The following is a 72,089-nucleotide window of genomic DNA, read 5'->3' as shown; positions in this document are numbered from 1 at the left end:
CCCATAAACCTGTCAGGCTTCGGGCGAAGCATGGGCACAATTGCAATCGTATTAGCAATAGGGCTAATTGCAGAGAAAAGTCTACAACAGCGACAGGCACTCCAGCTATGCTTCGTGGACTTTAAGACGGCCTTTGACCGTGTTAGCCGACACACACTATGGGCTAAACTAAAACTCCAGGGTCTACCAGACACAATTCTAAACCCAATCATGGATCTTTACACTAACACCTGGATGCAGATTAAAATCGCCAGTGGCCAAAGGCTTACAAGGAAGATCCCAACTAACGAAGGGTTAAAACAAGACTGTGTCTTGGACCTGCACTTGTTTAATCTATTCATGGCCGATTCGACACCAATGCTAGACGGGGTCAATTCACACCCGCCAAGGCTGGGCACACTGCCTCTAACACAACTGTCCTATGCAGATGATGTGGTTCTTCTAAGTCAGACAAGAATCGGACTGCAACGTTCAATCCATGAGTTAGCTGATTTTGCTAAAACAAACCTGATGGAAATAAATATAAAAAAAACAAAAGGTCATGATCATATCACATTGTCCCCCCATACAGCTGAAATTTACAAATCGACAACACTAAGTTGGAAGTAGTCGATAGCTACAAACACTTGGGGATACACTTGTTCCGAAGGCTTTCATTCGCCACACATTATAAAATAATTTTAAAAAATGGAACCAATCTACTGTTTGCTTTCTGCAGTATATCAAAACAGCTAAAATGCCCTTTGTTTACACCACTTCTGGCAGTCATTAAAGCAAAACTACTTCCAACTATTGCCTATGGAAGCGTGGTCCATTACGGAAGCAGTGCACCAATTCTGGATAAAATTCAAACGCAAGTGTACAAAAGAGTATTTTGATTGCCATGTGATACCTCACCAGCTCAGGTACGTCTAGAGTTTGGATTATAGCACCAAATACTAAATAAAAGGTACAAGATAATTAAATTCTGGTACAAAATATGGCTCAATCGTGATTCAGAAATCATCTTGGCCCTCTGGGAAGCCTTGCAAAACGATCCTAAATCACACTACGTGAAGTACCTAAATGTCTCTTTGAAAATCACCAAGATGGCAGATGTCTGGCAAAGGAAACTATCATTGATATCATTCCAGCTGATCATGAAAAAAGCGGCAAACTCGCACTCACTAATTGATGGATGGTTTTAGAACCCTATACAAGGCTCGAACCAGCAGCATACCTAGGCCTTGCTTCCCTCCCACCTAAAAACAAAGTACCTGGGGCTGCGCATGGGGAAATTGCCCACAAATGCTGATCAACCTAATTGGAGGACCCCTGGCCCAAAGTGTTATAACCTATGTGGAGCATCAGTTCAGGACTTTATACACCTTTTATGCATTTGCACGGTGTAAGAGTACCGTCGCTGGAATTTACTTAGGAGGAAGTTCAATAAAAGAGGTATCCTCACCTGTTGATCAGTGATACTAAAAACTCTGGACTCAGAGGACACACAACTAATTTGTCAATTAATTACATTTTTAAACTATTTTAAGAATGTATTGAAAGAATAATATAGGTTATAGTTATAATTCAGCAAATAATGCTGAATACATATTTTGTAAATTGAATTTAAATTTTAAATGTGGTATTAATTATTTATATCTAATCTATTATAGCACCTGAAGAAAACACATTTTATATTTTGGAATATTGTAATGGTTTTAATTAACTATACAATAAAGATTTTTTTCTCTTTCTCTCAGTGTGGGTGGGGCAGCGGATGAGGAAAGACCAAGGGGAGAAAATGACGAGGACAAGTTCTCTGATGCTGACCAGGAAGGTGACAATGACCTTTACCTGGAAAATACAGCTCCTAATGGAGATGAGAAGGAAGGCCAAGGTGGCCCTATCTTTATCCCACCAGTTAGGGGCCCCTAACTCTGTGCAGCTCAAGTCATGGACCCTTGCTGTTTGAACTTCTAATTGTCTGATCACAGTTGTAGTTGTTGCTGGCGCCAAGTACTCCCTAAGGGCTGGCTTACACTCACCCTACACCCATTTAGCACAGGACTCACTGGACATGTGTCCCTGGCAATAAAAGGGGTCGGGCGCACGTACCTAAGTGTGTCTGTGTGGTCATGATTTATGCAGGTCTCTGGGCCCCACCACATTACATTTTGCTGTGTAAAGCAGACGCCAACATGTCACCTCAGGCAGTGGGGAAAACCTGGAGCATGTAGCTGTGTCATACCCCCCTGTAAGCGAAAGCTGAGTGGACTGGCGTACATCAGACCAGCGTGGGGGTGTGGTTGATAACCCCGGGGCTCTGGGCGTGGTCAAGTTTTGGCCTTGCCACGAAAGTAACTAATGCTTGTGTATCTGTTGTAGTGTTGGCGCCACATGTCCCACAAAGGACAATTTTGCAATGGAGCATGCCCCTGGAGTGCGGGCCCGGCCGAAGGGGTAAATGAAGGAGCATAAGCCCGGTTGGGGTCCGGGATCATACATGCCAACTGTTGTGTGTGTCACTATTACCGCAGCATAAGCCAAAGGTCTACCCTCAACCACATTGCGAGTTCAGCCCGCCATGAACTCTACATCTGTGTCCACCCTATCCTGACCATAGGCCTAAAATGCACAGCATCATAGTGTCATTGTCAGGCTTCTGGACATGCTCAGACAGGCATGACAATGGTGTGCCATAGGAGTGCAAGTGAAGGAACCGTTCTGCGCATACTAGTAAATAGGCTCGGGGGAGGGAGGGGCTGCACTGAGGCTAGGTAATATACATTGATGCTGCTAATTTTCTACAAGCAGTACATGTCAAACAGCAATCACTAAGTCACACATATCACAGACCAATGAACCAGTGAGCCTGCCAACACATCATGCAGAGCCAACTATTGACCCCTGTCTCTCTGCACTGTCACAGGTGATTAAGGATATGCACTTTGCCCTTGGATGATGACACCCCTCCGAGCCCCGAACACCCAGGCCCAGAGGCAGTACAATGAGGCCTACAAACGCACCAGGGGCATCGTGGCACGCACATTTGGCGTGTTGACATCACATTTCAGGAGCCTGGACATCACAGGCGGAAGGCTCCTGTACAGCCCAGACATTGTGTGCTAGATGATCATTGCATGTTGTGTGTTGCACAACATATGTGTACGCACCAATACCCCATGGATACAAGTGCCAGATGCAACGGACGATGATGAGGAAGATGAGGCAGGTGGACCACACCCCACTGCAGCTGTAGCAGGAATAGCCAGTAGGAACAACATTATTGAAAATGTCTTCACCTGAGCACTTCACATTGTCACAGTCCTTAACAGTCATTGGACAGTACAAAATGACCAGAGGCACAGCATGTGCAAATTAATTAATTACAAAAAACATTCCCTGAATGCATGTCACTCCTCTGTACAAGCAGATACGTGTAAGTGCTAACAATCTCATATTTGAAAATAGATGGTGGGTGTGTCTCCCCTGTACAGAGAGACTGTTTAGGGTGTCACATATTCAAAATGCCATTTCTGACTGTCAAAGATAGCATGGAATCCCACTCATTAGCGTTTCACATGTATCCTAAATCATTACATATAGGCTGTCATTTGTGACCTACAATTGACAACACGCCTTCTTTTGGGGTCAAATATGTACCACCATGATGCAGGGATGCACTCTGTGACTCAAGTCCGACAATATGAGCAACATGGACTTAAGGGGGAATCACTGCCCTACACTTGTCCATGCTTTCATACCTAATTAATCATAGACTTGAAACATTTGTGTGTATTAGTATGTATTATTCACGTTCAGTGGAGTGTTGAAGATATCTTAGTACTGGGCCATGCAGACAACACATGACAATGTTGCCTCGTGGAGGGCCAGCCAGAGTCCTTTAGGGATTGACAAGTTACTCGGAAGGGGAAGAGTCCAGTTCGCAGGCTGACTGCTATGTCAGTGTTTTGTAAGCAATATATTGCAGTCCAAGTCGAGGTGCAAGGTTAGTGTCACAGAGTGTATCGGGTGACAGTGGAAGGTGTTATTCAAGCGCATGATGTAGAGGGCAGAACCAAGCAGAAAGAAGTCATATGGCGGAGATGAGTGCTACTGCTCCCTTCTTACAACTAATGCAGATTCATCCTCATATTCGTGTTCTGACGTTTCATGTGCCTCACATGTGGGTGGTGGTGTTTGGTCTGCAGCACTGTGTGACACTGACACATCAGGGGCCGGAGATGTGGATGTAGAAGTGGCAGCAGCATTCATCTGCACAATGTCTTGTGGCATCACTCCCATGATGAGGATCTGCAGGGTATAGAAGATCCCATCTACAGCTTCCTTGTGTGCACCAGTGGTAGCCAATCTTTGCGCCTGCATCTGCTTCATGTTCTCCATGACTCTCCTTATGCTTCCCAAATCACATCTCTGTAGCCACTCTGACTAGACAGTTTTTGTTGTCTCTGAGTCCATGACTCCAGCAACGCCACCCATGGATTGTTGGAGGGCATGGGGCGGACTGTGGGTGTTCGTTAGGGAGTATAATTGGTCCCTGATGGGAGTTAGATACCCACGTATGCCATCTAGTTTGGCTGCCCTGAGGTCGAACCCCACCAGCACCTGTTCAGCCAACTCCTTCTGGTGGTCTAACATGGCATTGAAACGCCATGTGTTCTTCGGTGCGGTGCTGGGAGCCAGACGTGGTTGTGGGTGCTTCCTGCTGTGTGGTCTGTGCAGGGGGTGGACTCACCTTGATGGCGCTGGGCTGCCCTGCTACTGGGGGTGGGGTGCGGAGGTTGTCCATGAACCGTTGGAGTACGCCGTAGTTGTTGTCCTGGGGGGCGTCTCCATCATCACTGACGTGATGTAGGGTCTGCTCTGCAGGAGGTGTTGATAGTTCCTAAGCAATGTAAAGGGGAGATGCAGTTTCACAGTGTGTTCCATGTATGTTGACGCATTGGCGAAGTTTACATACAGACTGCATCACATTGTACATTGTGACTGTTTGTGAGTTGATGTCTTAATGCAGCTTGTACGGAGGGTCTCCCTAATACTTGGTACGAATCAATTATAGTACCTATTTTTAAAAAGGGTGCGATAGGGCGAGTTGTAAGTGCTATCGCCCCATATCCTTGCTCGACTCTATTGTGAAAATTGTGGGAAGGGTTATTCTAGATAGGCTGCAGTCCTGGGCAGATGAGCATAATATCATCAGTGACTTGCAATATGGTTTTAGAGAAGGTGTTGGGACAGTGGATCAGGGTCTTAATTTATTTATTTTGCTAGAAAAGTATACTAAGGCAAAGGGCGGGAGGATGTTTTTAACTTTTGCGGACTTGACTTCCGTCTTTGACTGTGTTAATCACAGTAAGTTATGGACAATTTTGACGCGATTGGGAGTAGAGGATAACATCATCTGTTTTTTTAAGGGAGCTGTATAATGGGGCTAGGGCTACAATTAGATACGGCCCACATGGGGAGCGTGCTAGTATATTTGACATTGCAAGGGGTGTAAGACAAGGTTGTGTCCTAGCCTTGTTTTTATTTTTAATCTACATTAACCAGCTAGAGGACACCTTGCTGAGAGACTGTGTAAACATGCCAACGGCATCGCAACGTCGTATACCAGCACTAATATACGCCGATGATGCCGTGTTGATGGCAAGGACCCCTGTAGCTATGCAATCTATGATCAATTCCTTCTCCACCTCATGACCAGTTTGGATCTGAAGGTGAATTGCACAAAAACTTTTGCTATGAACTGTGGCCCTAAACTAAAACAGAGGAGGAAAACTATGTTTATTGATTCTAACCCATTAGACCATATCTCTACTTTTCCCTACCTAGGCATTTTGTTCGATTGTACAGGCCAGTGGAATACTGCAGTTAAGGGGAGAAACATGTTGTTCACCAAGTCTATAATTGCCCTCAAACTTTTTAGTAAAACAATGGGCAAGAAACCAGTCAAGGAACTTTTGTGCATCTACAAATCTAGTTGTGCGGCAGTAGCAACCTATGGTGTGGGAATTTGTGGTATATCAAATGTCACTAGCTTACAGCTGACGGAGAAAAGTTTCTTAAGATATCTCCTAACCACACCTGAGAGTACTTTCACCCATAACTGCCACACTGAACTTTACATGTTATATATAGAGGACATTATTAGGATCCAGCCAGTTCTTCTGTGGCACAGGGTCTGGACTAATAACGAGTGCCACTTGAATCGTCTTATACTGGGTGGACGCCCTAAAATTGGAAGGTGCCCTTTGAATGAAATGGCTGAAATATATTAATAGTTTTTGTGGCCTTATTAAGCATCCTGAATTCTTTGATGACCCTGAGTCTTTGGCGAAGATGAACTGAAAAGGTTATGTATTGAGTTTCTTGTGGCTTTAAGGGACCAAACTGAGCTGTCTAAAAAAACAGTGATGTCCCATCAACTGACACTAACCTGGCAGGCTATTCGACCATACTTAACCCTGCGGTTGACGGAACATGAAAGGTTTCTGCTGGTACGTTTTAGATTTGGGATCCTATGAAAAAATATGAGTTTTCCTCATAACAATGACTGGTCAGCCGGCATAAGTAAATGCCCCTGTGATGATATTTCCTCTCAGTCGGATATCCATATTTTATTTTTTTGTAAATGTTATACTGTGCCAAGAGAAAGGTGGATCAAACCAGTTTTAAAGTGTATGAATCTTAGACAATGCCGCCTCCCCTTTCTAGCAATTCGAAAACTTGAAGATATATTTACTGTAGCATCTGTCTCTGTATTTCTTAGAAATGTTTTAAATTCAAGAAAATCGATAACATTTTAAAGATAATGAGCCTATGTTTTATCTATATTTATCTTGTGTAAACAGTGCTAAAAATGTACTTTATGTACTTTTATGGTTATCTTTGTTTTATAACCGTATAAAGTCTTTGAACTGAACTGAGTTGATGCCGATTTGATGCGGGAAAGTCAACATTTGTACTACAACACAGATGTTAGGTTGTACTCGTACATTGTCATCTCACAGTTTTTTTTCTCTGCTTTTATGGTGCATTTTCTCGCATGACTCGTGGGAATTGCAGGCCTGTCACTGGTTATCGCGGATTTTTGTATTGCGTTTTTGGGACATTGCCGCTTTGTTCACGTTTCGCATTTTTTAGGCATAGCGCTAATTTTAACACAATCATTTGACACGTTATCGTGAGAATATCACATGGTACCGCCGTCTTGAGAATACAACCTTAACACAGCATTATTTTCCTGCGATGGATTGCGAAAAGTTGCGTTAAGCTAATTTTCCAATATTTATCACAAGTACTATTCCCCCAGGGTTTTACAGATAGAGCTGGGTCACACTTTTCATTAATTCCTTCATGTGTGCCGTCCAAGGGCCTAAGAGTGAATGGACAAGGGGCTTGATTGCCCTCATGCTTGCAGAACAATCAAATTATGATTTCATGTTTTACAGGTCTATAAATCCTTTCCTTTCTTCTGTAACTCTGTACTGTCTGAGATGATATCAGTAATCAGAGGTGAGCAGCTAACATCAGTCTGAGCACCAGCAGGGACAGCCCCATCCTGGTCCTCTGCAGTATTTTGAATTTTTGTGAGCACAGATATATGTTATGATACATTCTGAGTTACCCAGACATATCATGGCATCTATTCTGGCAGAGATGTATTTTCGAGAACAGAAAATGTGATGGGCCGTCAATTGGCACAGGCACAACGATATGGCACCATGTTATTATTTACAAATAAGTTTATTTCTATTGACATAGGACATCCTCAGGGGCCTACATCATTTTCGCCTACAAGAAAAAGTTCTCCTTGTTACATTGCCGGAATCTGAAATATTGAATGGAACTCAGTTTGCCTTTAAAACTACTTGTAAAATCAGTTGATATACTTTTAGAAAGTGCAGCTCTAAAATGCACTGTTTGTCTCCATTTTTTCCAAACTTGTTTTAACAGGACCGGAGGTGCTCGACATGTTTGCTCCCTCATTGAAATGTGGTAGGAGGAGGCGGATATAAAGTGCACTTTTCAGCTTCAGATTAAAAGTATCTACGTCTCTCATTCTCTGCCGAATTCTAGAGCGGTGCACGCTATCACATCCGAGACGGACGAGCATTAATTGTTGAAGAGACTGATCCCTACTTCAAGTTTTCGTCTTTCAAGGGAGACCTTAATAAATATTACCATACTCGAAAAAATACAAATGAAACTGCACTGCGGGATTTAAAAATTCATCAAGTTCAGCACAAAAAGAATGTAGAGAAACTCTTAATGATGTAGTTTGAATAGGAACTTTGTGAAACTCGCAAGGTTTTCTGCTGAGTTTCGTCTGAAACTCAAAATGTTAGCTACAATCTATTTTCGCATACGCTATATTATAATTTAACACTAAGATGTGTGTTCTGCATAACACACCTTGCTGAAAATAGATAGTGGTCTTTTTGTGGACAAAACCAGTGTGCCCTGAAAACATCCATAATCGGTAAACCTACAGAAAAAAAAGTCTGCAACTTGCTACGTTGAGTTAGAGAAACGTTAGTTATTAAGCAAGGCACAGAAAATTCTCTGCAATGGGCAGCCGGAAACACGACAAGCTTCAGGAACGGTGAAAGTGTAAGCAAAACTTTGCTAAAATAAATCTTAATTGGCCATGGTCACTTCACGTTGTATATATTCGGGGACACGCTTCTACAAAAATCATTCCTAGCTATATCTCTGTTTTGATTCCAGCCCATCAAATTATATCTCAGGAATTTGCCATTGTAGTGCTGTACCAACCTTTGCAGAGCTTCCTACCCACAACTCCACCATAATTACATTAAAGACCCTCTGGAACTTCAGCACTGGCTGATAATTTGATTTCAGTGGGCAGAAGCTGCGACATACTATGAGCATTTCTTGGGAAAATAATGCTTTCAACAGTTCAATGGGGGAAACATCTATTACAACGCAGTCATTACAACAACCTACCTTTACAACGCAACTGTCTTTACATTGCTTGCCATTATAATGCATGCCCTTACAACACATACTATTAGAAGGCAAGCCATTACAACGCATTATAAGGTAATTCATGATTTTTTTTTTTGTATCAGGGTGGGTATAGGTTTTGGGGTACATGGGAATAGTAATGTTTACCCCTACACTATCCAACACTTTACCTACTGTTGCACTCACTGGCGTGGGAATAGTCATTTTTACCCCTACACTATCCAACACTTTACCTACTGTTGCTCTCACTGGAGTGGGAATAGTAATTTTTACCCCTACACTATCCAACACTTAGTTATTTTTAGCCCTACAGTATCCAACACTTACCCTACTGGTGCACACACTGGAGTGGGAATTGTATTTTTACCCTTAAACTATCCAACACTTACCCTACTGTTACCCTAAAAGTATTATGCGCTGTAATGGTATGCTTTGAAATGGTATGTGTTGTAATGGAACGCTTGTAATGGCGTGCGTTGAAAAATCATGCAATGTAATGGTAGTTGTGATGTAAAGACTGCGTTGTAAAAGCATGCATTTTAATTGCATGCATTGTAACGTCATATATACGTTTAATGGTAGCCCTCTGCCTGACAGATTAGGGCCTTTTTTGTTTCAGTGCTGGGTGAAGTGGGATTCTCATAATTATGTTTATCTTTAACATATTGTGAGATTTCTTAATCTGGTTATCGTTCTACCTGATACATTGGTAATGAAAATGTCTTCCATTTCATGAAAGATTTAACTGTTTCCTGAACTAATTCGTCTTGACCTTAGGGCTCTGTGAACTTTAACTTTGCAAACCAGAGCTAAAGTGTTTGACTCTCTCCCCTTAACATGGTAATATTGCTTATACTCAATTGCTATATTTAGTTTAATTATAAAGTGCACTACAGGTGCCCAGGGCCTGTAAATGTAATACTACTAGTGGGCCTGCAGCACTGCTTCTACCTCCCACTTAAGTAGCCCTCTAATCATGTCTGAGTCCTATCATTGCAGAGCCTGTGTGTGCGTATCATTGCAGAGCCTGTGTGTGCGGTTTATACAAGTAAAAACCCTTAGATTTTGTTTTCACCCTTAAGGTTTATATCTCCCATAGGATAACATTGGGATTAGCTTACTACATTTAACATTTTAAATTACAATTCTGAAAATGCCACTTTTAGAAAGTTGGAATTTTCTTGATTTAGCCATTGGTTCTTGTAGCCTGTCTTTGATCACATGCCTGGGTGTATTTGGCAATTGGGCTTTGAACATGTTTCCTAGACAGACACACACAATGGGAGCTTAGAAATGTCTCAATGGGCCATCTCTACAAAGGATGGGAGGTAGGAGCTGGGCACAGCCTCACTTACACCTGAATAGGCTGTGTCCAGGTCACACACACAGGGCTGCATATCTACTTGTAGTGAGTCTGGAGCCAAGGAAGGAAACTAGGACCTCTGTGCACTTCAGATGCATGTCTTTGAAGTCTCCCCCATCTCAAAGGCACCACTGGGTATATGTACTGTACCTCAGGCACCACCACTTCAGTACTATTTTGGACCTGTGTATAGTCTACCAGGAAGAAGAACTGCTGTGCTGCCGAAGAACTGCCGCTCTGCTGGACTGCAATCTGCATGACTCCTGGGCTATCACCCACATCTTGTTCTGGAAAGTAAGTTCCTCTCTTCCCCTGTTAAGGTGTTAAGGTTCTAAGACACATCAAGAACTTCCGGCCCATCTCCCTGCTCCCGTTCCCGGCGAAGGTCATCAAGAAAATCGTCAACATGCAACTGGCCCACCACCTGGAAGACAACAAGATCTTGGACCCATCCCAGTCCGGGTTCAGACGAAACCACAGTACTGAGGCAGCCCTCATTGCCACCACAGACGACATCAGGCACCAACTAGACAAAGGCGAAACATCAGCCCTCATCCTCCTGGACTTGTCTGCTGCCTTCGACACGGTCTGCCATTGCACTCTAAAGACACGACTCCTAGAAACCGGAATCCAAGAGAAGGACCTGGACTGGGCCACGTCCATCCTCTCCGGTAGAACCCCGAGCGTCCCACTCCCGCCCTTCTGATCCGAGGCCACCGACATCATCTGCCGCGTCCCCCAGGCCTCATCCCTCAGCCCGATGCTGGTCAACATCTACATGGCACCCCTTGCACATGAGGCCTGCCAACATGAACTCAACATCACCTCCTACGCCGACGACAACCAGCTCACCCTCTCCCTCACAAAGGACACGCACACTGCCAAAACCAACCTCCTTGAGGGAATGAAGGCCGTCAGCGACTGGATGCAGAACAGCCGTCTGAAGCTAAACTCGGATAAGACGGAGGCACTCATCCTCGGACCTACCCCCTCAGCCTGGGACAACTCCTGGTGGCCGACCACACTGGGAGCAGCACCGACACCCACCGACCATGCATGCAACCTAGGATTCATCCTCGACTCATCCCTCTCCATGTCTAAACAGGTCAACGGTGTCTCCTCCTCCTGCTAAAATACCCTCCACATGCTCCGCAGGATCTACAAGTGGATCCCGACCGAAACTAGAATAACGGCGACACAGGCCCGCGATAGCAGCAGACTGGACTACGGCAACGCACTCTATGCAGGAATCCCAGCCAAACACCTACGACATTTACAACGCATCCAAAATGTCTCCACCCGACTGATCGTCAACATCCCCCGCCGCAGCCACATCACCTCTCCACCTGAGAGACCTACACTGGCTCCCCATCGACAAGGGGATCATCTTCAAGCTCCTCACCCACGCACACAAAGCACTCCACAACGCCGGACCAGCCTACTTGAACAGCAGACTCAACTTCTACAACGCGACCCGCAAGCTCCGCTCCGCCAGTCTCACCCTCGCCAATGTCCCCCGCATCCAACGAACAACCTTCGGCGGCAGGTCCTACTCATACCTCGCCGCCAAGACCTGGAACACCCTCCCTACCCACCTACGGCAGACCCAAGACCAACTCGCCTTCAGAAGACTCCTCAAGACCTGGCTCTTCGAGCAGTTGCACCACCCCCTCCCCTCAGCGCTTTGAGACCCTCACGGGTAAGTAGCGCGCTTTACAAGTACTCTGATTGATTGATTGGGGTGACAATAGACTACTGTTGGGTCCCTTTGTGGGTGCTGGAAACAAGCCTCTTTGAAATGTAAATGGGGCCCAGAATATGTCTGCTCCAGCAATCCAGGTAGGTTTGCTATCCTGCCTACATGTGGTCCCCTATGTTTCACTGTCTGTCATAAATACACAAATCCCAACAGCAGAGCTGTTCACAGTCTTGTGACCCAAGACACTGGCAGAGGTGCAAAAATGATTAGGCTGGAAAATGCCAACTGTCTAAAACTGGCATTTAAATAATTCTGACCTAGACTCCAATTTTATCTTTGAAGGAGATTTTAAATTACAATTCATTTGAGCTAAACATGGAATGTCCACCTGCATCCAATCAAACATTAGCACTTATTAAATACAATACACTAACCCAATCTTAATCTATGGGATAGGTAAGCCTTATAGTAGAGAAAATCGAATTTAGGGCCTAGCTTAGGACTTACTTATAAGTATTAAAAAGAAAGCGTTAGGGTTTACAAAAGGTATATTTTTCCAGATCATTTCTGCAGTTTAAAACTGCACTACAGGCTTCAATGGCAGGCCTGAGACATATTTTAAAACATTCACAAACTGCTCTTCTAAAGTTACAACAGCCAAAAGTGAGCCCAAAAGTATTCAACTCAGAGCTGGAGTAAGTTGAGCAGCTCACATTGCCAACCACTGATACTGCAACACCCTCTCTTAAAAAAATTCTAGCAGTAGGGACTTCCAATAAATTCTCCCAGTAAATACAATTCATTATTTAGAATAGTTAAAAATATAAATACATATAACTGAATGTTAAAAATATTTCTAGAAAGAAAACATATTTATTATTTACTTTATAACATATTTAACAGACATTTTTAATTTAAAAATTCCCATAACTATTTTTTAGAAAACTAAATAAAATGAAATTACTTTTAATTAATCCTACACGGCACCTTTCAGAATCATAAATGCATGACTCTAGGTGGGAATTTGTCATTTTTATAATTTTATGAAAAATATGTTTTATACAATTTATTGCATGGTTCTCCATCTTCCATTTGCCATTATTACAACTAAATATCTAGAAACATCTGATGATAAACCTAACAAGTACACTGTCACTGTTAATGAAACATTTAGCACTCGTACATGTTATGCAGACATATGCACATCTTGGTCACAGAGATAAAATTACAAAAAATAAATAAATAAAGGGGCCATAATCTGAGCCAAGACTTTTGACGTAGAGTATGAGTTTTAAATGTGCAAAGCGGAATCATTACTTAGTGCATGTGGTAAATACTGTATCCAATCAATAGCAAATACACAAACATAAGGAAGTGCCCATTTTCAGACATTGGAAGAAACACATAAAAAGACCCGAGGGTCCTGCAAAACTACACCATCTCATTTTAGTATTGAAGTGTGTAGGCATTTATTTTGTGTGGTCAAGGCACTTTGAAACAAGACAAACCAAATCTATCCTCTGATATCACAGAGTCATTACAAGCGGAAACCTGTCAGACTCTTGCATCATGTACACAGGCAGGGAAATTAAGTTAACATTTACGAATCATGACCTGACGGTCCTGCCCAACGAGGTCTTAAGACACCATGACCGACTAATGTACCCTCTCATGTGGAAATGTCAGCACAACCACAACCAAACATAAACATGCCTAAGAAAGAATATAATGGACAAAATACATACTGAAATATCCACATGGTTTTGAGAACATTAAAAACAGATTCCAAACTTTGAAAGTCTTTGTACTTAATTGAGTTGTGAACTGCAAGAACTAAAGCATGGCAACTGGTGGTACTTCTATACCTCAAATCTACCTCAAGGCGTGGAAGGAATAATTACGGCCATGCTCACATTTCTGGAGTATAAGTCATGAAAGAAGGTTTCAAGGTCGGAGGAATCCAAGGTAATTGACATGCGACTTGTAATGGAAGTATATGCGAATCTTAAAAGGTTGACTTGGCTGAGATTCATCATCATTGTGAAGAGTGACCAATGGAAAATTCGATGCAAAAGGTGCTAACTACTCTCTAATGGTACTGCTGACATGTATTGAGTTTGAACTATAACCATCATAATGCATTGTAAACTTGGTGATGAAGGATTGATTTATCTGCCTAGTAGTGTATGGGCATATTAATAATACAACACATTCCTGTCCTTTCCTTGCACTGGCGCCCTTATAGCTGCCTAGCATCAATGCAGACACCCTTGCACCCTGGTTGAAGAGTGCCGGTGTTGCAGACATGATTGTTTTTGTGCAGGAAGTACTTTTTTCTCTTTCTATATGTGCTGCACAATGCAGCACACATAGAAAGAAGAAAACATAAGGAGAAATAAAGATATTTCTTCCTGGTATGCCTCCTCTGGGTAGTCATAGCATTTTGTCAGATTCCCAGGCTTACCAGTGTTGGTAAATCTGGGAGGATGCCAATATCCATGGGAGGATGCGTGGTAACACATACACTCCACCCATGGAATACCTTCCCAGGGCAGAGTAATGCAATGCAGTGATTTGCTCTGCTTTGCATTACTCTGTATTTGTCAAGCCGTGGGTCACACAAGGTGGTTCTTGAGTGGATTGATAAATCTTACTTAGGTTTTGCTTTGCCCTTGCACCCCTCGCATGTTGCAAGGGCAACACAAAACTTTCATAAATGTGGCCCGACATGACCTACCCCTATATGACAATTGCTGCTTCTCGTCAGGCCACAAACTATGCAACAGAGCCTAGGATGTCAGAATGTCCTTCTGTGGCATAGATATTTGCTTTATTGGCATTAGCTTTGTGGGTTTCCATGGGAACTGCATATGCTGCTCAATCGCTCTCTGCAAAGCTCACATCACTTGATTATTTTGCTAAAGGTTGACTGAAATGAGGTGCACTCCACTTTCTGCTGGGTGGTGCATGTTGCAAAGAATTCTAGTACTACTAGCATTTTCAGAAAAGGGGAATGTAGTGAGTCCCTATGTTCGCCTACAGAGTATCTGTAATGATGACAATATCTGACATACACATTTCTTACTCCTGATATATACTCCCTATGACAAACAAACATGTAACCTGGACAATCAGTATGCTATGCGTGGAGTACTCCTGGTGGCTCCTCTCGTTTTGGATACATGTTGTAGGCGGTGTATCTCAATCTGACTCATATTTATGGTTTCCAGCCTCAGTCTGTCAGGCCTGGCTCTCATCCTGCATTGCTGCTCCATTTGAGCTCATTGATTGATGGCCCGGTTCCATCCTCAAGCTGCATGATTTGTTGTAGCAGAACATGGATCTGGCATAGCATGATGGCCTACCAGTGCGGCATCCACGGTGATGTACTGCAGAATATGCTAGCTGCTGTGATCTACTTTATGTTTGTGTAGGTCTGGCCATGTGTGCTGCTGTGTAAGAGAATGTTTTTGTCATCTTAAATAATGCATGTATTGTGTTTCTTTGCATGATTGTATTGGTCTTTGTGTTTTATATACGTGTACAGTTTTCCTTTTATTCTACCTGCTTTTGATTGGAGTTTTTTAAGTTTGCATATTTCACTGTTTGTAATGACCTCCATTTACACTGACATATGGTAATACAAGACTGTAGATTGTAGATCCAATCTACTGCTCAGATAATCTAGTCTCCTTAAAAGAGAGTGACCAAAAGACCTCATGAAAACAGAAAACGAAAAAGTACGAGTTCATGTTTTGCTCTGAATAAGGCACATTTTAATTGCATAAAAATGTAAGAAGTAGGGTTGTGCATGCTAATATCAATATATGAATAAACGAACGCATCATTAATTGATAAATGAATGAATGAATGAATTGCTACGAACAACAGAAACTGAATGGTCAGGAAACTCTTACTATTAAAGAAAAGGTCCCTCTATGGCGGCGCATATTTCATGCTAATAATACCTTAACTGGCTCCGAACTTTAGAGCTGCGATCTGTTCACGCTTGTCTGACTAGCTTATGCGCCCGTTGCCCGTGACTCTCACACTAGACTGAGTATGTCAATAAACTCACACCCAATGAACTTCGCTGTAATATGTATTTCTTGCAGTCAAATAACTTCTGCGTGAATTAACTGTGCTATTGGTCTTTGTGCGCTTATTTGTCTGCTCATCCATGATTGAAAGAGGAGAATTAAATGTTGCACTAATAGCTATAAAAACCTTAATTGCTTTCGGAGCGGAGTGAACACTTTAACCCAAACAACTTTCACTTGACTGATCTAAAATACTAAGCACAGAAGATGTCAAAATATAAAATGTAATTTAACTTATTTGCACGGTGTAGCATACCAGGAGCTGTGGCAATAGATTGCTGTGGTGAGATGTCTTTTCTAGGCATACTTTTCTTCGGGCAACTGGGTTTAAGGAATCCTGTGCAATCTTTAGGCAGAGCACTAATGAGGGTCGAGAGGGATGTGTGAAAAGGGAGGGAAGAAGGAATGGGTGGAGAGAAGAGGGGAGAGCGAATATAATGGAAAGAAGACAAGGCAGTATGAAGGTGGAAGGGACGGAGATGGGCGGAAGGGAATAAGACAGGAAGAAAGGAATGGGAGGGGAGGAGGAAGGAGGAAGGAGTGAGAGGGGATGAAAGAAGGTGTTTGCGGGTAGAAGGGAGAAGGATATAGAGGACAAACTCAAAGAGCGAGTTAGGAAGAACAGAAGGAAGAAAGGAAAGGGACAGGGATACTGGAGGAAGGAAAAGAAAAAGGAAGAAAGGGAAGAGGGGATTAAGTCGGAAGGAAAAAAGGGAGAAAGGGACAATAAAAGTAAAAATGAAAGCAGGGGAGGAGGGGGGAGGCAAAGAGAAACGATGAAGTGAGGTAGAGTGAGTGGTAGCAATGACGCTACCAGTGACAGCAGAAGAAAGAAAGAAAGAAAGAACGAAAGAAAGAAAGAAAGAAAGAAAGAAAGAAAGAAAGAAAGAAAGAAAGAAAGAAAGGAGGAAAGAAAGAAAGAAAGAAAGAAAGAAAGAAACAAACAAAGAAAGAATTAAAGAGAGGAAGGGAAGGAATAGGGAGGGAGGGGAGGAGGGTGGGAAGGAAGTAAGGAAGGAAGGAAGGAAGGGGGCATGGAGGGAAGGAAGGAAGGAAGGAAGGAAGGAAGGAAGGAAGGAAGGAAGGAAGGAAGGAAGGAAGGAAGGAAGAAAGGAAGGAAGAAAGGAAGGAAGGAAGGAAGGAAGGAAGGAAGGAAGGAAGGAAGGAAGGAAGGAAGGAAGGAAGGAAGGAAGGAAGGAAGGAAGGAAGGAAGGAAGGAAGGAAGAAAGGAAGGAAGGAATCAGAGAATGGAAGCAAGAGAAGACGGTGGAATGGGATGCGGGAAAGCAGAGATTTAGAATAGCAAGGGAGAGAGGAAGGAAAGAATAAAAGAAGGAATAGAGAAATGTTTTACTATTAATTAAATAAAAATAATAATCCTATAGTGGCTTTTCTCTGGGAGAGTCTTATTTCTGAACTCTCCCTTCAGTTTCACAAGGATTTCATGATTAATTGGAGCTGAAGTCAGCGATGAGCTCAGAATCCCAGTTGTCAGTCACACAGACTATTAATATTCTGAAAAGTCTAGCATAAAACATTTTGCAGTGTACCTTTCCACTTCAGTGCCATCCATTATAAAATTCGGCATGTCCTAGAATCCCTCCACTGCTTGCAGCATTTATTGGGTTCTCTGATACTGCTGCCTGCAGCATTGATAAATGCCTCTCAGGCTGATTGTCCCATTTCAGTGCTTCCCTATTTAAACCGAATTATTCACCATGCTGGCAATAGCTTGCAACAGACCATCCATCAGGGCTCTCTGCACATAAAGTGGTGCAGAATGGACCACGCAGCTGCCACAGTTGTTGCAATAATACAGTGGAACATAAAAGCTGTCTCTAAAAATAATGAAAAGGCGGCAAATGAGTCTTTCACGAGTCAGCTGATTTATATTCACTCGTACGGGCGCTGTTTTTATACATTGACTTGACAATTCGGGATGTATATCACCATTCGGAGGTTCTAATCCGTGGTTGTATGGTGGCGAGCCCGATGCACTATGGAACACAAGCTATGCAAAGACATTGTGTTGCTGCGCATGTGCGTTGTGGCAGTCCCACGCTCTGACCGGAGGTTTAAATGAGATGTAAAGGGCATTCAAAGTAGGTGAATCCTACTAGCAATATGGCGGCTGCTATCCAATGGAGTTATAGAAATAGGGTAAACACAAACAAAGTCACTGGGACCTGGGTAAAACGCAGTGCATTAGGGAAGCTGGTCCCAGTGGAACAATTCAACATAGCACACATAAAAAAAAAAAAACCTCAATGCTTTTTGTCCGAATTTCAAAAATTAAATGTATTTAATCACATTGGACGAAGATTCATATATCAACAGAAAAAATACAATTATGTACCAGACAAGTACCTCACGCAAAAGGGGAAGAAGGGGAAAAGGTATTGTGCATCAAGTGAGGATAGAAGGAGTGAAAAGGGAAAGGTGGTTACATTAAATCCATCACACTATTATTTAAAATAAAAACAAGCGTTTTAAGCCTCACAGCTAAACCAATAATGAATACAAAGCCATTTATTTGTACCAGCACAGTTGAACAAATCTGGCACACAAAGGAGTGTATGTCGACCCCCAAATCAAGTAGGCGGTTTAGTCTCACTTGACAGGAACGGATGCACGGAGAGGGCAGCAGACGGACAACTGCGGGGTTTTCGAGTAAACTGGGAAGTTGTTTCGCCCCCTAGGCTACTGTCGGAACTTTTGAGTCTATCTAGGCCCTTTCACCTTTTTCAATATTTATGAACGATTTCCCTGCATTAAGGAGTGAGTTACAGCAGTGTGGGATATTTAAGGATCATATCCAGTGCCATCCCCTTGGTTCACTCCTCAGCTAAGGGCCTTACGTCAGGACTGCAAGAAGGCAGAAAGGGCCTGGCAGCGTGTCTATGATCCACCTGAGAGATTGAAATATAGAGTGGCGATTAGTTTTTACCACAGGCAGATCTGGGACGAAATTTTTTTTATTTGGAGCGTAGAATAGAGGAGGCCGAAAACGCCAGTAAAGAGATTTTTAGAATTGTAAAGGATTTTACTTCCCCCTCCTTAAACACTCCTTCTTACATGCACTCAGAGCTCTGGATAAATCAATTAGCTGAGTTCTTTGTTAATAAAATTAAGTCCATTCAGGACTCTTTTCTTCCTGCCTGCCCCTTGCCGGATGTTGGCTGTCTGTCCTTCCTGCCTTCTCTGGATGGAACTGGCCCCTGTATTTGTGAATTCCCCCCTATGTCTCTTACCACTTCTTTGGATCTTTCGTCTCGGTTGAAATCTGGTTCGCCGCTGGATCCCTGCCCGGCGAAATGTCTGGGGAAAGTGGCGCCAGCCCTTAACACCCTTCTGAATCCACTTCTCAATTCCTCTCTGTCCACCTGTGTGGTCCCTCAGGCCTGGAAATGTGCCTTGATCCGACCGCTGATTAAAAAGCCTAACCTGGATCCCCTTTTGCATGCAAACTACAGGCCGATCTCTCTTCTCCCTGCTCTGGCGAAAGTGACCGAGAAGCATGTGCATCGGACTATCTCCAATTTCATCGAGGAGAACGACCTCTTACACATGTCCCAATCTGGCTTCCGTGCTAATTTTAGCACGGAGACTGCCCTGCTCGAGCTCAACGATGCCATCAGGGAAGTTTTAGATTCAGGAGGCAAGGCCATGTTGGTTATGCTTGATTTGTCGGCGGCTTTCGACACCGTTCCCCACGATGGCCTCCTTTTACGACTCTGGGAAATTGGCCTACGTGGGACGGTGTTAAACTGGTTTCAAGCCTTTCTTACCGGCCGCCGGCAAACGATCTGGGCGCCTCCTTTTTCCGCCGATATGTCGCCGCTAGAGGTGGGGGTCCCTCAGGGTTCCATTCTCAGCCCCATGGTTTTTAACATCTTTATGGCCCCTCTGGCGGTGGTGGCGGAATCCTTCGGCGCCCAGATTATATCATGTGCTGTAGACACCCAGCTTCTGTTCACATGTGACAGAGGTGGGGCTTTCGACGGCATGCGGATTAGGGACTGTCTTGATGCTGTCTTTGAGTGGTTCCGGCGGCATGGCCTAAAATGCAACTCCGACAAATCAGAGCTGCTCTTTTTTGGCTGTACACCGGATCCCAGCTGGAAGGCCTGGTGGCCACAGGACATGTTTCCCCCTGACAATGTCTCCTCCAAAGCGAAAAATCTTGGAATTTTGATTGACTGTGACCTATCTTTCAGACCCCATATTATTGGGCTCTCAGGGAAATGTTTTGGTATTTTGAGGATGCTCAGGAAGTTTCTTCCTTTGCTGTCGCTCCAACACAAAAAACCCATCGTGCAGGCTCTTATAGGGTCGCATTTGGATTATGCGAACGCCCTCTATTTGGGCCTACCTAAATATCTTTTGACCCGCCTGCAGGTGGTGCAGAATTCGGCAGCTCGTGCCATCTTTTGGCTCCCGAGACGGGCCAGTGCTGCTGAGTTGCTTAAAGCATTGCACTGGTTGCCCATTCCCAAGAGAATCCTATTTAAAAGCCTGACCTTGGCTTTTAAAGCCCTGCACGGTGTAGGCCCCAAGTATATTGGGAAACGCCTATCTTTCTATCTGCCTAACAGGGCTTTGCGGTCAGCCTCCTTGGCCAAAGCGGTAGTGCCTGCCATCAAGCGTTCCAGAATAGGTGGCCGGTCTTTTCGCTATCTGGCTCCTCGGGCTGGAATGAGCTACCTCTGTCTTTGAGAAAGGCAAACAGCCTTCTAGCTTTCAGGAAAGCATTGAAGACCTGGCTCTTTGTTCAATAGTAGCTCTAGGTTTCCCTCAGTTTTTAGCTGTTGTGTTGTTACTCTGCACTTAGTTCTCTTCGCCAAAGCGCCGGGATACTCTTGTGAGTAGCCGTGCGCTATAGAAGAAAATAAATAACATAACAAAACATAACATCCCTCTGACCTTGGAGCTAGTGAGCCCGCCTACGATTTTCAGACCATCCATTTGTGGGTGGTTCATGTGCCCCGCATTCAGTCCTGACGAAGACCATGGTGTAAGGACCTAAACAGCCTACTTGATTTGGGTGGTCGAAACGTTGACATACACTCCTTTGTGTGTCAGTTTGGTCAACAGTGATTTGTTCAACTGTGCTAGTACAAACAAATGGCCTTGCACAAAGAGAACCAATACATTTTGGGGTATAAGTATCAGACCCAAAACCCCGGACTTTAGATCATTCTTGGAATTCAAGAGGAACCTTTGCTAAGGAGAAGAGCTGGAGAGCCTGAGGAGAAGTACTGCCCTTGCTGTGTGTCTGGAGTCGGCCTGCATTTGCTGTTTCTGCCAAGGAAAGGAGAAGGACTTTGCTGTGTGCTGTGTCCCCTGCTTGAAGGAGATCTCCAAGGGCCTGAAGTATGCTGAACTCCTGTTCTGAAGTCTCAGGGACACAAAATATTTCCTGCAAATCTGCTGGTGCTGCTGGACTCTGCCATCTGTGAGTCCTACCCTTGCGTGAGGTGCCTCCTTCCAGTTATAGGACCTCAGAGGTAGGTTTTGCAGCTAATCTTTGCAAGAGCCGGTGAGAAGCATCGCAAAGCCGTGTAAAGTCTCTCGGAACTGGTGCCGGATGACACAAAGCCTCGCCGGGTCTCGTCGGTGACGTAAAGTCTCGCTGCACATCCCCCAGAAAGTCATATTTTTAACTGTGTATGTTGGATTTTTGTTGTTTTGGTCTTGTTTAGTTTAGATAAAGATATTTTATTTTTCTAAACTGGTGTTGTGTCCATTTGTGGTGTTTTCACTGTGTTAATGTGAGATTTGGTGCAAATACTTTACACATTGCCTTTGGGATAAGCCTGTCTGCTCGCGCTAAGCTACCAAGGGGGTGAGCAGGGGTTTTCTAAAGTGTGTACCCCCTTACCCTAACTAGAACCAAGAGTCCCCATTTGGACAAAGATACCCACCTCTGCCAACCCTAGACCCCCATTTCTAACAGACACAAAAAGGTCTGTCTCTGATTTCAGGTTACCCATGCAATTTGGAAACAAGGGCATGGTGCTGCGTATTGTTACTGGGGGCTCTATGGCTCATTTTTACACCTTCCTATGGAAATACTTCATTAACATGGGAGGGGTTACCAGAAGTGACATCTAACACACTATTTTTCTTTTAAGGTAAAGATATTTTTTTCGCCAACAGCGTGATACATAAAAGAACATTGCAAATATAAACTGTGAGGTTGAAACTTAACAGACTGAGAATATGATAGATGTAAGTCTCAGTGGGAGAAAATAAGAATTCATTCAATGTTAGCAAGGCATGATTACATAATGAAGTTTTGAATAAAAGAATGGAAGAAAAGGGAGCAAGGGAAAGAAAGGAGAATAGGAGGAAGAAGTAAAAAAACAGAATGAAAGTATGTATGTGCAATGCTGAGTATACAAATGTATAAAGATAGATATCAGGTTCAATTTGTACAGTTAGGTGGATGAGGGGGGACAAGTGACAATTAAGTGACAAGTTATTAGTTGTAACCATGGCTGATGACATTTAATAGATAACTGTTTTGAATTAAGATTGTAGCTATCCAGTCTATGATGAAAACATACTAGGTTCCACCAACCTTGAAGAGTAATATTATCGGTGGATTTCCAGAAGGAAGTAATAACAGAGATAGCTATGGAGAGCAAGAGATCAACAAGTTTCCCAAACATTCTATGAGAATTTCACACCTCGTGCATGTTGCCCAAAAAAATTAAATAATGTTTATGAATCTGACTAAAAGCTGTGATTCGGTTCCTACTGACACCCAAATAAGGACAGAACTGGACAGGAGAAAAACGTGAAAGTCAGTACCCAAGTAGGTTTGGCAACGCCAGCAAATGTCAGTCTTGCCATGCAAGATGAAGGTTGAAAAGACAAGCAGGAGTAAAATAGTATTTTGTAATATATGTATATAGTATTCCACAAGAATGATCAGCACACACATTTCTTCATTTATAAACCTATTATCTTATCATTATACGGAATGCACAGACTCCATTTACACATTCTTTGGTTTAAAAAAAAATATTTATTGAAGTCTTCTTAAAATTAGATGTCTCATGTAGCCAATGCGCTTCATCTCTTCACAAGAGACATCTTCAGTGCTACAAAAATTCAAAAATATAAACAATGCATTCATATTTCAAAAATAATGCAACCAGATCTTTGATGCGCAAAGTGCTTGATTATATATTATTCGATCTCTTAGTCATTCATCATAGGCTTGACAATATTCTATTCTAAAATATTTAAAATTTGTGTACAACCTTTTTGTTGATTATTACAATTTGTATAATGACATGTTATTGGGAGAATACCAGATGGTTGGACATTAAAGTTATTACTCAATCAGTCACCTTAATTATTCTACAATTTGTATTGATACATGACTCTTACCTACAAGTGCATTACAAAGATTTTCAAACATTCTTAATCTTCAAAGGAGTACTCTCATCAATCTATTCGAAAGCGTTCATTTAATTGTTATAAAATTGTTGTGATATAACCGATTAGCACAAATATTCAGAATTCAGGATTTACTCATTTTACTTTAAGCTGTAAATGTCAATTTAAAAATGTAAAAAAGATAAGGATGATGTGTTGATGATATGCTAGCCTAACATATAAGGATACAATGTTGTTCTAAAAACTATAACTTTGAAATATTTTAGAATAGAATATTGTCAAGCCTTTCATAAATAAATGACTATGAAATCAAATAATATGTAATCAAGCACTTTGTGCATCAAATTATCTGATTTTATTGAAAACTTTTTTTCTTGCATTACATTTTAAAAATGAATGCATTGTTTATATTTTCATATTTTTGTAGCCCTGAAAAAAGTTTCTTGCGAAAAGCCGAAACGTGTTGACTACATGAGAAATGTGATTTTGAGAAGATATGAATAAATACATTATTGTTAAACTAAAGAAATTGTTAATGGAGTCTGTGTATCCCATGTCATAATAAGATGCACATCATTTGTTTATAATGAAGAAATGTGTGTACTGATCATTCTTGTGGACTAGTATTATGCAGGTATACTCCTGTTCGGAAGATTAGAAGGTTGTTCTTCCAGATCAGAGCACTGTATAAATTTGACTAATATTCACTAAATGTGATAGGTTCAATTTCTTGTGCCTTAATCTCATTTTTTGTAAATCACTCAGAAAAAAATATTGTGTTTGACTTAAACTGGCCGTAAAAGCAGTGGAGTGTATTTTGTTCTAGATTCTATACCACACAGACATTGGCGTGACGAAACCAAGACCTGATTCTGATAGTGTTTCTATAGATGTTGTAGCCCTGTCTGGATGTGGCACTTTGAAAAGTTTCTATATACAGACCATTTTAGGGTGAATGGACATAGCGATCAGAAGAGAAGGTGAGCTAGAAGGGGATGTGTCGAGAGGAAAGTTGAGCGCGAAGTTAGTTTCAACTAGGGTATACAGTTTGTGATACTGGGACTGCATGTAAATTGGGAAATAGTAAGTGGATTGTTAGACCTGGCCCTTTTGATAGGTTTATCCCCAAACTTTTTGCTTTTTACCTGCTATTTTTTTTACCCTGTTTTCATTGGCTATAGGATTCTGGGCCTTTTACCACTGCTGATCAGTGCTAAAGTGTCTATGCTCTCTGCATAAATTGTGACAATGGTTGGTTATCCATGATTGGTATATTTGATTTACCTGTAAGTCCCTATTGAAGCGGACGGTGTGCGCCAGGGTCTGTAAATCAAATGCTACTAGTGGGCTTGCAGCACTGACTGTGCCACCCACATGAGTAGTCCTGTAAATGTATCTCACACTTACCACTGTAGTGTCTATGCACTCAGTTGTAAACTGCCATGTTGCCCTGACAAGTGCACCCACTTCAAAGGCCCAAACCTTACATGTTAGGCACCCCTATGTTAGGCCCAAGGTACACCCATGGGCAGGGTGCAGTGTATGAGAAAGGTAGGATATGTACTAGTGTGTGTGGAAAGTCCTGATAGTGAAATACTGTGTATTTAATGTTTCATTGTAGGAAGCCTATCTGTGCCAATGGCTTATCATTGGGGTTGCATTGTAACATTTTTACATGTGTAACTTGAAATAGGAAAGAGATTGGAAAGTTAGGTTTAGACTCTCTGAACTCAGAATGTATTAACGCACCTTTTGGTGAAAGTGGTTTTTAAATCCTGTGTTTTAAAATGCCATTTTTAGAAAGTGGGCCTTTTCTTACTTCACCATTCTGGGTGCCTCTTGCTGTTTGTGTATTTAGCGTCTGGTGTGTGGATGACAGGAGCTGAGATGTTCATTCACTCTAGACAGCCACGGGGGGTTGAGGTGTGCCATGCCTTGACTGGGTGACTTATGCAGGGCTGAATAGACCTGGTCTGCATTTAGAGTGGTGGGAGGAGTGTTGCTTACACCTAAATAGGCCTTGTCTCCTTTTGTGCAATGATTTCTCAGCCCCCTGTGGTCATACTGCACCCGTGAATGCAGAACTGGTTTAGACTGCGTTCAGAGACCCTTGCCACAAAGAGAAGAAAGACCATTTGAGGGAAAAGTATTACACCTAAAACCCCAGTACTTTAGATTTCATCAAGGAACATGAGGACCCTACCAAGAAGAAGAGCTGAAGAGCTGTAAGGAGCAGTCAGACAAAAGAGCCCAACAATGTATTGACCTGTGTGACCTCATTCATAAAAAACTCAACATTTATAAAAACACATACTGGACTTTACACCCACTACAAAGAGATGCAACACACCGCGGATAGCTTTGCTGGACAGTGCTAGAATCACACCCCAGTATCACGCAGCAGGCTTTGTTCAGGTTAGAGCAGAGATGGGTACACTGACTTGGCACCGACCGGGGAGGGTTGAATGACTCCATACCATGGGCCTCTTTATCTAACAGATGACTACCAAGTTGCGTCTACCTACTACTTTGCCCCCCATCACTCTAGCTTGAATACAACATTTTAACTTTTGGGACTACCCTGACTCCCTAATTACAGAGGACGTCATATATGCTGCACTAGCCATGCTTTATTCCACAACCCTAGGCGTGCTACCAGCTGCACATATGTAAACGTTGTAACCCTCCAGGGTGCCATTCAGCACCTTTCGCCATCCATTTTATACACTCCACAATGGCGGCTTCACTTTACAACATCCTCACACCCAGGCCGTTTAGGCCCACGGGAACACCCACTAACACCATTTGACTTCATACCATGGGCCGCTTTATCTAACAGATGACTACTCTACTGTGCCTACCTACCCCGGGGCCGCCCGTCATTTTAACTTGAATATTAACATTTTACACTTGGTACCACACCGACTCTCCACTTATTGAGGACGGCACAGATACTTCACTAGCATCGCCACAGTTATTCCACACCCCAAAGCAGGCTCATACTGCATGCTTGGGAACTGGTTTTAACCTCCCTTGGTGCCTCGTAATACTCTCTGCCTTCTTCCTTAGACACTCTACAATAGCGGCTTTACATTACAACATCCACATACCAAGGCAGCCTCGGCTAATGGGAACACCCATTAACCCCGTCGCGCATGTGCGAGCACTAGCCCCCGTTCCACGTGACCACGTCGCTTTGGCACCCGGCAAACAAATAAATATGCCGATGGCCGCACTATACTGTTCCGGCTCCTCTGCACTGGCCGACGTGTAGGTAGGTGAACTGTGGGCTCCTGCGGAGCAATAGGTAAGTGGATCCCCAGACCAGGCGGCCAGTTCCTCCTTCTCTCGTTTCCAGCTCCACCCAGCATGTAGGCTACAGAGAGAGTGTGTATGTGTAGGGGGACGACGTATCCAACCGGGAGCTCTCCTTAGTAACTCGGTGAGATTTTTAATGTGCTTTTGTGACGGGGACTTGCAGGCGTTAGGCAGCACACTCGTAAAAGCGAGAGTTCACATGGTTGTGTGTCGAGTTGAAACGCTACTTTGTGCCCGCAATATGTTCTTTGGCATTCGATTTGTGGGGCAATTTCGCCTACTAGTTCTTGAACCAGTGAGTACACCTGACACTCTACGGGCCAAAGGTCACCCGATTGTGATGTTGTGTCCAGGTGGTCTAAGAAGGCATTAGACCAGTCTCACCTACATTTCTCTGGCAGCATGTCGGGGGAGTGGGCCGGGCAGAAGGGTAGCTGACACCATGGGCTAGTAATGGCATCCCTGGCCCACCCTTAGCTAGTCGCTGACATCATTATTCCCTCATTTTCATCCCCTTATAGGGTTCTTACTTTTGAAGTTCCCTTACACGGGAGGAGACTGAGGTGGAAACCCTTTTGAACTTAGTAGGGTGAGCTTGAGTTCCTTTTTGCAGTAGCACCACTTTTCTTGTTCTAAGTCCTGATCATTGACCAATACTGTCGCTCACCCAACTCTACACCGTTGTTTTTAATGTTGGTCCACTAGGCACGTACCATACAGACTGTGCGCTATGCTTGAGATATTACTGATTGTCTTCCTCTTCTACAGTAAATCTCTGTTCAGAATTGATTTTAATGTTTCCTTGACTTGTGTTGCACCCTCTTCTTCTTTTTTGTCACCCCATTCCCGGTTCCAGGAATTAATGACAGGACCTCCGGCCTGCCATTGAATATCGGGTGGATTAGGTAGTATTGGCCTAACACACTGTGTAAATAGCTTTTAATATTTAGGTCCTAACAAATTGCACTGCATCACTTTGAGCACTAAGCATGAAACTTGTTGACCATTAGGTAGAGAGCACTTCCCTGGATCTGTGTACCGGATAGTTACCTCTCCTATTTTCTTTTAATAAGGTAGCTAGCCACGCCATTAAAATTGCAGAGTAGACTACCTAACCTTTTTTAACACTTTCACCACTCCCCAGCATTTACAACCCACCTAGGGCCCTCACACCCAAGCACCAATTGGCAGGGACAGAAGAGCTCCGACAAAGAGCCCCTTTTTAGGGAGCCCGTCAGACATTGCACCACCAGTTTGACGAGGAGCAAAACCCAAATGATGAAGCATGACACCTATTTGCTGGGTGTGTGAGGGTTTTAGTCCCGAAAGGGAGATTCCCCCTCCCTTTCCCTTTCATGCACTGGGACCTGGTCTCAACATTCCTTGACAATACAGTGGTGCAACACTGTCTTTGGGGAACTGCGTACCGTTCTTTGTTTCCTCCTTTTAGAAGTCTGAGGAATACAAAAGACTTCTAGCGGAAGCGATCCATGTAGGGTCTAAAAATAACCTGCCTGGAAGGGAAGCAGATTAGCTGTATGAGGAGCGTTGCAGTTGTTATGTGGGGCATTGGACGGCCTTCAGTTGACTCCCCCTGTTAGAGCAGGAAGATGACTTGACTGTCCTTATGCCTTCTGTTGTTGAAAGTGTTAGCACATAAAGCGCGTTTGGTTTGTCCTTCATGAGTGTAGAGTGCCTGAGAGTGCTTTCCTCATCATTTTGACAGCCTGAAAGTGAAAATCGCATGAGGAGTGCTCCTATTGGGTGCCACCAGAGTGTGGAGGGAATTGTTTTCCATCAGGAAGCGTGTGGTGAGAATTTATTTTTTGGTCTCCCAATCACCGACTGACATTCTCTTATCACGCACAGGACGGGGCTGTGTGTTGAGGAGTAGTAGGTGAGAGCTGGCGATCAAAGGAGTCCTCTTCCCCCCTCCCAGCTTTCAGCCGGTGCGTGGCCAAACAAAAAAGTGTGCCTTGAGCACTGATATGAAGCCCTGGTGCAGAGCCCTGACCCCAGCCCGACAGCAGCAGAAGAAGAGCGGCCTCAGCCATAACAACGCCCAGCTCCAGCTGCCTTGCTTTTGTAGGGGGCACGGCCAGCCCCATTGGCCTGAGCCGGAGGGAAGAGCTTGCGATTGAAGGAGTGCTTTCCCCCTTCCCACCCGGTGCTGTGCCACACGAAAAAGCATGCATTGAGCGTTGATCTGAAGCCCCAGTGCTGATCCCGTGGTCCAACAGCCCAACAGCAGCAGAGGAAGAGTGGACTCAGCCTGGCCCCGCCCATTCCTGGACAAGATCATCCAGGCTCGGGTGAGCAGGAGAAGTAGGTGAAGAGCCACTGGGCATGGTTGCAGGCAGCTGCCCTGAGGGAATTCAACCCGTGGTGGACCCAGTCAGGCCTCCCTGCTAACTAGGGCATTTTGGAGCAGATTACTGACTTGCTTTTGTCGGGGGCACGGCCACCCCTATTGTCCTAGGCAGAGTGGCCAACCCTGCCTCATGTGTCATGGCGGCTGTACCACGTCTGTGTGTGGCTGCTGCTTACTTTGGGGGCAAAACTCTGCCCAAGGGTCATTTCAGGGAGAGTCCTCCACGGAAGCCTCAACTAAAACTTGAGGAAGTGGCTATTTGTTGATATTGTACATGATGCTTCACTTCAATGACCTTAGGTGCCCTGATATTATGATGACCTGTGCAAACTTATAAGGCGTTACCTGTTTTACAACCTCTCAAGTGTATTCATGTGGTGTATGACCTGGGTAGTGTTCTGACAATTGCCGCTGGGTGAACAAGGTGATGTGTTTGCAACTCAGCTGCACTACATGTGGTGGTGTGACTATGGCCGTATGGCAGAGTGATTATGCTCTATGGTTTATGCATTTTGATGACACGTGCCTAGTGGCACAAGTGGTGATTTGGTTAATGGTGGTCCGATGTGATTTGACGTACCACCAAGTGATTTATGACCTTATGTGCACCTATATGACAAGCGCACAACAATTTATTTTATGTGGTCTAGAAATGCTATGTATGCTACGCAATGATTTATGGTCTAATGTGTATTTATGTGCATATCATACAAAGGCTATTTTGATATACCCTTGTGTGCAGTTCCTTTTGTGGTGTGCCTATTGTGTTGCTGGTGTGTGGGTGTGTTGCACAAACGCTTTACACATTGCTTCTGAGATAGGCCTGACTGCTCTGCAATGCTAACAAGGGGGTGAGCAGGGGTTATCGTGGGTGTGTAACTCCCTTACCCTGACTAGAATGATTGGTTTGCCTGGCTTAGGTGTACACCCTAGCAAACCCGAAACACCATTTCTCACAAGGATGAAATCTCAGAAAATAGAATAAGGGAGCCTGAGTTATATAGTTGTGAAATAAAAATGAAACGTATGTTCATTCATGCCTTTATCACACAGAGTCCTGCCCTATCTCTTAAGTAGATTATTATGACTAATAGGGCTGTTGAAGAATTGATTAATAGTGGAGATGGTGTAAGCAGAGTAAGGTTTCAGTAATGTGCAGGTTATAGAGACAGTGTTAGGTAACCAACATTTTGGAGGAAACAGCATTAAAAAGAAATGGCTTTGTTGGGAAAGGGGGATACCAGAGCCTGTTCCAAAGAGAGCCATATCTTCTGAGGAGCATCAGGTGATGTAGACAAGTCATTTAATAGTTACTTGATGCCAAAAGCCTTATGATAGTTAAGAAAATCAGGGAAAATATATCCTCCCGAGGTTTGGCAAGTTTGAATATTGATAAAGAAATTCGAGGGGGTTTGCCATGCCAAAGACATTTAGAGAGAATCCTATCAAGTAATCAAGTAATCCAAAAAATATCATTGGTATTTTTATAGGAAGCATCATGATAAAAACGTTGGTAAAATTAGGGAGACGCATCATTTTAATAGTATCTAGGTGACCCCGCCAGGAGAGATACAAAGGAAACCGTTTCTGAGAGAAAGAGAGGAGCTTATGCGAAGAGATATCTGAATTCATTTTTAGTGTTTCTTGAGAGTGTTTTCTTACCATATACCCATACATTTGATTTTGGAGGAATTTCAGGAAAGACACGCCTCAACAAAGGTATTTTTGGAAAATGTTTGTTCAATGGCAGTAACTCTGTTTTGTCTACATTGAATTTGTATCCCGATAGAGCAGAGTATATATTTATTTCATGAAAGAAAGCAGGAACTGAATGATCTCGATGTGACATAAATAAGAGAATATCATCTGCATATGCTGTAAACGTTATGTATTTTTAATTTGAACCCTGTAAAACCATCTGATGTTTGTAGTTGCCTAAAGAAAGGTTCCAGTGCTCGAACAAATAATAAGGGAGCCAAGGGATATCCCTGACCAGTTCCTCTATTGAGAATGAATACTGTTTATATTAACTGAGGAATGTGGTGAGTATGTAAAAAGATTGGGATCAAGACCATTCTGATTGACCCTAATGAAAGCTTTTTCTGCATCTAAAGATAATGCTGCCTGGGGATCCTTTATCTTGTGGGCTATATTGATGATTTTTAGGAAGGTACTAGAATTATCTGCATTGTTTTTGTGAGGGATGAAGCCAGATTAATGAACAACACTGAGGTCAGGCATTATAGGGATAAGGTTTTCTCATCCATTGTCATACTGGAATTGGTTTGACAAACTAAAAGACCAGTAGGATTTTATCCATTTCTAACATTTTTTTAACTTTTGTATTAATATAGAACATTGAATATATGATGTTTACTTTTTTCAGACTTGAAAAAGTCTAAGAATAGACGAAACACGTGTCGGCAAAATCGTGTGCTGGGAATCTTTGGGAAAACAATAAAGAGCAAATGAAAACCAACTGATGACGCATTTAGGTTGCTTGCATGTTCAGTATACCGGCTGTCTAATCGGATTGTCCTTGTAAAATCCTATATAGGATCACATTTGAATTCAGACCTTGTTTTTAGTCCTATTCAATACTGTTGTCAATATAGAGTCAGTGTAACCACTAACCTTACAGCCGGGTACGGCAGGAACGATGCTAGATGCTAGTTAATCCTATCCCCTAAAGGGTGATACCCATGAAGGTTGGTATACACACTCCATAGATAACACCATCAAAAGGGGAAATGAAATAAAGGGATAAAAGAAAAAATAACGTTGCTGCGGCGGAATACAGAATAGGGATGTCTTCAGATTTGGGAGACCCTTCTTCTATGCTCCACCCCTTCTGTCCTGCAAGTGAGACACAACACACACACATTAGTAGGAACCCTCCCTAATGTGAGTTAACTAGACTGTTTCTAAACGTTGTTTGAACTTACATAAATGGCAACTGCAGTTCGTTCTACCAAAAAGGCACAAAAGCAGAAAATAAAGTAATCAAAAGAAACCATGCAGTTCTGTCACATAAGAATCAGATAGATAGATATGTGATGGCAGGAAAACGATTCAAATAAAGTCATGCACTGAGGTACTTTCCGCAGATAATCCTCTAGAAGTCTTGAGGGCATCTTGTCTCCAGATGCTCAGGACATGGGAAGTTGTCAAGTTATCCACCTTGGTAAAACTACAAACAGGCTCCCCAGCGCAGGGTGAGAGGCTTCACCCAAAACGCCTGAATTACGATGAATGTCTGCTCTTCATGCTCTCCTGATCGGAATCAGCAGGAAAGGTCAAAGTTCATAATCCATAAAAATCGGAAACAAACCAGCCGTATTAACTCTTGATGCTGTAACATAAATATAAGGTGCAATTCAATCACACTAGTGGCTACGTTCACTTATCTGCCTCTCTCAGACTTCCGAGAGGCAAGACAGCCGGTTGCTAAACTGGGAGCAGCGTATCCCCGAAGCATTCTAGCGCTTCGAGAAACGCCCTCCTGCGGATTTCCCGCTGAATCAGACAGAGAGGGCGAGCTGCAACGGATGCGAAGCGCTCCATGCAGTTTCAGGAAACATGGCAAGGAGGAGCAGCCTCCTGTCCAGAATGGTGGCGAGGTCACTGGCAATAGTTCACAAAGGATGCAGCTTTTCTAAAGAGCTGCTGTGTCCGACTCCATTACTGAGGCAAACGAGTGACAAGCCCCGACTGCAAGGTGGGCGGGGCTTAACAACCCACATCCAGGAAGCACAGAATGTCTCGTACAGGGTTTCTGGGAGATGTAGTTTTGTCTCTACCACATTCACACCGTGTAGCCTGTGTTCTCCACTACACTATAGCTAGCTTATGATGACAACTGTATTTGGATTTTCATACGTAATAATGGGTGTGCTGTAACAGGTTTTTTTTGCTACATTTGTATGCATGTTAATCTTTAATGTGCTAATAGCAGCTTTGGGTAGTAGGTGTATTAAGCAACTCCAGCATCCCGGTCAAACATTAATGATAGATAGGTGCATATACGTAGTTCATATTGTTTGTGTGTTTTTTTCCCATATAGGGACCACTACTGCCAATCACTTTCTCTTCAATTTTAAGTGGATACCAGCACGGGCGGATTTGCAAGGGGGGCATTCGGGAATGGGCCGAAGGGCCGGTGCCTCAGTGCCCTCTGTGGGCCGGTTTTTTCTACCCTGTCCCAGTCCACAGAGAGTGGACTAGGAAAGGGGAGAAAAAAAACGGCCCTCGGAGGGCACGAGACAGACAGAGAAAATGAAAGCAGCCTCGCTGTGCGGCCAGACAGCGATTGTCAGCTGTGGCCTCCTTCACCCCTGCCGTGCCAAGCAATCAAGCTGAGGCTGGGATGGGGAGGGGTGATTGTTTGCAAGAATCGGCCTCCCTGGGGGCCAGGTGTTTCTCAGGCCTTTGAGCCATTTGCACCTCGGCCCCCTGGAGCCCATGCAGCCCAGAAACGGTGTTAGTCTTAACACCTCGCCCACAGCCCTTCACATTCAGGGCATAGTGGGCGAGGAAGAATGGGTCTTGCTGTGGGGGCCAGGAGATGTTTTGAATTTTTTATTTTATTTATTTATTTATGCAATTTTATATAGCGCGGACTTTACCCGAAGGTGTCAGAGCGCTTCACACAAGGAACAGCAATAATACATGAGGAGAAAAATTACAAGTGGACAAATTACAAAAGCAAACGTTAAGTTACATGAATCAAAAGTGACAATAGTGAGCAACCAAAATACATGAGGTAGCAATCGGTACATTATAGGAGGAAAAAGTGATATGTGTGCAGGTTACAAAAGCGTACAAAGTACAAGTAGAGGTATAATACTGCAATAAATGGCAGACACTCCAGCACAAGAACAAACGTTACATAGGCAATGGTGGCACTTGTGCAAGTATCAAAAGCAAACAAAAGTGAGAGGTAGCATACAGTGTGATACCAGAGAAAAGGGACGTGTGCAAGTTACAAAAGTGTACCATACACAGGTACAAGGGTAATACTACAGTAAATGGTAAACACTCAAACTGCCAGAACACACTGGGAAGGCACTTCCCATGCACCAGCTTCACCTCAGCCTCCCCCCTGGCTACCTGACTACCTTGGAAGACCCATAAAGCTGTGTTTTGTGCTCCCCTGCCAGGACATTTTCCCGAGGCCTGGAGGGCTGATTAATTTACTAATTGCAGGGGCCTTACCTCTGTTCATGTGCTCCTGAGCTGAAGGTCTGGGGAGGGCTAAGTAGGTTAGTAATAGCAGGGGCTTTGCTGCTTTTCAGGTGCTCCTGTGCTGGAGGGCTGGAATAATTTTGTGACAGAAAGGGGCCTTGCTATTTTTTTTAGTTGCTCAGCATGTAGGCCATTGGCACCTTTGCCCTGTGTCTTGTGCAAGATCAGTATCCTCCCACTTTCATTCCTTGTCTGTGCAAATAGTGTTTCATGAAAGGGCACGCCCCTTGAATGTGGGCCACGCCCCTTAAATATGGGCCACGCCTCTTGAATGTGGGCCACTTTTTTCGTCAGTGCCCGGGCCGAATTGTGATCCCAATCCGACCCTGGATACCAGTACTCAAGTCCCTTTGTAGTTGTGATTTCACTGAGAAAGTCGTCAGAGCTCCATAAATTGATTTATTCTTTATGAATGGCAGGATTCGAGGATGATAGGGACAAAATATTCAATGACATTTTTAGGGACAGCATATTCAGTCCAAGAAAGTTAACACAATGTGAAGATAAACCTCAGGGACTCAAACAAATATTCATGAAACTAGAGAGGTTACGTAAACTGGAACTCTCACAATGGTTGGAGCTAACAACACTCAATAAGTACATTGAGATTAGATAGGTACCGAGAGGACTCAGAGTCATTATTTTTCCCACCTTTGAGGACCTTGATCCAGATCTGCTTATGGAGTTGGAAAATTTGATATTATCATTGTCATTTGGCATGATGGATTTTTCAATTAGACATACCCAGAGGAAGAGATCTAAATTATTAAGTGAAATAGAGCAGATAGAGGAAGAGATCAAATTATTGAATCTTACTGAAACCACTAAACTTTAAAATATTGAAAGAGGTACTCAACTCCCATCAAAAACATATCAAAGACAAAAAGATAAAAAAACTCAGATGACAACGACTACAAGAACGGCAGAATATTTACATTTGCCAAGAAATTTAACAAATTCAAACCGCAAGGGGGAGTCAATGCTCTTAATGATAAGAGATCAGAAACGCTTGCGTCGGCAAGTGAATCTGAGGCCAAGAGTGACTTACAACCAACTTCAGGGGCTAATGACAACAATGCCACTAGTTTGTCTTTTTTATCAGAAATTGGGAGATACAGGAAAGGGACCAGGTTGGGGTACCACAAAAAGAATGTAGGAGGAAAAGAACAAGGCGGGGGAAAGAACAGACTCAGAACAAAGAGTAACCAGATCAGTATCGCGCATACAAAAGAAGTGAGTGTTGGAGAAAGAGAAAAAAATCTATTTATATACATAGATTGACATTGTCTACTGCTACTAATGAGAATGATGTTGTGTCCTTTGTAAACTTATCACAACATGTTTTAGCAAATGCTGAAGTCAATGTATTAAAAAAAGTCTGAGTTTCTGTCCTTTGTCCAGACCTAACTTCACGCAGGTTCACATAGATCTCTTTAAATTTGTCCGGAGGTTGAAATTTAAGAAATGTTTTGATGCTAAACAAAAATTATGTCCAGTACTTATATATACAGTTGATAAGAGTGAACGATCAAATAAAGATATCCATGATTTACAAATGTTACTATCACTGGATGATAGTGTAGAAGTGGTCCACAGTATTGGTGAAATCCTACACGATCTAGATATGGGTACTAATTTACAGTGGTCTTAGAACAAACGGCCAGATTCATCATTGAGTAATTTTGCGAGTCTGAAATAGCGATAAATAAGGAATCGCTATTCCAGACTCGCAAAACGGGATTCATGTATGATTCGCAATATTTTTTGCGAGTCCTACTGTTTCCTTATTTGCGATTAGCTAATTGCTAATCGCAAATAAGGAATAACTCGCCATTCATTCCTATGGGTCTAAAGGCCCATAGGAATGCATGGGGAGTTATTCCATATTTGCGATTAGCAATTAGCTAATCGCAAATGAGATAGCGATTTCAAGGGTGCAGGGGTGTCCAAAGGACACCCTGTAACACCCCATAAATGTTAAATTACACAGATGTTCCACACACACATGTCCAAAGGACATGTGTGTTTGTAACATGCAACTTAGAAAAATGCTTTTAAAAGCATTTTTCTAAGTTTTCGCTATTTACCACGAGGTTTGACCTCGCGGTAAATAGCGGCCCAAAATTGCGAATTCGCAAATTTTAAACGTTTCAAGAATAGCATTTAAGGAATCTCTAATAGAGATTCCTTAAATGCTATTCCTCGCAAATTTGCGAGTTCTTAAATAGTGACTTTTGCATTTGGGATGATGAATCCCAAATGCAAAAATTGCACTTGCATAGGGCCAGATTCTAAGAATCTGGCCCTTTGCGAGCGCAATTATGCTTGATGAATCAGGCTGTAAATCCACATTTACACCAATGTTACTACCCGACAATATGATTGTTGTTTTTACAAAGCAGTAACTAAGGATCTGTATAAATTGGAGGACAAATTACAACATGTACATGCTAGATTTAAAGACAATCTAACTAGGGAAGAAAGAACAGCCCTATATCAACTGATAGACTACTGCAAAATAGCTATAAAAGTATATGAAAAAGGGGGGAAACATTGTCTTGATGGATATGGACTACTACACTAGGGAAATTGATAGCTAGTTTACTGACATGGGCTCCTATACTAAGATCCTTAAGAACCCTCTATGCAGGAACTTACCCAACTGGTGGAAAAAACACTAAGATATTGGCTGAGCTCGAGTCTCCTATCAGATATGGAGTTCAAGTACCTGTTTCAACCCCACACCTCGAGCTGCTTACATTTACACTCTGCCCAAGATACTTTAAAACTTAACAGCTCCTCCAGGCAGACCCATTACTTCTGGGATCGGGAGTCGGAAATAACGTATTTCTGAATGTATTGATGTCTACTTATAGCCAATAGTACGTAACTTACCGGCCTTCATTGAGGACACCAAAGATTTTTTAAACAAACTTGAGGACCTCGTTTGGACTGACAAGCTTAGCTTTGTCACTCTAGATGTGAGTGCACTCTATACCAGCATCCCCTTTGATAAGGGTAGGTAGCTCTCACTTATTTTTTATCCAAATGTGACGCTACTCTATATGAACACACTGAAATGCTACTTGAGCTCACCCGCCAGACCCTTAATAACTACTACTTTATGAACAATGACACCTGGTGTTGAAAATATTCAGGAGTAGCCATGGGTTCAAAATGTTCCCCATCCTTTGCCAACAAATATATGTTCTTTTTCGTAGAATATCATATTTGGAGACTGTGTCTGCCTAACTAGACAGGGTCCATTGTTTATTGGTGCGTTTCATCAATGATATACTCATGATCTGATGGGGTGATAGAAAGACCCTTGATGAATTCATCGATTATCTGAACATGAACCCATATAATTTGAGTTTCACACATAACATCAGCAGAAGCTAAATTGATTTTCTGGACATTACACTATTTATAGAGAAGGGCACACTCAAATATAAACTATTTTACAAGCTCACAGCATGTAGCTCAGTGTTGCATGCCAGCAGTGCACATCCTGATTCTCAAATTTGAGCAGTCCCCTTTGGTGAGATGACATGCCTAAGAAGGAACTGTAGCAATGATATAATTTTCCAACAGGAAGTAAACAGGTGTAAACAATGTTTTCTAATAAGAGGGTTTGATCGGAGTATACTCGAAAAATACCACACTAGGATAAATAGAACCAAACGCACAGGGCTTTTTGAAATTTAACTCAACGAAAAAGAAAACAGAGAGAAAGAACATTGCTTTCATAACACAATATAATTCGCACAGCAATAACGTGTTCAAGACTCTATACAACATATACATGGTGGGGTAGCACACTGTTGTTTGTGCAACTTTATTCACCAGTCCTCTTTGTCCATCGCGTGTACACTGGTGACGTGCTCCGCCCGTGTAGCACGTAATTTTCTGAACAACATTATCATGGAACACCTTCAAGCTCCAACCAATGGCACAGCATTGTTCAAATGCGCATGCAGCCATTTATTCACTTCTTCTCGGTTTAATTATTTTACTCTCGTTTCTGTTCATTTATCTTCTCCACATTCATCACTCTTTTCCTCCACTTACCATATACCAAATTCATAAACTTTATTCGACAATTAAGTCATAAAAGCAGTACATAAAATACACAATTCCCAATACATAAAATTCGATTAAAATGTATACAATAAATATTTTAAAAAGGATTAAACTACAAAGGACTATTGCTGAATGTCATTTATCCTAAAATTCATAAAATCCATAAAACTCATCAATGTATACAGTCCAGGGTGATATTACACAAAGCTCAATTAAATGATACATCCCCTATATTTGCAGATAAATTAAGTAGGTGGATCTTAGATTCTCATTTCACTGCCGCAATTGTTTTGCCCCAAATTACCCATGCCCTTTTCAAAAACTTGGCCACAGCTATAGCAATTGGGGGACTGGGGTCAGTACATACAATTCTTAATGCCTCTTCATGTCTGTGGGTGCCAGTCAGTTTACAAATAGGTTTCACCCACATCGATCTAGGAGCAACATAAAGGGGACAAAAAAGAGAAGATGACTTATAGACTCTTGTTCGTCCCTGCACCTAGGGCATTTATCAATGCCGTTTTCTCCTGCCCATTTAGCTGTAAATGACCTTGTTGGAAGGGAGCCTACTCTAAGTTGGAAACAGAGTTTACGGTCATACTGCTTCTCTATGGCATCCCAATATAATTCCGGCTTCGGTTGGGCCTTAAATTCCAGAAAACGACCTGTTGGATGTGAAGAAAAACCCTTGTACAGACATTGGCATCTCCTGAAATTGGTTCAGAATTTGGATATATACATATCTAACAAACCACAGTCTACATTGAAAAGGGGGAGAACCCTGAGAAGCATATTGAGTCCATCGGTCTATAGGAACAGATTTACTAGTCAGACGAGAACGTGAATACCTGCAAAACCCTTGGGTTTTTACATGTGTTCAATGTGAGGTGTATGTCATTTTGCCACTAATAAGATCACCAGTTTCAATTATAACACAGGGCAGGTACATAAATTACATCATTTTATGAACTGTAATACTAAATTCATAGTACATTACATTATCTGCCAGTGTGATTTGATCTATGTTGGTAGTACCATAAGACCATTTAAAGAGCGGATACAGGAACACATCAGAGCCATTCGTAATGGCAATACAAATTACCCCTTGGCAGTACATTATAATACTTCACATATAGCTTTAGAAGTATTGCATATTTGACTTCATGGCACTGCCCAAGTGAAATTTGACACACGGGGAGGAGACAGAACTGCTGAGCTCAGAAAAATGAAATCAAAGTGGCTAATCAAACTGGGAACTGTTGATCAAGGACTTAATACAGACAGGGAATTGCATCTTTTCTTACGTGACTGATAGTAATTAAACCAATGACTCTGTACTGTCCTTTATTTGTATAATTTCTTCAACCAGGAGTAAGCCAAGTATATGATGTTCATGCACCTGACCTAAGTTGTGTTTCCATATAGTTCTATTTGCGCTTACTTAGGGGTTGATGTTATGTTATGTTATGTTACGCTCTTTTGTATAGCACTCAAATCACCGGGGGGCATCTCAGCGCTTTACTCAGAGTACTCCAGATAGGTGGTCAGCACAAGAAAAAGAAGGGAACCTAGTTCAAGAAGGCTTTTAGCATTTTCCTGAAATTTAAGTAGGAGGGTATATCTCGTAGATGAGCTGGAAGACTATTCCAGTACTTGGGAGCCAGGAAGGAAAAGGCCTGGTCCCCAGATCTATTGAGACTAATGCGGGGCACCTCCAGAAGCTGGAGTGTAGTAGATCTCAGGGAGCGACTCGGGATATACTTTTTTAATTTCATTTGAAGATCCAAGGGACCCAGCCCCTGGAGAGCACAGTAGGTCAGGCAGCAGATTTAAAGAAAGGCTCTCTGTTTAATCGGAAGCCAGTGCAGCTTTCTTAATAGAGGACATGATGGTGATCCTGACGGCATATTCAGGACCAACCTGGCTGCCGTGTTCTGAACTACCTTACATTTTTCAGGGCAGTAATTCCAACCTCCGCCAGTAGGGCATTCCCATAGTCCATACGACTAAGGAGTAGGGCTTGGGTCAGAGTTTTGCGGTGTTCTGTCGGGACAAAAGGTAACATTTTCCTCTGGAGCCTAAGCCTATAATAGCAGGATCCAGACACTGAGGCTACGTGATCTGACATCAATAGAGTGTGGTTAAGTTTAATGCCAATGGACATCTTGAATTTAAAAGACATAGTTGAATAAAGTGACATGATTGATGTTGATGTTTGTAAAGACATATAAAAAAGTAAAACTGTTTTTTACATGTTGGAACTTGTGTTTATCCAGTGATCACGTATCATGGGTCATTGATTGTGCAATCGGACGGCCTTTTTCTTTAAAAATGAATATAGAGCAATTTGGCACAAAATTTCTTAGGGACCGTATTACTGTTGGTAAATTTATATGATAATTCTTCTCTGTCTTGACTTTCAGCCCTAATCTGTCCTATGGGTGTTTGGTACCTACGGGGGTATGTCCTCCATCAACACAACGTGGTCATCTACCATTGGCTGTTATTTTGATTTGATCACAGTGGCAGTTTTATACTGTTCTAGTTATGTCCACACACCCCCTTCCTATAATAGTCAACATCGTAACGTCCCTTGCTTCGGTTTGTTTCCCCATGGGTTGCACGTATCCCAATGGGACCCTCATTCCCTTATATTTTTTGGGGATACCAACTTTATTTACACTAGTACAGTATTCCTCCCAGTTGGCCTCTTGCTTCACTTTCATGCTTTGAATACAATCATGTCAATACTTACCACATGTATTCTTTGCACAAGATTGGTTGTTCTCTACCGTTCACACTGGTTTTACAGATCGGGATTTTCTCGATCATCACATTATTACTTGCTTTTTCTTCCATACATATTACGATACTAAAGCGGGTCACATTAGATTTAGCCATGGAAACAGTATCATTAACATAGAATGGATGACACTGCTCTCTGACAGTCTATTTGGAAGGATTGTCAGACCTATGACAGGGATAAAAAAAATTTGTCTGACTCTACTTAATACACTATAACGGTGAAAATCTTTACACTGTCTGCTCCAAGATGGTGTCTATGTTTGCATACCATCATGGAGACACCCATGTCATGTGCCTACTGGTCATGTCACTTTATTCAACTATGTCTTTAAATTCAAGATGTCCACTGGCATTAGTTCTCGTTCCCAGGAGTCAGCAACACGCGTATTGGTGGTGGAGACTTCCGTCAGGAATGGTAAGTTCTCTTGCAAGTTACGTAAAGATGCGGTGACATTAGAAATCATGTCTTTTATAGTTTATACTCATTGTTGGTTCCTATTCATTGACAGGTCGCAAACTTATCAGGGTTTTGCTTCCTTCGTCGTACATTGGTTGTTGACGACATTGCTTTCTTAATGAACGATACTCAAGGTCCGCATATCGTTACTGGATGTGTTTTAGATTAATTAGACATTATCGAAGGGTGAGTTGTTACTTTGCATAACAGGAGAATTTGTCCCTGTATTTTGGTGAAACTTTGAGATTACATACATGTATTTCTGTATGTAAGTCGTAATTCTAGCGGGTTGTGCGCTACAACTAGGATTTCTATATTTACTATCCTTACTCGTGGACTTCCGCAGTGTGAATCTGAAGAGCATTTCTATATGTACTTTAGGCACGTTGATGTTTTTACTTTCACATCCTCACAAGAATTCCATGATTTTACATTTCCTTATCGCATACGCTGTAGAGCTTGCACACTAGCGGGACTATATTACTTATGATACTATTTACCTACTACCAGAGAATGCTATCCTTATGTCACCACTTATGTGCCTTATTTGGTGGGGGTATTAGCAATATTCAACTGTTTTGCCTCTCTTTATAGTTTTTACAATAATAAACTAGCATAACTTTACGGAGTTCTATCATTCTGTCTATACCTCTTTATAAGTACTACCGATTATATATATATATATATATTCACTGAAAAAAACATAGGTTTCACACCAGTTATAGTTAGGAATTTGCATTTCAAAAACCTAAAAAATTCACTGAAAAAACCATAGGTTTCAAACCAGTTATAGTTAGCTGGAAATTTTACTGACATAAAACCATTGAAATTCCCACGTTATAGTTAGTTGGACTCACTATAACTTGCGTGTGTAATGCACTGCTGATGACGTCACAAATTACATCACTCATGACATGGTCAGTGACATCACTCATGACATCACTGATGACACCATCCTTGTTACAGAGTGACAGACCTCCTTTCACTGTAATGTAACCCATGAAACACATATTGAAAAATATAAATTGAATTTTTTTTTAAAATGGAGATACCCATACCAGATACAACAACCAATTCAATAATTCCACCAGGAACTATTTCTTTTGGAGAAAAGGGTATTACTTTGATTAACCGAGCTGGAGAGAATCATAAAACAATTAATCCTTTTTATTTTTTTTTTGCTCCTGTTGAGACATGTTCAAACCCTGCTTTTTTGTTATTTTCCCTAAAAAAACACAAAAAAACTCAAAATAATTTTCAAAAATCCCCAAAAATGTTCAGAAAATTAATAAAAAAAATAAAAAAGAAGAAAAAGAATAAAAAAAACTGTTCTTTTCAGAACTACTTTCCATTTATAACAAAATTACAACATTTTTTACACCCTGTCTTTCTTTTTTTCTCTTTGTTCCGCTTCCCGGAGCGCTGCCCGGTTCGCGTACCGGGCGCGAAACCCATGAAAATGAAACATTTAAAAAAAAATTTTTTGCTTTATATGGGCCTTTTCAGCCGCCCACTTCAAATCTAGGGGGTCCGGGGGTGTCTACCCTGCCCCCTTTTATTCATTTCCCCTTTCGTTATTGCCACCTCTTGTCTCTCGATCTTACCGAGAGACAAGATGGCGGCCGCTACGGACTGTTTCGAATGTTTACAGACACCCAAGAACCAATCAGCTTTCTGCGCACAAGTCGCGTGGCGCGCCCGGAGCGCTCCCCGGAGCGCGTACCGGGGCGCTGCCTTAGATATATATATTTTTCTGAACCTAAATTACTCAAAATCCACTGAAGCACATATCTTGAGACATAGCAAAGGCACATCGGGCTACCAGTCCCTACAATGTTGCCAAATTTGGTGGAAATCTATTCAGCCGTTCGGGCTAAAAGTGAAATCGACCGCCCTATGGAAATTAACATGGGGAAAACGCGTTTTGGGACCCCCCTTTTATCTCGGCCCCCGCTTGACGAATCCCCCCCAAACTTTCAGGGAAGGACCGGAACGCGGCGAGGCCATTTTGAGGAAATTTTCAGTCAGATTCCTCAACCGGCGCCAAAGTTATTTCAAATAGAATTTTAAAATTTAACATTGAAAAAAATCCTAACTATAACTACCTACTACCTATATATCCAAGAACGCTCTGCCACCCACTGTCGCTCCTCTTCCCCTCGGGTGCCTCCTTACCGCACGGTGGAGTGCGTATATATTCAAAAACACACAGTTCCCATATCCACGGGCTGTTCACCAATTAAGGACACTCCAGTCAGAAATTTTATAGACCTTACGCCAGATTTATTTTCTTGGGTGTACACTCATCCAGTACAACAAACGCGTTTCCGCCTTCGTCACTGACGAAGGCGGCAACGCTGAAACGCGTTTGTTGTACTGGATGAGTGTACACCCAAGAAAATAGATCTACGATTCAGAAAAGGGGGTGGTGATGGACAGAGTGTCTGAATTAAGCAGACCACTCTTATCCAGTCCAAAGATCAGGGCTTGATCCATCACCGTTATTTATCTCACTGCACCATCCCAGCTCAGAACCTGGCTATATGCAAATCAGTCTGTCCCTGGCCCAGTGCATCATGGGAATAGGGCAGACTAAACTACCAAGCCAATTCTTCACCAGAAAGGAGACAAGCTACCGGGGACCGGTTTCTGGCATTTCAGCCTTCTTCGGCCCGGTTTGCTTGAATCCTGATGGTGCAGTGAGAAAGGGACTCATGTCTGAGTATACCTTGCCACACCTATAGTGGCCAAAAACGATGCAGAAAAGGGGGTGGTGATGAACAGAGTGTCTGAATTAAGCAAACCACTCTTACCCAGTCCAAGGATCAGGGCTTCATCCATCACCGTTATTTATCTCACTGCACCATCCCAGCTCAGAACCTGGCTATATGAAAATCAGTCTGTCCCTGGCCCAGTGCATCATGGGAACAGGGCAGACTAAACTACCAAGCCAATTCTTCACCAGAAAGGAGACAAGCTACCGGGGACCGGTTTCTGGCATTTCAGCCTTCTTCGGCCCGGCTTGCTTGAATCCTGATGGTGCAGTGAGAAAGGGACTCATGTCTGAGTATACCTTGCCACACCTATAGTGGCCAAAAACGATTCAGAAAAGGGGGTGGTGATGAACAGAGTGTCTGAATTAAGCAGACCACTCTTACCCAGTCCAAAGATCAGGGCTTGATCCATCACCGTTATTTATCTCACTGCACCATCCCAGCTCAGAACCTGGCTATATGTAAATCAGTCTGTCCCTGGCCCAGTGCATCATGGGAACAGGGCAGACTAAACTACCAAGTCAATTCTTCACCAGAAAGGAGACAAGCTACCGGGGACCGGTTTCTGGCATTTCAGCCTTCTTCGGCCCGGCTTGCTTGAATCCTGATGGTGTGAGAAAGGGACTCATGTATGAGTATACCTTGCCACACCTATAGTGGGCAAAAACGATTCAGAAAAGGGGGTGGTGATGAACAGAGTGTCTGAATTAAGCAGACCACTCTTACCCAGTCCAAAGATCAGGGCTTGATCCATCACTGAAAATAAATCTGGCGTAAGGACTATAACATTTCTGACTGGAGTGTCCTTAATTGGTGAACAGCCCGTGGCTATGGGAACTGTGTGTTTTTGAATATATATATATATATGCCCCAAAAAGGAGCAGGAATAAGTGGAATGAAAGCACCTTCAAAATTTTATCCACAATTACCCCAAGGAAATAAAATTGACTTATTTCAAGAAGCAATCATAAAAGACATCTATAAAATCAAAAGAAGCAACTACAGAGATAACTTAACTAAGGATGAGAGAAAAGCCTTAAATAACCTGATGGATGATAAAACCATTACAATAAAAAGTGCAGATAAAGGTGGAAACATCGTTATTCTAAACACAAAAGACTATGTAACAGAGGCACATCTGCAACTTGACAATGGGAAATATTACAACAAATTGACAAAAAATCCCACGAAAGTATTTAAGGACAAACTTGATCAAAAACTCAAATTATGGAATGACCAAAATCTCATTGATCTGGACGAAATGAAATTTCTAACTACAGAACATCCGGTAACAGCAACCATTTATTTTTTACCGAAGGTCCATAAGAATCCACTAAGACCACCAGGGAGACCAATAGTGTCATCAAAGGGATCACTGATGGAACCAGTGGCTAACTATATTGATTTTTTTCTTATGCCGTTTGTGACCAGTTTGAGTTCTTATTTAAAAGACACAACAGATCTCCTGAAAGACCTGGAAGACCTATTTTGGCAACCTACTTTCTTATTGGTGACAATGGACGTTGTATCATTATATACAAACATTGCAAATGATATTGGTCTGAATGCGGTAGCATTTTTTCTGAAAGAACGTGGCATTCAATATAACAGGCATAACCAAATGCTAATCGACATGGTGGAAATGTGTTTGACCCAAAATGTCTTCTTATTCGGGGAAGAAATATATCAACAAATCTATGGATGCGCCATGGGTTTCTCCTTCAGTCCCGCATACGCCTGCCTCACAATGGGGTGGTGGGAACAACAGGTAGCATGGCACCCCGACAATGATCTTCATGTAAATAAAATAGCGAAATGGATAAGGTACATTGACGACCTCCTAATCATATGGGAAGGAACAATTCAAGAATTTGAGTGTTACTTCCAGATCCTCAATTCATCGACTTCCAATATCAGATTCACATATAACATCAGCAACAAGAAGGCTATATTTTTGGACACTGAGATCTATATCAAAAATAACAAAGTGGAAACAACATTACACAGAAAAGAAACGGCCACCAACTCAACGCTACACTTTGATAGCTTTCATAAACCAGCAGTGAAGGAAAATATCCCATACGGAGAATTTCTGAGACTAAGGAGGATCTGTTCAGAAGAAACTGAATGGGAGAGAACTAGTCAGGCAATGGCACGGAGGTTTAAAAACAGAGGATACAACAATAAGATCATAATGAAAGGATGGCAAAGAGCAAACATGAAGAATCGAAGGGAAGCCCTTAAATCCAAAAGGAAAGACCAAGACAATGGAGAAAACCCAAAACGAGAAATAAGATTGATTCTCAATTACAGTAGGGAATCCAAACAAATTATAAGCATCTTACAAAAAAACTGGAAATTGTTACACCTGGATAACACAACTGGGAAAATAATGGGTAAACACCCATTGGTTACGTTCAGAAGAGCCAGAAACTTGAAGGACAGACTAATCCAGAGCCACCACAAAGATCATACAAAAAGAAAGAAAGGAATCCAATGGATGAACACTAAAGGATTCATTAAGTGTCAACACTGTAAGGTCTGCCAAATAGCTGTAAACACGAAGGAAGTAAGGTTACCAAACAAAAAAATGTGGCAAATAAAACAACTAATTGACTGTACAAGCACTCATGTAGTGTATGTGATTGAATGCCCGTGTCCGCTTAAATATATCGAAAGCACAAAGAAGGAGTTCAAGAAACGCATCCTGGAACACATAAGGGCAACAAATAACAAAGATCACAGTAATGCAATCGCCAAACACATGGAAACTACACACAACAGCGATTGGACATTACTAAAGACCTATGCCCTAGAATGCATTTTGCCACATGAAAGAGGAGGGGATCAGGAAAAACAACTGAGATGCAGAGAGTCGCGACAAATTTTTAATTTTCGAACAATGACCCCCTGGGGCCTTAACCAGAGTGAGGAACTGTATGTACACTTATGAAGGATTGTTGGAGTGTTTTGTCTAAATAACAGTTGCTTTTGTTCGGAATAGAGAGAAAGCAAGGATCTAACAGCCTGATTCATGAACGGGCCGTTTTGCGAGGCTCAAATAGCGAATCATAAGGAATCGCTATTTGAGACTCGCAAAACGGTATTCATGTAGGAATCGCAATATTAATTGCGATTCCCACTGATTCCTTATTTGCGATTAGCTAATTGCTAATCGCAAATAAGGAATAACTCCCCATGCATTCCTATCGGCCAAAAGGCCCATAGGATTGCATGGGGAGTCATTCCTCAATTGCGATTAGCAATTAGCTAATCGCAAATGAGATTGCGAGTACAAGCAATGGAAATTAACACAGGTGTTGCACACACACATGTCCAAAGGACATGTGTGTGTGTAACATGCAACTCAGAAAAATGCATTTAAATGCATTTTTCTGAGTTTTCGCAATTTACCACGAGGTTTGACCTCGCGGTAAATTGCGGGCCGAAATTGCGATTTCGCAATTGGAAAATGGATGATGAATTACATTTAAGGAATCTCAAATAGAGATTCCTTAAATGTAATTCCTCGCAAATATGCGAATTAGCAAATAGCGATTTTTGCATTTGGGATGTTGAATCCCAAATGCAAAAATCGCACTCGCAAAGGGCCAGATTCTCAGAATCTGGCCCTTTGCGAGCCGATTTAGGCTTCATGAATTAGGCTGTAAAAGACTTTTCAAAGAACAATGGGACGTTAACGTAACTTAAAATGTGAAATGGTGTATGAGATTAAACTAAGGAACATATTGAAGATGATGTCTAAGTTAATTATAAGTGGTGCAAGCTAGAATCTGGATAATTGTTATAATGGAAAGGAAACATGAAGCAGAGTCTGCCCACTAGAGGGCGAATTGGTAATCCACAATGTTGTTATGCTGTTGGTCCCGTGAAATACAAGGTAACGATACAAAGATGTAATGAGATGTCTCTAGCAATGTGACAGACACATAGACACTGTTTAATTTCGTATCACCTGATGTTTATTTAAACCTGATCTCACTTTTGCACCGTTAATATATATGTTTTAACGTAATGTTTCAATGTAAACTACATTTCCCAGCTACTTCCTGCTGACCAACAAGAAGTAAATGTATATACAAGGCGGGTCCCTCTAACATATAGGAGGAGAATCCACATTAGCAATCGACCGTGATCAAGCAACTGCTGTTGCGAAACGCGTTGGTTTGTGTATTGGTTGGAGTAATTGACAACGAAGATAAGAATAAAAGAACTTTGGGAAACTTTAAATCCGTGAGTGCTGCCTCATTCCCCTTCCCGCGGGAAAGGGATTTGTTCGTATGTATATATGTATATATATATATATATATATATATATAAATATACATATATATATATATATATATATATATATATATATATATATATATATATATATATATATATATTCCAAAGGTAATCCGGCAGCAAGGCAGGCTTCACTCTACTTGAAAACACGGACACGGACCCAAATTCGCTGCAAAGTGATTTAATCGGTGTTAGTTTTCCCAGCCATCATGACGCGTTTCGCGCTACACAGAGCGCTTGATCACATGACACAGGTAAGTTTACGGCATTGGTTTATAAACTGATGACATTGCAAGTCTTGGCCTGCAAAATGCATAGACATGAAGAAAATCCTCGTTTGTGAACTACAATGACCTGTTCTTTTCAATACAATGTGTTTATGTATGAATAATGCATTCAATATGCAGTCAGCCAAATGAAATAAATTAAATTGTGCGCATCAGTAAAAAAACATACAATGCCTAAGTATTGTGAAGGTGAGAAACAATATTAAACGTGATTTAAAATAAATGAATTCATTATTATTGAGTCTTGGTGCAGCATGACTCCTGATGTTCGTAATGAATACATATCATTCAATTATAGCAGCAAAAATTTTCTTTACATCCCTGGGTGTATTCACGGGTGGAACGGTATGGAGCCCCATACGTTTGGAATGTTCCTTTAATTACAATCCCCAAGGGATGGAGATAATTGCAAGAAAACAATATCATATGACATCCCGGAAAGCCACTTATAAGCCGCACTGGTTTTGGGATCCTACAATGCAGCACAGAAAAACAGCGTGGGGCGTCCCGGGTGGTGCGGGGGGAGGCCTCGTCAGTAGCGGTCTGTTGTGCGAATAGTCCCAAGGCAGCAGAACGCGTTGAGATGTTGATGGGACTGTGTCCAGTGTCACATGGCTGACACAACATGTACGACAGGCACCCAGGTGATGTCCAGTAAACTGCCGCACTGGTTTTGGTATCCTACAATGCTGCTTCGAAAATTGGCGTGCGGCGGCCCGGGGGTGGGGGAGGCGGCGTGAACGGGCCTCCCCAGGTGGCGGCCATCTAGCTGAGTTGCGCTCGCTTTTGCGGCTACAGCGTCTCGCTCACCATGTTGTTGAGTTGCTTCCACTCTTGTAGTGCAGCGATAGGCGGCTGCCACATGGCTCTTAAAATGGCGGACGGCTCCTCGGTTTTGGGCCTGGTCCACTGAAATGGCCCTGGGACACCTTGGAACTCGGACGCTTGCCTGCTAGGGCTTGGGCTCCATTCTCGAAAAGCGTCCCCTCAGCCGTGAAGATTCTACAAAAGTTTTGGGGGCCCCCGACTCCCGCAGGCTTCCGGTGGGGAGCGGCTGCCATGATTGCTCGCGGAATGACCACGACGGAGCCACGAGATGGTGGTGCTCTCATGCTGACGCCAGCTTCAGTCTGAATGATCCAGAAACAAGGTGGGGCTTTCATCGTTTGGGAAAAAAAAATGTTCTAAACCAATGAAAAGTGGTATTTTTAGGTCATATGACCAAGCCTTCCATCTTTAGGAAACCAAAAGTAAAATGAACCAATGAAAAGTTTTATAAACAAGTCACATGACTTGTTATGCGGCATAGGGCTACAAAAAGCGTAGAAAATCCGTTGGCACGTGAGGCGGCGTCAGTAGCGGACCGATGTGCGAATAGGCCGAAGGCAGCACAACGCGCCGAGATCCGGATGGCACCGAGGTGGTGTCCAGCAAATTGCCGCACTGGTGTGGCCATCCTACAATGCTGCGCCGAAAGACGGCGTGTCCAGCTGAGTTGCGGTCACTGTTGCGGTACAGTGACTCGAACGCGCCGAGATCCGGATGGCACCGAGGTGGTGTCCAGCAAATTGCCGCACTGGTGTGGCCATCCTACAATGCTGCGCCGAAAGACGGCGTGTCCAGCTGAATTGCGGTCACTGTTGCGGTACAGTGACTCGAACGCGCCGAGATCCGGATGGCACCGAGGTGGTGTCCAGCAAATTGCCGCACTGGTGTGGCCATCCTACAATGCTGCGCCGAAAGACGGCGTGTCCAGCTGAGTTGCGGTCACTGTTGCGGTACAGTGAGTCGAACGCGCCGAGATCTGGATGGCCCCGATGTTGTGTCCAGCAAGTTGCCGCACTGGTGTGGCCATCCTACAATGCTGCGCCGAAAGTCGGGTGGGGTGCCCCGTTGGCTTATGAGGTGATGTCAGTAGTGGACCGATGTGTGAATAGGTCGGAACCAGCACAAGGCGCCAAGATCCGAACGGCAAGTCCTGGATGTTGAGTGCCTCAGTTGAGAGTTCTGAGCAGTGCTTGTAAGACTATCTGAAGTTTATTATAAGAATCAGAGTAAGTTGAAGACTGTCTGAAGCTTATTTGCACCTTTTGCAGCTTCACTATTGCCCAAGGTGGTGTTCAGCGGAACTTTTTTCCTTTTCCTTTCTGCTTCTTTTCCTACAATCCGTTTCATCTGAAGACACGACCAGGTCCCTGAATGTGTGTAGGGGGACGCTATTGAGTGAATGAAAATGGCGGCTTGTCCAGCTGAATTGCGGTCACTGTTGCGGTACAGTGAGTCGAACGCGCCGAGATCCAGGACCGATGTGTGAATAGGTCGGAACCAGCACAAGGCGCCAAGATTCGAATGGCAAGTCCTGGATGTTGAGTGCCTCAGTTGAGATTTCTGAGCAGTGCTTGTAAGATTGTCTGAAGCTTATTTGCATCTGCTGCAGCTTCACTATTGCCCTTGTGTGGCCAAAGGTCGCACATGACATAGGCGGCCGGCTCCCGAGGTCCGGCGGAACTTTTTGCCTTTTCCTTTCTGCTTCTTTTCCAACAATCCGTTTCATCTGAAGACACGACCAGGTCCCTGAATGTGTGCAGGGGGACGCTATTGATTGAATGAAAATGGCGGCTTGACACAAAGCTGACTCAAGCGTTACTGTTGATGCTATACAGACAAAAATTGGTTTTCAGTTTGTACATTCTTCATGTTTTTTTTTTCCATCCAAGTCTGATTAAGAGTTTGTAGAAAAATGGCTTCAGATTTTCCACATACTACTCTTCAACATTCTTCCTAAATGTAACAATGTGAAACTCACTAGGAGAACGGCTGTTTCTGTTTCCTTTCAAAATGCTGCCAACAATATTTTCTGAATGGAAGACACCATCTTGTAGCATAAAGGGCCGAAAGGGGTTCTGGTCTGGCCGATGGTTGGTGGAGACATTTTGACTATATTTTGGACCTGCCCGGCCTCGCCCAAAATGGCGCCGGTATAAATGGGACTCGTAACTCCTTGCCCGCAAATGTATATCTAGAAAATGTTATTGTAAGTGGCCCTGTCCTATTTTAATTACAAAATGTATGTCCACCGATTCCGCAACTGTTAGACACCTTAGTTCTTGCAACCTAATGGCCCGCTCGTTACGTTCCTCTACAGTGTAAATGTCTCCTCATCATATACGATTTCAGTTTGCTCCGTGGCCGGCCCACGTGGTTATAGGCCCGTATTTGTATACTGACATTTTCACAATAAAGGTTTTTAAAACAAAACACGGTAGTAGTATTTACATTGGTAAAGTTTTTACTTTTAGTCACTGTTTTCGAATCAGTAAAAGGCAAGTGAAATAAAGCAGTCCAATTACATGACGGATAAAAGGTATAATATGTAGGAACGCAGTAAAGATAAATGGTCAAGGGCAGTTGTGTTTTTCATGTCTGCAACATAAAGTGATCGATAAGAATCTGATAATCAGGCGTATCGGCGACTAAGACAGCAGGCCGAATCTCTTTTACTCAACGGTTCCGTCATGGAAGGAAGAAACGCCCTTTTTCTCGAAAAAGGAATATATTTTACTTGCAAGACAGTTGTAAATTTTCCGGGAAAGTACATTAGCCTGGAATATTATAACATATGTTTGAAAAAAAAATATTCGAAAACAATAAAAAGCGTAATTTTTAGGTCATATGACCAAGCTTTTCATCATTAAATTAACAAAAGTAAAATGAACCAATGAAAAGTTTTATTAACAAGTCACATGACCTGTTATGCTTACGTTACGCGCTGCGCCTCGGATCACTTCCGGGTGCGATAACGCGGCGTGTCATATAACGCATTACGCGACAACGTAGGTCAAGAATATAGTCAAAATGTCTCCACCAACCAGCGTTCAGAACACAACCCCTTTCAGCAGTCCAAAAAGTTCTGTTAAATGACAACAGAGGGGACAGGCAACAAGAACCATCAGTCAAAGAGGGGAGGGCAAGTTCTTCTCTTCCGGGTCATGTTGGGGCGCTACCGGAACTGATCGAATTGGTAGTCTACAGTGTTTCTGGATGTTTCAGACTAAAGCTGGCGTCAGCATGAGACCACTACCATCTCGTAGCTCCGTCGTGGCCATTCCACGAGCAATCATGGCAGCCGCTCCCCACCAGAAGCCTGCGGGAGTCGGAGGCCCCCAAGACTTTTGTAGAATCTTCACGGCTGAGGGGACGCTTTTCGAGAATGGGACCCAAGCCCTATCAGGGAAGCGTCCGAGTTCCAATGTGTCCCAGGGCCATTTTAGTGGACCAGGCCCAAAACCGAAGAGCCGGCCGCCATTTTGAGAGCCATGTGGCAGCCGCCTATCGCTGCACCGCAAGAGCGGGAGCAACTCAACTACATGGTGAGCGAGACGCTGTAGTCGCAAGAGCGGGCGGTAAACAGCTGAATGGTGGAAGAGGCACAGTGTAGCAAAAGCGGGCGGAATGGCAACTAAAACGGTAAAGGGGCGCCACACTACAGCTTGTCTTCAGGTGAAACGGATTGTGGGACAAGGTCCAGAATTGAAGAGTCATCAAAAGGCAAAAAGTTCCGCCGGACCCCGGGAGCCGGCCGCCTATGTCGGGGGCGATCTCAGGCTACACCAGTGCTATAAGACTTGGGGAGGGTGTCGGAGCCAAGCGTCTTATCCGAGTCCATGGCCATCACACCGCCCCTCAGGGGCCTCCGTCAAGCTGTTTAGGAAGGTAACATATCACATTGTTTTCTAATGCAGTCAGGTCCACAAACGACACTCACTTACTTTGAGAATAGTGAAGCTGCATTAGGTGGAAATAAGCTTCAGACAGTGTTACAAGCACTGCTCAGAACTCTTAACTATGGCACCCAACATCCAGAACTTATGCTATTTGAGAATGGCAGTGACATCGAAGCAACTCAGGGACCAAAACCATTAACGTACTTTCACGTATGAAAATCTTACTTGGGGAGGGGGCAGGAGCGAAGCGCCCCCTCCCAGTCAGCGCCACCACACCGTATGTTGAAAATTTGAAGCCATCGTTCTACAAAGTCAACCAAACTTGGATTGAAAAATCTAGAAAAATGTACAAACTGAAAACCAGTTTTGGTCTGCTTAGCATCAGTAGCAACGCTTGAGTCAGCTTTGTGTCAAGCCGCCATTTTGATTCAACAAAGCACAGGCATTGAAAAAGGCTCAAACTCAGAACTCTGAACTATGGCACCCAACATCCAGGAGCTTGCCATCCGGATCTTGGAGCCTTGTGCTATTTTCGATCTATTCACACATCGGTCCACTACTGACATCATCTTATAAACCAACGTTATGTAAATAGTTTTTTAATAAAATGTTTTACCCTGTTTCTTTGCTGGTGTGTTGTCTATATTTTTAATATTTGCATAGGGTTTGTCATTATTTTGTGCGGGATGGGTGATGGAGCCGAGCTGTCTTGCAGCCCTCATGGTGTGGAGCTCAGTTCATCTCACTATTTTCGTATTTCTCATGAAGGGTTGTTCCTAATATTTCTATTTTAGCGAGGTCAAAAAGAGATCCAATTAGTGGCCTACTGATTTTGCTCGATTACTTTTATTTTTTTACACGATTTTTCACTATCTGCAAAGACTAAACAGAGTATTGCGACTTTGTGCTTGTTTGTAAATAGAGAATGATCCAAAGAGAACCAATTCTAAAACAGTAAATGCTTGGACAACAATCAATCAAATGGAGAGACAAGCAGGCACGACGGATTACAACGGGGGCAAAGGCTTGCGTTAACTACCGTTCACTATCTGCAAAGAGAGAGTACTACTAAGACAAAAGAGGGGAGGGGGGGGGTGCAGCGTTCAAAGCACATCAGCGTGCATAAATACGAAAATGTTTTTATCTATCACGTACTTGACATTTTAAAGCTTTTCATATTTGCTATTAAAAAACCAATGAAATTCACAGAAAAAACCATAGGTTATAGTGGATATATAGTTAGGAATTTGCATTTACAAAACCTTGAAAATTCAATGAAAAAACCATTGGTTTTAGGCCATATATAGTTAGGGATTTGCATTTACAAAACCTTATTTTACTCGCATAAAACCATTGAAATTCCATATATAGTTATAAGCGCTAACTATATATCGCGCACCCGCAATCCACTGCTGATGATGTCACATATTACATCATTCATGACATGGTTAGTGACATCACTGATGACATCACTGATGACATCTCAAATGACATCACTGATGACATCACTGAAAACATCTCATTTGACATGACTGATAACATCACTGATGATATCATTCATGTGATAATACGATGAACCTCTTCAGACTCTAATATAACCTTAGATACAATCAGTGTAAACAGACACTCACAGACTGTCACTCATCCATGGAGTTACTCACACACCTAGTCAGTCATGCAAAGAATCAATCACACCTCCATTTCCTCAACTATACAGTTATACAAAATTTACTTATTCAAACATATACTAACACATATTTACTCTATTATACAATCCCTGATACAAGTTCACAATGATCCATACAGCCACTCACACATTCACTGGCTCTTATGCACAGTTATTTATATATGTCAACTCTCACATGTACTGTGTTTTACATATGTACTTACTTTGACATGTAGCACTGAGATATCCATTCACTCTCCAATGCACTCATGCACACAGTCAACCGCCCATACAGCTGTTTCCACATGCACTTTTGAAACCATACATCTAGTGAATCAACTGCTCACACATCTATGCACAGAGTCATACACCTCCCAGCCACCTACACACACACTCAGTATCCCATACAAATACTTGGGCAACCAATCAATAACCCATATAGTTACTCATATAGCTACTTATCAACACATGCAACAGTTCACAGAACAACAGACATAATGATGCACAAATTAAGACAGTTTAGTCACTAACCCATGCACTCAGTGAGACACATTTAATCACTCACTCATACAGTCAGTCATGCACCTACTAAATCCTTCATCCAGACACTTATATATCCACTCATTCTTCAATATGTAAGAGATATTTTAACTTTACAGAAACATACAGTCACTGCATGTTGTCATCAGTGATGTCATCAGTGATGTCATTTGAGATGTCATCAGTGATGTCATCAGTGATGTCACTAACCATGTCATGAATGATGTAATATGTGACATCATCAGCAGTGGATTGCGGGTGCGCGATATATAGTTAGCGCTTATAACTATATATGGAATTTCAATGGTTTTATGCGAGTAAAATAAGGTTTTGTAAATGCAAATCCCTAACTATATATGGCCTAAAACCAATGGTTTTTTCATTGAATATATATAAATATACATATATATATAATCCGGCAGCAAGGCAGGCTTCACTCTACTTGAAAACACGGACACGGACCCAAATTCGCTGCAAAGTGATTTAATCGGTGTTAGTTTTCCCAGCCATCATGACGCGTTTCGCGCTACACAGAGCGCTTGATCACATGACACAGGTAAGTTTACGGCATTGGTTTATAAACTGATGACATTGCAAGTCTTGGCCTGCAAAATGCATAGACATGAAGAAAATCCTCGTTTGTGAACTACAATGACCTGTTCTTTTCAATACAATGTGTTTATGTAGGAATAATGCATTCAATATGCAGTCAGCCAAATGAAATAAATTAAATTGTGCGCATACTCCAAGAAAAACTGCGATTCCGTGGATACCCCCCAAGATTGATCAGAGAGTCATTCAAAAGAGCCAGATATACTAACAGGGAAGCTATGTTGGAGGATAATAAAACACACCTCCGACGACCCATCTTTGCCTTCAAGAAAAATCGGAATTTAAGAAGCCATTTAGTAAAAGGAAAAATACAGGAACCCCCCACAAACAAACAAACCTCCCTAACAGGAATGGAGCCTATATATGGCAACCATAAATGTGGAACATGCCACATTTGTCCACAGGCGATAGTGGGTGACACAGTCATAACCAACACACGGACCATCTCTGTCAGCAGGAATGCCACGTTAACCAATTGTCGCACTAACAACATCATTTACCTTATCTTGTGCCCTTGCAATCTCCCATATGTTGGAGAAACTGGTCGAGAATGCCGGGTACGCATAGGTGAGCATAAGGCAAATATAAGGAACAAAAAGACAGCAGCTCCTATTGTGACCCATTGGTTAGAGAAAAGCCATACAGACACGGAAATCCGCTGGTTTATCTTAGAAAAGATAAAGGCCAACCCTGGAATCGACCCCACATGCCTCCGAAAGAAACGGGAGGTCTTTTGGATCTTCTATCTGGACTCTGTCAAAAAAGGCTTGAATGAGGAGTGCCCCTGGCATCAGGCATTTCTTTAATAAAATAAATTAAATGCAGATCAGCGGTTATAAAAAGTGTAGCCCCACCAATATGACTAAACAACTGACCATCTTAGGTACCGCAATCTATTTATTGGATGTACCTTCGATTGGGTCGAGGTGAAACTATATAACTGAGTTCAAAAACTAGCTTGGGTATACAACAGATCTTAGGAATACTGCCCTTCATGCTGCCTTGATTGATTCCCAAACTAGATTCTTAAAACCACATGTAGTTATAATTGAAATCTTATGAAGTCTAACTGCGGGCGTGTCTCCGTCATATAATGTCACAAAAACAAGTAATAGCGCCGGTGATACTAAACAATACGCTAAGCGACCACGGGGAATACGTTTACCCTCAGGAACTTAATAATATAATAATAGGCATTGCGGCTAAAAAGAATATCGGTCCTTAATCTGATGTCTGCCGCATTCCCTCTGATTGCGATTAATATGACATTCGTCGGTATACACCATATGCCGACTCAGGAAATCAAGGCAGCGAGAGTAAAATAATAAATAAATTAAAATAATGTCATAAATAGCAAGAACACCGTGGATAATAAATACCACGTTAGTTATCACGGTGATTACTATTACTCTCAATAACATTAGGCATTGTGATAAGAGACGATCGGTTTTACTTTGATGGCCGCCACATCTCCTCAGACTACTATTAATATGACCACCGTCAGGATACACAATATGGCGACTTAGGATACAATGATATCGAGAGTCCGTCCTCTGTTTCCATCGTGTTCAATCAGGGCCAGCTGAGAAGGGACGCCCATGAAGCGCGGATATGCCGATACTTAAATAGGACGCCGAAAATGCGGGAAAATCGGCTTCTCTCAACTGGTCGACGGACTAAGTCGGCGGAACCCCTCCTTGAGGATACAGGCGTCCGGGAACGAGGTAAGTGTTCTGCGGAAGCCTCGCGTATTTCGAAATACCACCAGGGAGATTCCCCTCTTCTAAAAACTTTCCCCACTATCCCCATGTAGGTACTGTAGCAGTCGGCGCTTGCTGAAAACGGCCGGGAAATGCATGAAAGTCTCTTGTAAATAGCCGGGAAATTGAACAAAATCGAAACCGGTGTCAAGATGTCCTCCCGCTTACAAAGAGGTAAAAACGATAGCTATAACTACAAATTAGTGAAGAGGAGTAACGAGGGGTATTATCTGCCTCTAATCATTGTCCCTACTCGCAGGCATATAGGCACCGACTGGATCCGTGTATCCCTACGCTCCCGGAATCCACTGAAAGATAAATTACCCATATCCGAATATCAATGACACCCAAGAGGTCTAACTCTGTCCTGAAGTCTGAAAGGTAAATAAAACTATTCAAGGAGGTTAATAATAATAACTTAGAAAACATAAGGGAGGGGTGGATCAGGCCCTTGATCACCACGGACCTAGAATCGATAGGCTTAAAGCTTGTACCCCAGCTAGGTATCTGATTAGATCTTTTTACCATGGGGAGGTGCGTTGGAATGTGTTAACAATTTCGATTTGGGGGGGCCTAAAGCTGATACAACTGTCCTTTATTTGATAGGCCCTTTTGCGGTCAAACTGCTGTCTTGAACTGCCTTTCAGCAACCAGGTTGAACACCACAATATACAAATAGGTAGGTGATTAGTGCAACATGGTGTACTTTCTAGAGTGTTATCAACAATGAATAGGTTTCACTCCAAGTAGGAGTCTATAATGTTAGGTCTAACTGAATAAATGAAAGGAATGAAAGAAAGTTCCGCATATAAAGTCCATATGACGCTAAACTTAGAAAAGATCAAGGTTTTAGCTAAGCACCTGAACTATGATTAAGTTTAGAAATAAAATAGGATCTCCATCTGCTTCTTACAGGAACCTAACTGTAAATATTCAGTAAACATTCATTTCCACGAAAGGATCAAAGCGTAGACGCCGATGTACCCGACGGGGTCCTTTGAAGCTTGCCTCTCTTAAACAGCAGAACTGAATAAAGAACCAGGTAAAAAAATTGTAACCACCAACATTATATGGCAGAAGAAGTATAAAACAACTGTACTTATTCCACTAGGACCTTCTCTAACCTACCTGGGCGAGTTAACGATAGGATTTTCCGTGTCATGCGTGTACCCGAGATGAGAACGGAAATAAACCTAAATACAAGTGAATGTGTGTGAACAGTTGTATGGAAGTGAAGATGTCCTGTTCTGTGCTAAAATGTGCTCCATGGTCCATACAGTTAAGGCCACCATGATGCCTTCCAGATTTCACTTATTAGGGAATCTGCATTAGGGAGTGTCTCAAGAGGGTTGACATAGCGTGGCAATCACTGGCCGAATGCAGGAGTTCTTGCTGCAAAACCATTTAAAATGAAAAATGTAATTGATGAAAGCATTAGAATTATGTTTGCTTAAATACTTGAAAAGTGTTATAATCATTGTGGATGAACTCATTATTGTTGTGTTTTTTTAAAAAAGAGAGATCAGCTTTTTGAATATATACATAATTAAACAGAATAGTAAAAATGTATTTTGTTCTGCTCTCTATTACAGAGTTTTATACCCTTGTGCCCGCCCCAGTATACTGCCCCTTGCCCTGACGAAGGTGCGGCCTCACTGGCCGGTCACCGAAACGCGCGTCGGCGTATGTCCCCTGGAATACAGCTATTACCCGCATAACACCAGGACCCGTAGCTAAAAACCAACTACCCGGATGAACATCCCGACTTGACCACCTATGTGCTATAATTGCAAGGGAAAGTAGGATGAATGAGAGAGTGATTGGTGTATGTAACTAGGAGAGAGAGTGTAAGTAGGGTTGAAATGAATGAGTATGTGCTTGTTAATTGAGGCTGTTACTGGGTAGGATGAATTGCTGTGACAGTTTTGCCTTCAAATCTATCTGTTTTTATATGCACCTGTGATATATCCTAACTAAATCTATTTTTCTCCATAAAAAGAGTATTTTTTGTATCATAAAATTAAAATAAAAATAAAAAATATATTTTCATATAATGAAGTTGTTTAGTCCCCTTGATTCGACCATGTGATTCTGCTATGTGCCGTCAACCCCTTGGTTAATCACCCCTCCATATGTATCAGTTAGGACCCCATAGCTAGGGCCTATATATCCTGAGGCAGGGTTCTCTCCTTTTCTATAATTGGTTTCTTCCCCCACTTTACCTGCCCACATCATTAAGACACCCACGGGGAACCCCCTTCTCTGTTCACTGAGGACTAATGGCCAATTCTTGCTGATGATGGACTGTATTTGTTTGAATTGTGCGCTATACTGCACTATTATCCTGAATTCAGGTGGCTTAGTGACTGTAGCATTAGCTTCCAGTGGCAACTCAGGATGTCTTAACAGCAGTTCGGATCTATCTTTTAATTCAGTTTTTTGGATAGCTGCATCTATAATTTTACTTGAGTAACCCCTCTGTAAGAATCTGTTTTTACTCTCTTTTTGTGCGTCTCTCAGGTCACTCTCCCTGCTATGTATCCTTTTAAGCCTGAGCATTTCCCCGTACGGAATGCTGTTCACTAGATGTTTAATATGTGAACTTTTGGCATGCAGGGTAGAGTTCCCTGCGGTGGATTTACGGTGTAGTCTCGTCTCTATATATATATGCAGTCCAGACTTTGGGATCCTCAGGTACCAGAGACAGGTGCAGACCACAAACGAGCTTGAAACGTTCAGTTTAGTTCATGAATCTTTATTTCATAATGGCGTTCGTCAGCATGATGCGTTTTGGCTGAACACAGGCAGCCTTGATCACATGACGCCCTGGATTTAGTTTAAGCTTATATACATACACTTCCTTGTTAGGCTAGATTGCCACAGTAGTAAAAACAGTCAAAATACTATTGCACTTTTATTGAGTCCTGGATTCCTCTCACATAGTATATCGCAACTAGTAGCTCAAAAACATATATATATATTTTTAAGATCAAGTATAAAAATTACGATAAAATATTTACTATGTACAACAAACCATAAATTAAAACTGTAAAATCAGAGTTAATTCATACTGTTTTCAATAGTTTTTACTGTGTGAAATACTGGCCAAGTGGCCAAAATCAATTAGACCTAGAAGAATCACTGAAAAAACACAATCAGTCTAAATATTGTCTGTCCTACTTACAATATGAATCAACTCCTAAGATAAAGTGCTAGTGCATAAAAGTACGAATATTCCATTGTGCAAAATGTGTGCTAAATATCAAGGAAAAACATGATATTTAAAATCATATCATTAGATCCTAGGATACAAAATATTAAAGTGTAAAATATGAATAAAAAGTTATTTGTGTTTGAAAAACCATGGTCTTAGGTTGCTCGATTTTCAATATATCTGACAATCATAAAGTGCAAGTGCATGAATGAATAAGTCATTATAAAAACTGTGATTTACACAGAAACTAATTCACACTCCATTTACAGTACTAATAATGATACTCAAAGAACATAGATCCACTTATTCACTGATCCAGACTATATTGTTAAAACCGCTCATACAAGGTAGATTTACAGAAAATTTCTAAGGTCATCCCCTATATTCAGCCTATTTGGGATTCTGGAGTCTAACATTAAAATATATTTGGACTCCAATTGTCTGAGTTGCTTCTCTCTGTTGCCTCCACTCATGTTTTTGGGCACATAGTCAATAATGAAATACCTCAGATCTTTTAGGTTTTTAGCATATATATATGGTCATTTTTTGTATTATGATTATGGATCTGTGACATTTAGGATCGGATCCCTGTTGGCGAATGCACATGTTTCTTCTAGCTTATACCATTTATTAACAGCCTCTGACTCTTCCTTGTGGTGTATTCATATATGAAGTGAATGATTACTGAGTAATCTAAGCCATTCTCTATTCTTTCGGCCAGATTGCCCTGTTTAATACATGTGTATCTACTTTGGAGTGCGCCAAGCGGACGTTGGCCCTTGAAACATCCATATCAGACTACATCATGTTACCTTTCCCATTTCGGTGGGTTCATTTATTAGTTATTTTGATATTCAGGATCTATTTCACTTGGGCTTATGGTATTTCTTTATGCACTAGAATTCCTTCTATGTTCACCCTCTATACATAAACCTAATCAAGTGGTTCTTTTTTCCTCGTCCTCTGTAGGATTTGGGTATTGAGATCTCTCTGATCTTCCTCTTCTTGTTACTGGTTCATCTCTGATCCTTATTCTGTCTTTAATTTCTTCTTTAGGATCAACAATACATTTGATCAATGTATATGGTTATATTGGATTTACAGTAAGGTTTTAACATCCATTTTTATACTGGAATTGGTTTGACAAACTAGAAGACCAGTAGGATGTTATCCTTTGGTAGCAGTTTCTTCACTTTTGTACTAATATAAAACATTGAATATATGATATTTACTTTTTCCATCCTTGAAAAAGTCTAAGAATAGACTAAACATCTGTCGGCAAAATCATGTGCTGGGAATATTTGAAAAAATAATAAAGAGCTAATGAAACCAACTGATGACGTCTTTGGACTGCTTGCATGTTCTGTATGCCTGCTGTCTCATTGGATTGTCCTTATAAAATCCTATATAGGATCACAATTGAATTAAGACCTTGTTTTTTAATGGGTGTGCTGTAACAGTTTTTTTTTGGTTCACAGAAGGAAATATGGCAGTCCAGCGTAAGTAAGTTAGTAAGTAATTCTTTATTTCTCAGTTAATTCAAACAATTGTGATCAGCAAATTTACATATAGACAAACTTAAAATATAATTTTATCTAGTGCAACCTTTTTAGCAATCAATTTAGTTAAAATTTGCTTTAAAATATTCGAAACATCTCATAAGGCTAAAAGATACAGTGTCATTAGTGCTTTCCATAATCTAAAAGGTGATGAATCATTATGTGGACCAAAGGAATCTATGTTCAGATCCCTACAGCGGTGAGTTCTTGGAGCAGTTTTGTGCAGCGCCGTCAAGTTGACGTGACAGATTAAAAGGAAGCCTATTGGCTGCGAGCAGCTTTTGCAGTTTCTTGACATTATGGCCAATCCGTAGTGACCAAAGTATTCTGGCTTGTTTAAAAAGGAAGAATTAGGTATTTTAAATTTGTCATCTTATCAGCTTACAAGTTTAGAAGAGACCGAGGTCTTTAGCTTCATCGTTGAGATGGTTGTTTCTTTTTCATTGCTGAATAGGGCAGTTGGATTTAAATGATACATAAATTAGTTTCTTCCGGTCTCTCCCTTCTGGAATTCTGCTTCTTTTTCGCTTTTTCCAGAAATTTGACACGATGACTTGCTAATTGGATGTTTTTGCCGTCGAACCATGCTTTGACCGCCTGCCGGCCTGCTCTTATTCCCAATTTCTTTAGGGTTGATTTTAGATGGTGGTCTCGGTCCTAATCCAGTCCTTTGCAGATGCATATTAAGTGAATGATATCCTCTTCTGGGTCCCCACATAAACAGCAATTTGTTGTTGTTTGTGGCCGTTTCCACGGGGGAAGATGGTTTTGTGATAGAAGGATGCCCAGCCGTAATAGTATAAACTTCTCCTTTGTGGACCGTGTGTAACCGACTCCTAAGTAGCTTTGGCAGGAGCTACTGGTATAGTTTTGGATGACGGCCCAGCCTTGTGCCCTGTTGGCTAGTGTTGCTTTGTCTTCTATTAGCAAAATAATCTTCACAGATTTGTTTACTAGTTGTTTAAATGTATAATGAGAACCAATGCTCTTCCAGACGACTTGTAGTTCCAAGGAGTCTATTGAATGCTTTAAATAGGTTGCAGCTGCACTCATATTTTTCCTTTCTAACTCGTTCCAGAAATGGTAATCCAAGCTTGAGACATCGGCTCCCTGTATTATTTGCCAGCTTTTGGCATAGGCGCCCATTCTTTCTAATATTTGGTTCCTAAGGCCCAATTCAAGTCTTATTTGTGCTTGCGAGGTGTATTTAGGCGCATTGAATATCATTCACATTGCCCTGGCTGTTGTTATATCCAGTATCTGCACGTCCCTCCCTCGGAAGGCATTCGATTCCATAGGTGATGGCCGGTATTTATTTTGCTGGAATTACTTGTAGTAGTGGTGTGAAGCTACGGCCGGATGCTTTCTTTTTAAGATTCCTCAATGCAACCGATATTGTGATTCCTCTCCTTATTATTGCTTCCTTCTGAGGTTGAAATGTCCCTTTTCTGTCAACAATTACACCCAGATATTTGTATTCGTCCACGGTTTCCAATGTTGCCAGAAAAACTTGGGTGTGGAGGTCTTCGCGTTTATTCTCATGGATTTTGGTTTTGAGAGGTTTATGCTGAGGCCATTCGTAGCTGCGTAGGTATATGTTGTGTCGATTATGTGTAGTAACCCTATCGGCGTGTTGCTAATAAGCACAATGTCGTCTGCGTATATCAAGTTTGAAAGAATTAGTCCTCTTAGGTTTGTGGCATGAGGATTACTTTCGTCTAGCATTGGAGAAAGATCCAACATAAAGATGTTTAAAAGGGTCTGGGCTCGCACGCACCGTTGTTTAAGGCCTTGGTCATCTGTATTTTCCTTGACAGACAGCCTCCTGAGCCCAACTTAATTTCTACCCATGTGTCCGTGTGTAGTAGCATCAGTTGTGATAGTAGGGTTGATGGTATTTTTCTGTTGGACAGCTTCTCCCATAGTAAATTTCTGTTGATGTTGTCAAAAGCTGAAGTGAAATCAATTAAACATATGTAAAGAAGTAGGTTGGCGAGCCTGACAGCACCTATTAGGAGTGTTAAGGCCAGAATAATTGTTGTTGTTCCTGATTTGTTCCGAAAGCCTGTCTAGGTAATGGGGATCACAGCATTTTCATTCACCCATTCCGTAAGCTCTTCTAATAAGAGGCCGGCATAGTATTTGGCCTCATTGTCAATTAAGGAAACAAGTCTGTAATTTTTTGGATCATTTTTGCTGCCTTTCTTGTGTATTGGAGCTATTATTGAGCCTTTCTATGAGTTAGGAATTATTTCTGTTTCAGAAATCTGTTTATACAGGGGTGATAGCACTGCTGCCCAGTATTCCGGGTTTCGTTTATACAAAATGGGGGAATTCCTTTGGGGCCTGGCTCCCCCTCTGTCTTTCCTTTAGCTATCCTGCTTATAATTTGTTTTTCTGTGAAGACCAATGTGGTTGTCTCCGTTAATTGTGTATGATCTAAGATTTTACTATCAGGTTCTGATAGCATCATGTTCTTTGGAGTTGTTTTGAAGTGAAGCAGTAGATAAAACGACCAGGCTTCTTCTGTAATATGAGAATTTACATAACTAAATGATCCATGATGGCCCCGATCCAGGAGGCAACCATGATACAAAATATATCACAGAACACTAGTGTAACATAAGGGAGAAATAGAGGACTACATTTCCCATGATCACCTAGGTTGACAATATTGACTGTGGACTTGGAAGACAGGAGCTCATGCAGTTCCATTACACACCCACCTGGGTCTGAGGCACCACCATACATAGTTTGATCCTAAACATAAATGTATCAGCTTGGGAGAAGGCAGGATCAGACTAGAAACAGATGGCCGGGGGACCTGTGAAGTAGTAAGAAGAGGTCAGATCTTTTTCTTTCTGACATGCAAAATGAAGAGTACATCTATTTTAAATAACATAGTTTTTATTTGATTTTCCTCTTTTGTCCCTATGCGTGTGATGGAAGGTTATACCTGCCTGCTCTCTTCTACGAGGTATTTACCTTGCCACCAAATGTATGTACCCAGCTTATTAGACAATATTACATTTGGGCAAGTAAATGCATGAAAGTTAACACTCACCCCACGGAAACATCTCAGGATGTGAATGTGACATATAAATAAGAGGGGCTTAGCAGGCACATTTCATTTGGAAGTATACACTTATGTCTTGTTCACATGATTGCACAGAGCTGTATTTTGAAGACAGACAACTATCAATTAGGAGTTGGCAAAAATTGTTGATGCAGTGGTCTAGCATAATCATGAGAAATCAAGTTGTTGCAGAATGTAAAATGCATGCCATGCATAATATCTAGTTTACTTGAAATTGTGGGAACAAACAATTGACAAGATGTCTATATATCTTTATTTTACTGGATGGACATGCCGGGTAATTCTTGAGTACTCAGCAGAGGGGCAAGCAACAACCAAAACAGTTGAGGGCAGATTTACAAGCCCCTTGCACCACTTTTGCACCACTTTTCCCATTTTAAAAGTGACACAAAATGGCGCAAGGGTATTGTGTATCTGTCCCTTGGTTTGTAAGCATGAGTGTGGTGTGTGAAAAGTGAATGCAGATTACATAAATAGGACCACCCAATAAGGATAGATGGAGTAATGGACCAATTGGTACTGAGGATAGCTGAGTGACTCATGGGGCAGAGAGAGAACCTGCTAAATCATGCCAAACTGAACTGACAGGGGGGATAATAGGTGTCTCCAAATAAGGCATTTGTTTTTTTTTAATTTAGTCCAACATAGACGAGATTAGAAGTTATTTCAAATTTAATGGGATCCCTAATAAAAAAGAGTCAACGCTTTCCTCCCTATTGGCTAAGGGTTGGATTGAGCCCATACGGTAACATTAGTCATTCCGTATATGGACCCAATGATAAAACAAGGCACACAAATTGTGTGTGGTTGAGTGACCTATTTAAACATCGAGCAGTTGCCTGATGATCAGATGGATCACTGATAGAATATCAGAAACTAAAATATTGTGGGGACAAAATAATGTGTCAAACATATCGAGGACCAAAATATCGAGAAGGTAAGTGAAAATAGGTAAGTATATTTTCTATTATTAACTCCACATCTACGTACTGTGAAGATATATATACATATTGTCAAAATGCATATATGTGGAGTTATGTATAGTAAAACTTTGGAATAGGAAAATATACACTCAAAGACACAGAGATAAATATTTTTGGGGGCCTCTCCATCTTCAAACTTATTCATCACAAGACAAGAAAGGACATAAATGACAAATGTAAATAATGAATTAAGACCACAAGAATGACCATGAAATTTCACATAAATGACATAACTATTCTATGTAATTTCCTTTTCTTTGTTATTTAATGTGAGCATTTATATGCAATGTTGACTACTGTTGTATAACAGTGAGAAGATATGTATAAATAACAAATGGAATAAGCTTTCCAATATATGTTGATATTGGGAGGCGCAAAAGAACCACGCAGCCGTAGTAATTTGTTGACATATCTATAGTTTTCAGGGGTCTTCTGTGTATAGTTTACTTTTCTCAAAGAGTCATTTTCAAAATTGTACAAATCCCACTTTACCACAACTTCCTTACAGTACCGGAGACACCAAACAGGAAACTGGTTACCTCTCCCTATTTGGAAATTCCAATTATAACATGTAATAAGGTACTATAGGAGATGTAGGCCTTACAGTAGTGAAGAACAAATGTAAGAGTTTCAATACAAAAACTCCTTAAACATAAATGTACATGTACCATTTTTTAACCACATTGCACCTTGTCCTCTGCGCTGTCTAGGGTCTACCCTTGGGGTGACTACTATGTATTAACAATCATTTGCAATGCAATCAGTCTCGCCTTTGGGACCTTATATGCATTTAGCAATGCAGCACTTTAGCCTGGGTTCTGAAACATCTACTGTTCTTTAACATGGAAGGAAAGGAATCACCAAACTGTGTGACACGCTGGGTATGGGAACACATGGAGAGAAATATTGCCTTTCAGCGGAAAATGGTATAGTCCAAAGCTTTGTTTTTAAGGCAAAATCAGGGCCTTCGGATGTCATATCACTGTAAATACAATATTTGAAGAAAATAATATTGTCTACGGGTCCTCGTGGAAGACAATTTCTATGAACTGTATTCTAGAGAATGCTAAAGTGTTTCTGGTATTTTACTGACCTCTGCTGGTCGTCTTCTATCAAGAAAGTTAAATAGAGGCAGTTGCCAGAAAAAGTACTCCACAGAAATGATTATGGTATTTTATTGACTTCTGCTGGTTGTTTTCTATCAAGACAGTTAAATAGAGGCAGTTGAGCCGAAAAAAAAGTCCCTGAGCGGAAGCAGACATGTCCTAGGGCTGATCTCCAGAGCCCACATAGTACATACTATATACAAATATAAGTATATATTCAGTATATACTAAAGTATGTACAAGGGGACTCTAATGCTCGACCTAAAAAGGAAGGTTTGGGCTTGGCAAAAGGTGAACTTTGCCAGGTCAAAATGGAAGCTTGAAGCTTAAAGCTGCACACTCGCAAGTCGCAATGACAAGCCTGAGACATGTTTAAAGTGTTACTTAAGTGGGTGGCACAAGCAGTGCTGTAGGCACACTAGTGCCCTTTAATATACAGGCCCTCAGCATGGATAGTGCCACTTTACAAGAGATTTACAAGTAAACTAAATATGCCAATTGGGTATAAGCCATTCTAACATGTTTTAAGGGCACACACACTTTAGCACTGGTTGAATGGGTAATTTAATGCAGTCCTAGGTCAGCTAAAACAGGAGGTTCGAAGGCAAAATGTTGAGGTAAAACGTCTGCAAGGATGCCAGGTCTAACACGTGTTCCCCTTAGCTGAAAGTGGGGAGATCTACCAAAACTCTTGGGAGTACTCTTCACTAAGGCAGAAGAATCAGGAAAGACTATCAACATTGGTGTGGTCTGTTCCACGATGCTGATACAATTTGGAATGTTTACCCCTCATCTGCATTAGCTATCTGCAGGTCTGTGGTCTGTCTGAACCAGTACCAAACATGTAGGGTCTCATCTTCTTCAGTTTCCTGGACAGATTTACTTCGGGCAACAACATAGGTCAGCAGATACCGAAATTGATTGGAAGTTCTACTGAATATGTAGAGCAGAGGTCTGTACTGAACAGCCGTCACAGAGGGTAAGAAACTACATCTGAGCCTGAGACATTTTTAAAGCATTTGGCAAATGAGAAACTAGGGAGAAGCGTGAAAAGATAATCTGAGTGCCCTGCCACTGACATGGTCTGGCATATTACATATATTTGTCTCCACTGTATCAGTCATAAGGTGGCCTCAGAAGGATCTCGTGGAAATCGGCCTTTTTCCATAGTTAGCACTGAGCTTCCAGTACGTAAAATTGTAGAAGTGCACAATGTATGTATGCCTCCATGATTAGAACAAGCAAAAACTACCAAAATATGTTACATTTGTTCACAAAACTACTAAAATTGTCATGGATTCCCCATTAAAAGCACATGGAAATCAGATTCCCCACACAGGTAAAGAAAAGTAATATGTTTTGCCAAGTATGGTACGTCCACACAAAGACACACACCTTTATCAGGCCTAAGGAGGGAACATTACACACCAACATAATTGAGCAAACTAAAACACATATAAAACCTAAATATACAGGCCAAAAGAGAGAGTGATAGCCCTATAAAGTCAGTAGAGAGCAATATGTCAGTGCAATCCCTCCAATATGTAGGACTGTAGCACCCACTGACTCTCTTCCCCAAAAAAAACGTACGAAAAGGACTTATAAGACAATAGTGGGAATTCAAATGTTTACTTGCGTCCAGAAATTCAGGGTGACTGAGAGCTGTGTTGACAAGGTATCCTCACAAAAGTTCAACATTAATGGCAAACTAACAAGAGTGTGGAATAACCAGGTTACCTTGGGAATATTTGGTTGCTAAGTCCCCACTCTGCCCATGATCCCCTAGGGTGGGGTTGGCTGGCCATGCTTCAGAGGGAAGGCAGTCTGATGAGGGGATGGGGTGGCACCCAGAAAGTAAAATTGCAGTTACCCAGGTCCTATGACCAAAGTCAAAAGGAATGCTTGTTTTCCGGTCCAGGGAAGACATGGCTTGGCAGTTTGGGCTGGACTGTTCTCATGATGCACAGGGTCAGACTGATTTGCATATGGGCATGTCTGAACTGGGGTGGCTGAGTGAGCTAAAGATGGGTGATGGATTAAACCCAGATCAGTTGACTGGGGGTGAGTGTTTGATTTGCTCAAACGCTCCGCCCATCATCCCCTTTTGTATTGCAAAGTCAAAAGGAAAGCACTCCGATTACCAAGTCAAAAGGTCCCCATTCTCAGGCTTCATGTCCAGGGTCAGTATTTCCTTCATGATGTGTAGTACCAACAGTGTCTGGTAAAACCCCAAAAGACTCTACAATGCAGAGACAAGGAGCCAATACGCTGTGAGGCCTCAAAATGATGTTGAGTCCAGTCTCCAGTTCAGGAGGGTGTTTCCCCAGGGAGACTAGGAGCCCCAAATTTGCATAGGTAGTCCTGCAGCCAGCAGGCATTTGCAAATTTTGGTCAAAGGTCCCTCCTTCTATGTTTTCGATGTTACAAGGTGAATAACTAGCTTAACCACTACTCACTACTCCTGAGGCACAGCCGGGAGCGCTTTTAAAAACTTGAAACTTTGTTGATTTTAAAAACTTTGTGTATTATACTGTGTCACTGCTACTTCCCTTCCTCACCTGATCAATCCTCTGTGGGCTTACGATCATTTCTCCTTTCCCCACGCAGCAGAGCTAACGCTGCAGCGGGAACGCCCTGATTATCGCCGCCAGCAGCGAGTGAGCCGGTCATGTGGCCACGCCCACTCGCTCGAGGCCACGCCCCCTTCGCCTTCTTAAGCAGAGCTGATCACGAGCTCTGGTCAGATCACTACTCCTGAGGCACAGCCGGGAGCGCTTTTAAAAACTTGAAACTTTGTTGATTTTAAAAACTTTGTGTATTATACTGTGTCACTGCTACTTCCCTTCCTCACCTGATCAATCGTCTGTGGGCTTACGATCGCTTCTCCTTTCCCCACGCAGCAGAGCTAACGCTGCAGCGGGAATGCCCTGATTATCGCCGCCAGCAGCGAGTGAGCCGGTCCTGTGGCCACGCCCACTCGCTCGAGGCCACGCCCCTTCGCCTTCTTAAGCAGAGCTGATCACGAGCTCTGGTCAGATCACTACTCCTGAGGCACAGCCGGAAGCACTTTTAAAAACGTGAAACTTTGTTGATGTTAAAAACTTTGCGTATTATACTGTGTCACTGCTACTTCCCTTCCTCACCTGATCAATCCTATGTGGGCTTACGATGGCTTCTCCTTTCCCCACGCAGCAGAGCTAACGCTGCAGCGGGAACGCCCTGATTATCGCCGCCAGCAGCGAGTGAGCCGGTCCTGTGGCCATGCCCACTCGCTCGAGGCCACGCCCCCTTCGCCTTCTTAAGCAGAGCTGATCACGAGCTCTGGTCAGATCACTACTCCTGAGGCACAGCCGGGAGCACTTTTAAAAACTTGAAACTTTGTTGATTTTAAAAACTTTGTGTATTATACTGTGTCACTGCTACTTCCCTTGCTCACCTGATCAATCCTCTGTGGGCTTACGATCGCTTCTCCTTTCCCCATGCAGCAGAGCTAACGCTGCAGCGGGAACGCCCTGATTATCGCCGCCAGCAGCGAGTGAGCCGGTCCTGTGGCCACGCCCACTCGCTCGAGGCCACGCCCCCTTCGCCTTCTTAAACATGTGTATCTCACGTACG

This window comes from Lissotriton vulgaris, chromosome 2_2 (genome assembly GCF_964263255.1).
Source record: "Lissotriton vulgaris chromosome 2_2, aLisVul1.2, whole genome shotgun sequence".
In the NCBI taxonomy this organism is placed as follows: Eukaryota; Metazoa; Chordata; class Amphibia; order Caudata; family Salamandridae; genus Lissotriton; species Lissotriton vulgaris.
The sequence above is the reverse complement of the archived record's forward strand: the minus strand, read 5'-3'. Positions refer to the sequence as shown.